The sequence below is a fragment of the Coregonus lavaretus genome (genome assembly GCF_964263955.1).
Source record: "Coregonus lavaretus genome assembly, chromosome: 21".
NCBI lineage: Eukaryota > Metazoa > Chordata > Actinopteri > Salmoniformes > Salmonidae > Coregonus > Coregonus lavaretus.
The window spans coordinates 45,822,948-45,895,036 of record NC_140008.1 but is presented as its reverse complement, the minus strand read 5'-3'; the positions used below and the strand labels follow the sequence as shown (position 1 = coordinate 45,895,036).

At 42.6% G+C, this 72,089-nt stretch overlaps 3 protein-coding genes across 3 annotated transcripts in view; all 3 read right to left on the bottom strand.

Moving 5' to 3' along the window:
• Window positions 1-23,478: 23,478 nt before the first annotated feature.
• On the bottom strand, window positions 23,479-40,256 carry LOC311148667 (disks large homolog 1-like; the record flags this gene model as incomplete). Its single annotated transcript, XM_084185650.1, has 4 exons — window positions 23,479-23,595; window positions 23,753-23,909; window positions 39,914-40,040; window positions 40,250-40,256. The coding sequence occupies 4 exons, from the start codon at window positions 40,254-40,256 to the stop codon at window positions 23,479-23,481; spliced, it is 408 nt and encodes a 135-aa protein (XP_084041776.1).
• Window positions 40,257-46,344: 6,088 nt separating this feature from the next.
• On the bottom strand, window positions 46,345-57,123 carry LOC311149173 (disks large homolog 1-like; the record flags this gene model as incomplete). The annotated part of the gene is made up of 7 exons (XM_084186255.1): window positions 46,345-46,355; window positions 46,427-46,571; window positions 51,379-51,515; window positions 51,917-52,086; window positions 55,697-55,821; window positions 56,932-56,982; window positions 57,112-57,123. The coding sequence occupies 7 exons, from the start codon at window positions 57,121-57,123 to the stop codon at window positions 46,345-46,347; spliced, it is 651 nt and encodes a 216-aa protein (XP_084042381.1).
• A 10,421-nt stretch (window positions 57,124-67,544) lies between these two features.
• LOC311149172 (disks large homolog 1-like) overlaps window positions 67,545-72,089 on the bottom strand; it is a gene marked incomplete at both ends in the record, with an annotated part of 203,467 nt that continues 198,922 nt past the window's right edge. The window contains 2 exons of the mRNA XM_084186254.1: window positions 67,545-67,577; window positions 67,706-67,759. Of these exons, the coding sequence (XP_084042380.1) occupies window positions 67,545-67,577; window positions 67,706-67,759 (87 nt within the window). The remainder of the gene's footprint in view (window positions 67,578-67,705; window positions 67,760-72,089) is intronic.

The window sequence follows — 72,089 nt, the reverse complement described above, 5'->3', positions numbered from 1 at the left end:
TACCTTTTAGTCTTAGCCATATTTTAGTCATTTCATTGTTCGTTAGTTTTAGTTATTATCATTCGACTAAAACTCTGGACAATTTTAGTCTAGTTTTAGTCACAGTCATTATAGTAACATAATATTTACCTCTAACTTCCATCATGTGTACATTCAGATAGCCATGTCCAACTAAGCCTACTGTCCCCTCTTATACCTTAGCTGGCAACATTGCTATAGTGGCAGATTGTAACCAATGCCAGCCATAATTGATCATATAGGCTATAAAGCCTTGGCTATAGGTTAAACAATTTACAGCTCTGATTTTCTCCCCATTATAACCGTCGTAGAGGGGTAAATAACAGTACCTCTGATATTCAACAAATAGCTATCTGAAAAAAGAAATCGTAACTCGCATTTGCCCAGCGCACATGGTAAAATATAACTTCTGATGTGATCAGAGCAGAAATGGCCTATATGAAAGCAAAAATTATCAAATACATTATTATTTCTAATTGAGGTAAGTTACAATTGAAGTGTCCTGGCTGTGCATCAGTTCAAAAGAGAGGAGTGATTCAAGTGACCGCTCCTGTGTGAGAGCTCATTGAGCTCACGAAGCCTGTGCAACTGAAAGATGTTATCGGCCAATGAGAGGATTGCAGAAAATATTCTGCCAAGGCATGCATGCTTATGATTGGACAAAACACATGAAAAGGAGCTTCATGTCAAATTTAATGTCCAGTAGTCTCACGTAGAATTCTTGTCTCGTAATGTGTTCGAATTATAACAAAAATTGTTGTCTCGTTATCGTCATTAGTTATTTGTCATAGTTATTGTTGACAAAATTAATATTGGCGCACACACACGCTTGTGTGCGCACACACACACACACACAGTTAATTATGTCGAAGGGTAATGGTTGGTCCAGAGCCCAGCTTTGCCCCCTGTGCTCCTGCCCCAGTTTGGTTCTGGGTCCCTGCTCTGGCACACTGGCCCCACACTGGCAGCCTCCACCACACACACAGATGGTGATCTCTCTCTCTAATGCTGACACTAACATGCCAATGCTGCAATTTACAGTCATCACTATCACATAACATGGTTCACAATAGTAATACATGGGTGTACAAAGAATTTCCACTCTAAGAATTTAGAGTATTGCAGTTGGTTGACCTTTGAATGTATTGATGTATGTCCATTTTAAAGTGGTAAAAATTCATAAACATGTTGATGACAGTAGTATAATAAACAAAATTAAAATATGATTTTCATTAAAGTGATACTTCGAGATTTTGGCAATGATGCCCTTTATCTACTTCCCCAGAGTCAGATGAACTCCTGGATACCATTTGTATGTCTCTGTGTCCAGTATGAAGGAAGTTAGAGGTAGTTTCACGAGCCAATGCTAACTAGTGCAATGACTGGAAGTCTATGGGTATCTACTAGCATGCTAAACTCGCTCTAACTTCCTTCGTACTAGACACAGAGACATACAAATGGTATCCACAAGTTCATCTGACTCTGGGGAAGTAGATACATCCCAAAGTATCCCCTAAGTTTATGACATTTTAATGTTTTTTTTTTTATATACTAATATTAATTCACCAAAATACCAACACATTTCAAAATTGATAGGTAGATGCAAAAACTATTCTAATTTCACACAAGCAGAGTTGGCGGAAAAGGGGAAAGGTACCAATGAACCGTACAGTGGGGAAAAAAAGTATTTAGTCAGCCACCAATTGTGCAAGTTCTCCCACTTAAAAAGATGAGAGAGGCCTGTAATTTTCATCATAGGTACACGTCAACTATGACAGACAAAATTAGAAAAAAGAAATCCAGAAAATCACATTGTAGGATTTTTAATGAATTTATTTGCAAATTATGGTGGAAAATAAGTATTTGGTCAATAACAAAAGTTTCTCAATACTTTGTTATATACCCTTTGTTGGCAATGACACAGGTCAAACGTTTTCTGTAAGTCTTCACAAGGTTTTCACACACTGTTGCTGGTATTTTGGCCCATTCCTCCATGCAGATCTCCTCTAGAGCAGTGATGTTTTGGGGCTGTCGCTGGGCAACACGGACTTTCAACTTCCTCCAAAGATTTTCTATGGGGTTGAGATCTGGAGACTGGCTAGGCCACTCCAGGACCTTGAAATGCTTCTTACGAAGCCACTCCTTCGTTGCCCGGGCGGTGTGTTTGGGATCATTGTCATGCTGAAAAACCAAGCCACGTTTCATCTTCAATGCCCTTGCTGATGGAAGGAGGTTTTCACTCAAAATCTCACGATACATGGCCCCATTAATTATTTCCTTTACACGGATCAGTCGTCCTGGTCCCTTTGCAGAAAAACAGCCCCAAAGCATGATGTTTCCACCCCCATGCTTCACAGTAGGTATGGTGTTCTTTGGATGCAACTCAGCATTCTTTGTCCTCCAAACACGACGAGTTGAGTTTTTACCAAAAAGTTCTATTTTGGCTTCATCTGACCATATGACATTCTCCCAATCCTCTTTTGGATGATCCAAATGCACTCTAGCAAACTTCAGACGGGCCTGGACATGTACTGGCTTAAGCAGGGGGACACGTCTGGCACTGCAGGATTTGAGTCCCTGGTGGCGTAGTGTGTTACTGATGGTAGGCTTTGCTACTTTGGTCCCAGCTCTCTGCAGGTCATTCACTAGGTCCCCCCGTGTGGTTCTGGGATTTTTGCTCACCGTTCTTGTGATCATTTTGACCCCACGGGGTGAGATCTTGCGTGGAGCCCCAGATCGAGGGAGATTATCAGTGGTCTTGTATGTCTTCCATTTCCTAATAATTGCTCCCACAGTTGATTTCTTCAAACCAAGCTGCTTACCTATTGCAGATTCAGTCTTCCCAGCCTGGTGCAGGTCTACAATTTTGTTTCTGGTGTCCTTTGACAGCTCTTTGGTCTTGGCCATAGTGGAGTTTGGAGTGTGACTGTTTGAGGTTGCTGACAGGTGTATTTTATACTGATAACAAGTTCAAACAGGTGCCATTAATTCAGGTAACGAGTGGAGGACAGAGGAGCCTCTTAAAGAAGAAGTTACAGGTCTGTTAGAGCCAGAAATCTTGCTTGTTTGTAGGTGACCAAATACTTATTTTCCACCATAATTTGCAAATAAATTCATTAAAAATCCTACAATGTGTCTGTCATAGTTGATCTCAATTTGTCTGTCATAGTTGATGTGTACCTATGATGAAAATTACAGGCCTCTCTCATCTTTTTCAGTGGGAGAACTTGCACAATTGGTGGCTGACTAAATACTTTTTTTCCCCACTGTATATCCACATATATACACAAAAAAAAAAAAATGTATGCACGCATGACTGTAAGTCGCTTTGGATAAAAGCGTCTGCTAAATGGCATATTATTATTATTATTATATATAAATGCTGAATATGCACTTTGTTCACTGATATAGATGCTAGAGAGAGCCTTTGCAGGTGGAGGAGGCCAGCTTTAAATGACACCCTTGAACGTGTGTGTGTGTGTCTGTGTCTCTGTATGTCTGTCTGTGTGTTTGTTCTGCAGTGCGTTGGGGCAGACTGTAGGCAGCGGGATAGAGATGGGAAGAACTAATCTCACTCAGATTACTGTCAGAGCGAGTGAGAGAAAAAGAGAAGAGAAGGAAGAGAAGGTTAAAGCTAATACTAATGAATAGTACTCAAGTAGGTGTTTAAAGTCCTTCCCCACCACACATCAACAGGGAAGACTGAAGGCTATCCTGACGAAACAACTCATTCTTAATGTCTTCCAGGTCAGGCTGTCAATAGATTGGATCAATGGTTTTATTGATATTATGATCTGGTTCCAATCCCTCCTTGTCTGCAAACACCACTAACTGACAGACAATCTAAAATCTCCCTCTCATGGACATTGTTACCGAAAGGCTACAGCATAAATCATGTTGCAGTGTATAATGAGTTTTATGTTATATTTTGCACAGTTCAATGTTGTTTTTCGTGAGGGAAGTGTCACCCAATTGGATGAATGGCCAGCTCAGTCTTAAACAAGATCATGCAGTAGCAATATTACTCTCTGGGGAAAGCTTTTACTCCACAAACTGTTTGTCTTCCAAACAATGTCTCAGCGGCGACACTTCTGGTTGTCTGACACCCATTCTCTCCTGAGCTATTCTGGGCCAGCTGCGGCTGAGGCTGGGGCTCACATGCCCTCACGCCTCGCCAGTCTTCTGATGGGGAGATGGGCTGGTTGCTAACATCGCTGAAACGTTCTCTTAGCCAGAGTGTCTTCACTGCATTTCTCCCCCTGCTGCTTAGTATGGATTTCTGATACACAGTGGTGGAAAAAGTACCCAATTGTCATACTTGAGTAAAAGTTAAGATACCTTAATAGAAAATGACTCAAGTAAAAGTGAAAGTCACCCAGTAAAATCCTACTTGAGTAAAAGTATTTGGTTTTAAATATACTTAAGTTTCAAAAGTAAATTTAATCCTAAAATATACTTAAGTATCAAAAGTAAAACTATCAATCATTTCAAATTCCTTATATTAAGCAAACCAGAAGGCACTATTTTATTTTTTATTTTATTTATGAATAGCCAGGGGCACGCGCCAACACTCACACTGTTTAGTGAGTCCGCCAGATCAGAGGCAGTAGGGATGACCAGGGATGTTCTCTTGATAAGTGTGCGAATTAGTAAAATGTTCCTGTCCTGCTAAGCATTCAAAATGTAACGTGTACTTTTGGGTGTCAGGGAAAATGTATGGAGTAAAAAGTACATAATTGTCTTTAGGAATGTAGTGAAGTAATAGTAAAGTAAAGTACAGATACCCCAAAAAACTACTTAAGTAGTACTTTCAAGTATTTTTACATCACTGTCAATGTTTGACATTTAGTGAAAGCGACGAGCGAAGTTACTATGAGTTGATGATTTTGGTCTACAATTTAGACAACGTGAAGTAAGTGACATTGAACGGCATTGCTTTAGGGTTATCGATGCTTATACTAGCCTGGCTGTATCCCTTTAAGTACTGTCTGTGCTCCTCCTGTGCACATCAATACAGAGCTAAAGGATCTGTGAAACATACCCTCTTTACCATCAATCATCATCCAGTTTCACATCCAGACCATTGACTCCATTAGCGCTGCAGCTTAATGATGTATAGTATAACAACATTGAATGAAATGACATTTAAAAGTAATGTTCTAGCGAGAAAGGAAATCAGACAGCAGAGAATAAATGCAGCATTTCTACAGTGTTCAAACAGGGCCTAGGAGAGAGAGAAAGCAACCCCATATAGGAGAGTTTCAACATACTCTCAAACTTGCAACAAAATCAACTAAGAGTTATTCCATAGCGAACATTGTACAATGAGCAGGCAGGCAGATCTCATGTTCATCTCTTACAGCTACATCTAAGCCCAGCTCCTGATAGACTAATACTCAGTCTGTCTTTCTGTCTGTCTTTCTGCATTTAAGTTCTTCCAGTGCAGTGTACAAAACACTGACTAATACTGCAGTCATCCCCTTAGGGGGTTAACATGCCATCACACACACACACACACACACACACACACACACACACACACACACACACACACACACACACACACACACACACACACACACACACACACACACACACACACACACACACACACACACACACACACACACACACACACACACACACCTCCAACCATTAAGCACAGATCCTTGAGCTCACTTAAGTCATGCTGATCAAAGTGTGCTGTTTTGGAGTGGATCAACGGGAACTCTATGTGGCACATGGATTTAACTGTCTGACTGACTGACACACACAACCAACCTCTAACAATACGATCCAGTTCTAGGTCAAATTGTTGTCCTTTTATTAGAAAGAGCACTTTGGAAAACCTATCCAACAGTGTGTAGATTCATCTCATTTCAATTTGGCTGAAGGGAAGGCAGAATGAGAGGTAATCGACAAGGATGATGCCTTTGGATTGGGACACAGCCGCTGTGTAGGAAGTCTATACTTGATTCCTTTGACTGAGCACGGCAGGCAGACCCACACACTGCAGCGAACGCTGCATTACCCAGTAACCCATTACACAGTCATTAAGCACATTGAGAGATGCACATCTGCTGCTTCAGCTGGGCCACAGAACAAGTCTCTGCGGAACATCAGGCATGGCATGTGCGGTGCTGTTCTCTGTGTACCAGACTAAGTAACTATAGCATGACTGTAGCAGGACTGGGAACACACTGGTCCTCTGGTCAACTAGAAGAACAGACCCCATCTCTGACCACACACCAGCATGATCCCTAAACACCCTCAACCTACACATGTACGCAAGCACGCACGCTTTTACACACACAACAGCCTTCCCAGACAAAAGGTAGGGCCCTTCAGCTCTAAGTGCCAGGGAGGGAGAGAGTGAGTACAACCGCCTCAGCCAAACACATCCCAGCATTAATTCCCCATTATTCCCTCACATCTGACTGCTAATGCATTCAGGGAATTAGGCATTACAGCCCCAACATCTGCACTGGCTGCCTGGTATTTGACTTCCAAATCGCTTGGCTGGCAATGACTAGGGCTTGGTGTGGGGCTGGAGAACTTTCTACTCTACTAAGGCATTACAATACCCCAGCCACCCCAGCCTGTAACATTTGGGCTGACACAGCCTTGGAACATAATAGGAGATGTGGAAATGGTGTATTCTGGTTTAAAACCCTTTAGAACCCATATTGGCCGTCAACGGCCTTTCTTTAAATTACTATAGCGGCCTTTTTCCACATTTTGTTACGTTAGAGCCTTATTCTAAAATAGATTCAACTGTTTTTTTCCCCTCATCAATCTACACACAATACCCCATTTACATACACTACCAGTTAAAGGTTTGGACACACCTACTCATTCAAGGGTTTTTCTTTATTTTTACAATTTTATACATTGTTGAATAATATTGAAGACATCAAAACTATGAAATAACACATATGGAATCATGTAGTAACCAAAAAGTGTTAAACAAATCAAAATATATTTTATATTTGAGATTCTTCAAAGTATCCATCCTTTGCCTTGATCACAGCCTTGCACACTATTGGCATTTTCTCAACCAGCTTCATGAGGTAGTCACCTGAAATGTATTTCAATTAACAGTTGTGTCTTGTTAAAAGTTTATTTTATTTTAGTCAGTCTATTCTTGTTCTGAGAAATGAAGGCTATTCCATGCGAGAAATTGCAAAGAAACTGAAGATCTCGTACAACGCTGTGTACTACTCCCTTCACAGAACAGTGCAAACTGGCTCTAACCAGAATAGAAAAAGGAGTGGGAGGCCAACTGAGCAAGAGGAAAAATTCATTAGAGTGTCTAGTTTGAGAAACAGACGCCTCACAGGTCCTCAACTGGCAGCTTCATTAAATAGTACCCGCAAAACACCAGTCTCACGTCAACAGTGAAGAGACTCCGGGATGCTGATCTTCTAGGCAGAGTTGCAAAGAAAAAGCCATATCTCTGACTGGTCAATAAAAACAAAAGATTAAGATGGGCAAAATAACACAGACACTGGACAGAGGAAGATTGGAAAAAAGTGTTATGGACAGACGAATCGAAGTTTGAGGTGTTCGGATCACAAAGAAGAACATTTGTGAGACGCAGACCAAATGAAAAGATGCTGGAGGAGTACTTGATGCCATCTGTCAAGCATGGTGGAGGCAATGTGATGGTCTAGGGGTGCTTTGGTGGTGGTAAAGTGGGAGACCCTGTGGACGGCGCTTGATTGGAGCCAATTTCCTCCCACAACAGGACAATGACCCAAAGCACAGCTCCAAACTATGCAATAACTATTTAGGGAAGAAGCAGTCAGCTGGTATTCTGTCTATAATGGAGTGGCCAGCACAGTCACGGGATATCAACCCTATTGAGCTGTTGAGGGAGCAGCTTGACCAACTTGTGGGAGGTGCTTCAGGAAGCATGGGTTGAAATCTCTTCATATTACCTCAACAAATTGACAATTAGAATGCTAAAGGTCTGCAAGGCTGTAATTGCTGCAAATTGAGGATTCTTTGACGAAAGCAAAGTTTGAAGGACACAATTAATATTTCAATAAAAAATCATTATTTCTACCCTTGTCAATGACTACATTTCAATTCATTTAGCAATATTTCCTATTCAAACTCATTTCATGTTTTCATGAAAAACAAGGACATTTCTAAGTGACCCAAAACCTTTGAACGGTAGTGTAGCTCAGTTGGTAGAGCAAGGCTCTTGCAATGCAAGGGTTGTGGGTTCGATTCCCACGGGGGGCCAGTATGAAAAAAAAAAAAGCAGGAAAAAAATGTATTTACTCACTAACTGTAAGTCGCTCTGGATAAGAGCGTCTGCTAAATGACTAAAATGTCAAATGTAAATATACAGTGGGGAGAACAAGTATTTGATACACTGCCGATTTTGCAGGTTTTCCTACTTACAAAGCATGTAGAGGTCTGTAATTTTTATCATAGGTACACTTCAACTGTGAGAGACGGAATCTAAAACAAAAATCCAGAAAATCACATTGTATGATTTTTAAGTAATTCATTTGCATTTTATTGCATGACATAAGTATTTGATACATCAGAAAAGCAGAACTTAATATTTGGTACAGAAACCTTTGTTTGCAATTACAGAGATCATATGTTTCCTGTAGGTCTTGACCAGGTTTGCACACACTGCAGCAGGGATTTTGGCCCACTCCTCCATACGGACCTTCTCCAGATCCTTCAGGTTTCGGGGCTGTCGCTGGGCAATAAGGACATTCAGCTCCCTCCAAAGATGTTCTATTGGGTTCAGGTCTGGAGACTGGCTAGGCCACTCCAGGACCTTGAGATGCTTTTTAAGGAGCCACTCCTTAGTTGCCCTGGCTGTGTGTTTCGGGTCGTTGTCATGCTGTAAGACCCAGCCACGACCCATCTTCAATGCTCTTACTGAGGGAAGAAGGTTGTTGGCCAAGATCTCGCGATACATGGCCCCATCCATCCTCCCCTCAATATGGTGCAGTCGTCCTGTCCCCTTTGCAGAAAAGCATCCCCAAATAATTATGTTTCCACCTCCATGCTTCACGGTTGGGATGGTGTTCTTGGGGTTGTACTCACCCTTCTTCTTCCTCCAAACACGGCGAGTGGAGTTTAGACCTAAAAGCTAAATTTTTGTCTCATCAGATCACATGACCTTCTCCCATTCCTCCTCTGGATCATCCAGATGGTCATTGGCAAACTTCAGACGGGCCTGGACATGCGCTGGCTTGAGCAGGGGGACCTTGCGTGTGCTGCAGGATTTTAATCCATGACGGCTTAGTGTGTTACTAATGGTTTTCTTTGAGACTGTGGTCCCAGCTCTCTTCAGGTCATTGACCAGGTCCTGCATTGTAGTTCTGGGCTGATCTCTCACCTTCCTCAGGATCATTGATGCCCCATGAGGTGAGATCTTGCATGGAGCCCCAGACCGAGGGTGATTGACCGTCATCTTGAACTTGCCTTCTCACCAAGCTGCTTGCCTATTGTCCTGTAGCCCATCCCAGCCTTGTGCAGGTCTACAATTTTATCCCTGATGTCCTTACACAGCTCTCTGGTCTTGGCCATTGTGGAGAGGTTGGAGTCTGTTTGATTGAGTGTGTGGACAGGTGTCTTTTATACAGGTAACGAGTTCAAACAGGTGCAGTTAATACAGGTAATGAGTGGAGAACAGGAGGGCTTCTTAAAGAAAAACTAACAGGTCTGCGAGAGCCGGAATTCTTTCTGGTTGGTAGGTGATCAAATACATATGTCACGCAATAAAATGCAAATTAATTACTTAAAAATCATAGAAAGTGATTTTCTGGATTTTTGTTTTAGGTTCCGTCTCTCACGGTTGAAGTGTACATATGATAAAAATTGCAGATCTCTACATGCATTGTAAGTAGGAAAACCTGTAAAATTGGCAGTGTATCAAATACTTGTTCTCCCCACTGTATATACAGTTGAAGTCGGAAGTTTACATACACTTAGGTTGGAGTCATTAAAAAACTAGTTTTTCAACCACTCCACAAATGTCTTGTTAACAAACTATAGTTTTGGCAAGTCGGTTAGGATATCTACTTTGTGCATGACACAAGTCATTTTCACCAACAATTGTTTACAGACAGATTATTTCACTTATAATTCACTGTATCACAATTCCAGTGGGTCAGAAGTTTACATACACTAAGTTGACTGTGCCTTTAAACAGCTTGGAAAATTCCAGAAAATTATGTCATGGCTTTAGAAGCTTCTGATAGGCTAATTGACATCACTTGAGTCAATTGGAGGTGTACCTGTGGATGTATTTCAAGGCCTACCTTCAAACTCAGTGCCTCTTTGCTTGACATCATGGGAAAATCAAAAGAAATCAGCCAATTGTAGACCTCCACAAGACTGGTTCATACTTGGGAGCAATTTCCAAATGCCTGAAGGTACCATGTTCATCTGTACAAACAATAGTACGCAAGTATAAACACCATGGGACCACGCAGCCGTCATACCGCTCAGGAAGGAGACGCGTTCTGTCTTCTCGAGATTAATGTACTTTGGTGCGAAAAGTGCAAATCAATCCCAGAACAACAGCAAAGGATGCTGGAGGAAACAGTTACAAATGTATCTATATCCACAGTAAAACATGTCCTATATCGACATAACCTGAAAGGCCGCTCAGCAAGGAAGAAGCCACTGCTCCAAAACCGCCATAAATATCCAGACTACGGTATGCAACTGCACATGGGGACAAAGATCGTATTTTTGGGAGAAATGTCCTCTGGTCTGATGAAACAAAAATAGAACTGTTTGGCCATAATGACCATCGTAATGTTTGGAGGAAAAAGGGGGTACTTGCAAGAACACCATCCCAACCGTGAAGCACGGGGTGGCAGCATCATGCTGTGGAGGTGCTTTGCTGCAGGAGGGACTGGTGCACTTCACAAAATAGATGGCATCATAAGGAAGGAAAATTATGTGGATATATTGAAGCAACATCTCAAGACATCAGTCAGGAAGTTAAAGCTTGGTCGCAAATGGGTCTTCCAAATGGACAATGACCCCAAGCATACTTCCAAAGTTGTGGCAAAATGGCTTAAGGACAACAAAGTGAAGGTATTGGAGTGGCCATCACAAAGCCCTGACCTCAATCCTATAGAAAATTTGTAGGCAGAACTGAAAAAGCGTGTGCGAGCAAGGAGGCCTACAAACCTGACTCAGTTACCCCAGCTCTGTCAGGAGGAATGGGCCAAAATTCACCCAACTTAGTTAAACAATTTAAAGGCAATGCTACCAAATACGAATTTAGTGCATGTAAACTTCTGACCCACTGGGAATGTGATGAAAGAAATAAAAGCTGAAATGAATCATTTTCTCTACTATTATTCTGACATTTCACATTCTTAAAATTAAGTGGTGATCCTAACTGACCTAAGACAGGGAATTTTTACTGGGATTACATGTCAGGAATTGTGAAAAACTGAGTTTAAATTAATTTGGCTAAGCTGTATATAAACTTCTGACTTCAACTGTATATAGGGCAGCACTCTCTAAGGTGCAGGCTAGAGTACCGGGTGGTACCCGGCTAGTAACAGTGACTATATAAAATATATTTTGATTTGTTTAATACTTTTTTGGTTATTACATGATTCCATATGTGTTATTTCATATTTTTGATGTCTTCACTATTATTCTACAATGTAAAAAATAGTGAAAATAAAGAAAAACACTTGAATGAGTAGGTGTGTCCAAATATTTGAATGGTACTGTAAGTGTTCAGACGGTTTACTCAGTACTTTGTTGAAGCACTTTTGGCAGCGATTACAGCCTTGAGTCTTCTTGGTTATGACGCTACAAGCTTGGCACACCTGGGAGTTTCTCCCAATCTTCTCTAAAGATCCTCTCAAACTCTGTCAGGTTGGATGGGGGGCGTCGCTGCACAGCTATTGTAGTCCCCTGTAGCTCAGTTGGTAGAGCATGGCACTTGCAACGCCAGGGTTGTGGGTTCGTTTCCCACGGGGGGCCAGTATGAAAATGTATGGACTCACTAACTGTAAGCCGCTCTGGATAAGAGCGTCTGCTAAATGACTCAAATGTCAAATGTAAATGTATATACAGTTGAAGTTTACAACCACTCTACAAATGTCTTGTTAACAAACTATAGTTTTGGCAAGTCGGTTTGGATATCTACTTTGTGCATGACACAAGTCTCTCCAGAGATGTTTGATCGGGTTCAAGTCTGGGCTCTGGCTGTGCCACTCATGGACATTCAGAGACTTGTCCCGAAGCCACACCTGCGTTGTCTTGGCTGTGTGATTAGTGTCATTGTCCTGTTGGAAGGTGAACCTTTGCCCCAGTCTGAGGTCCTGAGCGCTCTGGAGCAGGTTTTCATCAAGTCCTTTAGATGCCATTTGGCAAACTCTAAGCGGGATGTCGTTTGCCTTTTACTGAGGAGTGGCTTCCGTCTGGCCACTCCACCATAAAGGTCTGATTGGTGGAGTGCTGCAGAGATGGTTGTCCTTCTGGAAGGTTCTCCCATCTCCACAGACGAACTCTGGAGCTCTGTCAGAGTGAGCATCGGGTTCCTGGTCACCTCCCTGGCCAACGCCCTTCTACCCCTATTGCTCAGTTTGGCTGGGCGGCCAGATCTAGGAAGCGTCTTGGTGGTTCCAAACTTCTTCCATTTAAGAATGATGGAGGCCACTGTGTTCTTGGGGACCTTCAATTCTGCAGACATTTTTTGGTACCGTTCCCCAAATCTGTCTCGGAGCTCTATGGACAATTCCTTCGACGACATGGCTTGGTTTTTGCTCTGACATGCACTGTCAACTGTGGGACCTTATATAGACAGGTGTGTGCCTTTCCAGATCATGTTCAATCAATTGAATTTACCACAGGTGGACTCCAATCAAGTTGTAGAAACATCTCAAGGATAATCAATGGAAATAGGATGCACCTGAGATCAATTTCGAGTCTCATAGCAAAGGGTCTGAATACTTATGGCAATAAGGTATTTCTTTTTTTCTAAAAACCTTTTTTCACTTTGTCAACATGGGGTATTGTGTGTAGATTGATGAGGGAAAAACATTTTTTAAAATTCATTTTAGAATAAGACTGTAACGTAACAAAATGTGGAAAAAGGGAAGGGGTCTGAATACTTTCCGAATGCACTTTAGTTAAAGGGGTTTAAAGGGGAAATCTGCAGCTGCTTCATCCATTTTTTAAATTGTATTATTAATGATATGTACCCATTGATTCTTGAAGAATGTAACTTATATGCCTCGAGCTTAGTTGAACTGTCTTACCCTATCAGAACCAAAAATATAAGCTTGTTTTATCCCAATGTTTGTAAACAAAGCAAATGTAAATAAAAACTATATAGCTTCAAAACATAGTTAAAACTATAATTTTGATATCATGGGTGGTCAGTCCATAGCTCTGTCTATGAATTTGAACATTTCTTCAGCCCCATCCCTCAGCTTTTTACTGAACAGGGGCGGGGAGGCGCGTTGTTATTGTTTCAATTGCTGATTGCCGCATTAATGATAAGGACAAATGCCAGACAAATCATACGCATACAACCGTTCATACATAACTCACTACAGTTAAATGGCTCTATATTGGCCGTGACGGCACTGCTGCACCGACGGAATTCCCTTAATTGCATTTAATGCCCATGAAAACTGTCTGCAGCTCGTTAATGAATGAAATCATTAATTTGCATTCATTGAGGATGGTACAATTAGCATCCATGTCTGTCAGACCAGTGAGTAACTCCCAGAGGCTTGGGGGCTGGGGCCCAGTTTAAAAATCCGGTTTCCAAGCTGGTCATGGGTGCACTTCAGCCACGCTCAAGGTCCTAAACGATATTATAACCGCGATCGATAATAGACAGTACTGTGCAGCCGTCTTCATCGACCTGGCCAAGGCTTTCGACTCTGTCAACCACCGCATTCTTATTGGCAGACTAAATAGCCTTGGTTTCTCAAATGACTCGCCTGGTTCACCAACTACTTCTCAGATAGAGTTCAATGTGTCAAATCGGAGGGCCTGTTGTCTGAACCTATGGCAATCTCTATGGGGGTGCCACAGGGTTCAATTCTTGGGCTGACTCTTTTCTCCGTGTATATCAATGATGTCGCTCTTGCTGCTGGTGACTCTCAGGTCCACCTCTACGCAGACGAAACCATTTTGTATACATCTGGCCCTTCATTGGACACTGTGTTAACAAACCTCCAAACGAGCTTCAATGCCATACAACACTCCTTCAGTAGCCTTCAACTGCTCTTAAACACTAATAAAACTAAATGCATGCTCTTCAATCGAACGCTGCTGGCACCCGCCCACCCGACTAGAATCACCACTCTCGACGGGTCTGACCTAGAGTATGTGGACAACTACAAATACCTATGTGTCTGGTTAGACTGTAAACTCCTTCCAGACTCACATTAAGAATCTCCAATCCAAAGTTAAATCTAGAATCGGCTTCCTATTTCGCAACAAAGCCTCCTTCACTCATGCTGCCAAACATGCCCTCGTAAAACTGACTATCCTACCGATCCTTGACTTCGGCGATGTCATTTACAAAATAGCCTCCAAAACTCTACTCAGCAAATTGGATGTAGTCTATCACAGTGCCATCCGTTTTGTCTCCAAAGCCCCATACACTACCCACCACTGTGACCTGTACGCTCTTGTTGGCTGGTCCTCACTACATGTTCGTCGTCAATCCCACTGGCTCCAGGCCATCTATAAATCACTACTAGGCAAATCCCCGCCTTATCTTAGCTCATTGGTCACCATAGCAGCACCCACCCGTAGTCTGCGCTCCAGCAGGTATATCTCACTGGTCATTCCCAAAGCCAACACCTCCTTTGGCCGCCATTCCTTCCAGTTCTCTGCTGCCAATGACTGGAACGAATTGCAAAAATCTCTGAAGCTGGAGACTTATCTCCCTCACTAACTTTAAGCATCAGTTGTCAGAGCACCTTACCGATCACTGCACCTGTACACAGCCCATCTGAAATTAGCCCACCCAACTACCTCATCCCTATATTGTTATTTATTTAGCTCTTTTGCACCCCAGTATCTCTATTTGCACATAATCTCTTGCACATCTAGCATTCCAGTGTTAATACCAATTGTAATTATTTTGCACTATAGCCTATTTATTGCCTTACCTCCATAACTTGCTACATTTTCACACACTGTATATATATTTTCTGTTTTATTTCTTTGACTTTATGTTTCTTTAACCCATATGTAACTCTGTGTTGTTGTTTTTAATGCACTGCTTTGCTTTATCTTGGCCAGGTCGCAGTTGTAAATGAGAACTTGTTCTCAACTGGCTTACCTGGTTAAATAAAGGTGAAAAAAATAAAACAAAAAAAATACATTAAAAAAATAAAAAATAAAAATAAAATACCTATCCCTCTCTTAGTCTCCTTATATAGTGCTACTACGGTGTACGTACAGTCAGGTCAAAAATTATTGGCACCCTTGATAAAAATTTGCTAACAAATACAAAAATGATACAAATACGGAGATATATTGAATTCTCAAAACATTGGAAAATTATAAATAATAATAATATGCCATTTAGCAGACGCTTTTATCCAAAGCGACTTACAGTCATGCGTGCATACATTTTTTTTTGTGTATGGGTGGTCCCGGGGATCGAACCGACTACCTTGGCGTTACAAGTGCCGTGCTCTACCAGCTGAGCTACAGAGGACCACCATTATATTATATTATACTAATACAATTGCTCAGAGAAAGAGATTTTGTTTAACAAGTAATACTTTTTTTCTCCACTGGCCCTAGGTTTTTCAATAGCCCCGTAACATCAAAGATCCACCACCATATTTTACAGTAGGAACAGGGTTATTTTCTGCATATTAATTCTCATTTAAAGGCAAAATCCACCATTGGTGTGTGTGGCCAAAGAGCTCTATTTTCATGTCATCTGACCATAGCACCGGTTCCAATGCCGTTAGCAAACTCCAGCCGTTTACATTTGTTGGATGACATGAAAATAGAGCTCTTTGGCCACTCACACCAGAGGTGGGTTTGGCGTTTAAATGAGAATGCATTAAGACTGTCCACTTGTCTGAAACATCTTTACCAATTAATACATTTTACCCAGACTTTTACACATCTTGGACATTTACTTTTGCTTTGTTGACGCAGTGGGAATGGGGCTTCTACCGCCACTCAATGCGGGTCCGAGCCTTGGCTTCTACAAGATGGATGTGACGAACTTCACTGCAACCATTCTACGTGTGTGGCTGCATGGGGGCGCATTCGCGCGGGAAGATTCTGCTCTCTGACCGGCTGGATACCCTGGTACTCGAGGACTCCAGTCCAGTCCTCGAGTACCCCCAACAGCAAACATTTTTTTTGTAGTCCCGGAGAAATCAGGTGATCTTTCCAGGCTACAACAAAAATGTGTGCTGTTGGGAGTTCTCGAGGACTGGAGTTGGGAAACATTGCCCTAATGGATGGAGCTGCCTGTGTGCTGCGTGGGAGAACTGTACTACCAGCTACGGTTTGTGTATGTGACTGTTTGTGTCAGAGTGAAAATGGAACTGAATGAGGCCTTGGGGATGCGTCTCCAGTCCCACACGACGTGGGCCTGCTTGTGCATGCAGAATAAACGAAAAGAGGAGCGCAAGATGAAAAAACGGACAGATGAAAACATGCTAGAAGCAGACTGAGAAAGTGAAGAAAGTGGTTGTATAAATAAATGAAGGATCATATTCACGAGGAGAGTGGCAACGTACACAAAAGATGCATCCCCGTAGCGCTGTTCTGTGCTGTTCTATGCTGTGCAGAGTCAGGTGCAGTCTAATTGCTGTTTCCCCTCCATCTAATACACCTCCATCTCTTTCCCTCCATCTCCTCATCCCTCATACAATTCATCTCTTACCCCTCCCTTCCTTCTACTCCACCTCTCGCTCCATTTCTTTCCCTTCACCTCCTACTCTTCCACCTCTCACTTCTCCTCCCTTCCTTCTATCCTGCCCTGTCATGGCATGCCCATAGCATCGGAAAGAAGTGTGTGTGTCTGTGTGTTCCTCCCCATAGCGTTGGCAGGAAGTGGAGAACGCCAGCCTAAGGAAGTGCTGCTGAGGATCAGTGATCGGACAACAGCGTCGCCATGTGAGCAGGACACATACACACGTAAACACACAAACACACACACACTAGGGCAGAGATGAGATCACTGGGATGATAATTACACACACACTGGACACGATGGAACACACACACACGGACACCTCTGAGTGGACAGGAGGCGCCACTCAGGGGAAGGGAACGGATTTAGCAGTCATGAAAAAAGCGTGTCACACCCAGGCACCATGTGGGAGTCACGACACACAGCCACCTCAGGGAGGTGACCAAGAACCCGATGGTCACTCTGACAGAGCTCCAGAGTTCCTCTGTGGAGATGGGAGAACCTTCCAGAAGGACAACCATCTCTGCAGCACTCCACCAATCAGGCCTTTATGGTAGAGTGGCCAGATGGCAGCCACTCCTCATTAAAAGGCATATGACAGCCCACATGGAGTTTTCCAAAAGGCACCTAAAGACTCTCAGACCATGAGAAACAAGATTGTCTGGTATGATGAAAACAAGATTGAACACTTTGGCCCGAATGCCAAGCGTCACGTCTGGAGGAAACCTGGCACCATCCCTAGGGTGAAGCACGGTGGTGGCAGCATCATGCTGTGGGGATGTTTTTCAGTGGCAGGGACTGGAAGACTAGTCAGAATCGAGGGAAAGATGAATGGTAGCGAAGTATAGAGAGATCCTTGATGAAAACCTGCTCTAGAGCGCTCAGGACCTCAGACTGGGGCGAAGGTTCACCTTCCAACAGTACAACGACCCTAAGCACACAGTCAAGACAATGCAGGAGTGGCTTCGGGACAAGTCTCCGAATGTCCTTGAGTGGCCCAGCTAGAGCCCGGACTTGAACTCGATCGAACATCTCTGGAGAGACCTGAAAATAGCTGCGCAGCGACGCTCCCCATCCAACCTGACAGAGCTTGAGAGGATCTGCAGAGAAGAATGGGAGAAACTCCCCAAATACAGGTGTGCAAAGCTTGTAGCGTCATACCCAAGAAGACTCAAAGCTGTATTTGCTGCCAAAAGTGCTTCAACAAAGTACTGAGTAAAGGGTCTGAATACTTATGTAAATGTAATTTTTCAGTTTTTAATTTTTAATACATTTGCAAATGTAAAAAATAAAAAATGTTTTGCTTGGTCATTATGGGGTATTGTTTGTAGATTGATGAGGGGAAAAAACAATTGAATCCATTTTAGAATAAGGCTGTAACGTAACAAAATGTGGAAAAAGTCAAGGGCTCTGAATATTTTCTGAATGCACTGTATACATGCTTTTCATGATCAGTAAACATCAATTGATCATGTCATTTCAGATATGTGTGGATAGCCTCACAATATCTCTCAATATTGGCGAACCATTCATTATTTGGATATTTGAGTGATATAAAAGTGAAATATACCTGACAAGTATGAGTGGTTAAGTTAATTTCACATCCTTTGTGGGCTCTGCCTGTCAAGCGGCAGAAGGGCGCATTTACCAATGTACTGTTAGCTGGTAATGTTTACATTGCAACCTACCTGTAGAAACGATGTAAAGTTGGCTAAACATATAGTGGTAAGTAGACCTAATGTACTTTTTTCTCCAACCAATGTAGGCTTGCCTAGTGAAGTTAGCTAACATCCCCTTTTCGACATTGTTTTAAAAACTGTTTAATCACGATTGCTGCTGATAGACAGGACAGGTTACATTGATTGATGGACCACGTCAAATTGTCTAGCTAGCTAATAATAACAGATCACGTCAATGTGGCTAGTTAACAAGCGTTCAGGGGAGAAACTAGATGGCTACATCCAAATATTGTTTGATTTGCTTGCCATCTATAGTGGTGATGGCAGTAGTCCGACTGACAACTTTACCAGGATGAAGACTTGCCGATGTCAAGTTCTTTCCAAAAGCCTAATCTCTGATGAAGCAAGCTAAATGACACGTTGTTTGCTTAGCTAGCTAGCTAACTATATGCCAAAAGGATAGGCTACCCTCACATATCTGAAATTACATGATCAATTGATGTTTACTGATCATGAAAAGCATGCAGTTACATGCTGTATAACTCTGATGATAGAGCTAAATGTGGAAAAATCTGAAATGTGTTGTTCTGACTATGCTCTTCAAGAGATGATGACATTACAACCAAATAGTTATAACATTTATTTAACAATCCCTTGAAAACGGCACGTCGTTTTTAATGGTTTAGCAGAGCTGGGGGACTCCTTACACCCCAGTAGTCAAATCAAACACTCTGCACCGTATTGTGACGTTTTATTGATAACGACCTATAGAGAAGGGCACTCAACTTGTACTGCACTGACTCAGGTGACTGATGATTGGTTAAAATAAATTGATAATAAGATGATAGTTGGAGCTGTATTGTTAGATTTCAGTGCAGCCTTTGATATTTGGTTCAAGATATTCTCTAAGACCTAAACCTCAACTGGAGTTGTGCATAAAGGGTGTGACCATTGAGCAAGTTGAGGAAGCTAAACTCCTAGGTATAACATTGGATGGTAAGTTATCATGGGCAAGTCATATTGACAAAGTTGTTGTGAAGATGTTGCGTCTGTTATTTCTATTTATTAAGGAACCCCATTAGCCGGTGTACCCGAGGAGGCAGTCCACTGTGTGCAGCTCACCGTGCACTAACATAAAGAACATGAGCACATCTACTGCTGCTAAGCTTCCCAGTAAAGCAATAAAAACAAGTAAGCATCCCAGAAGAAAAGTTCTCAAAATAGCCCATGTTAACATATGTAGCTTTAGAAACAAGGTTTATGAAATCAATAATTTGCTAGTAACAGATGACATTCATATTTTGACTATCTCTGCAACTCACTTAGATACTACCTTTGATGATACAGTGGTTGCAATACAAGGTTATAATATTTACAGAAAAGATAGAAATGCCAATGGTGGAGGTGTTGCTGTTTATATACAGAACCACATTCCTGTGAAGATTAGAGAGGATCTCATGTTAAATAGTTTCATCTGCCTCACCTAAAGCCAATTCTGGTGGGAAGCTGCTTTAGACCACCAAGTGCTAACAGTCAGTATCTGGATAACATTACATTTACATCATTTAGCTAACATGTGTGAAATGATTGATAATGTATGTGATATCAATAGAGAGGTATACCTTCTGGGTGATTTAAATATTGACTGACTGTCATCAGGCTGCCCACTCAAGAGAAAGCTTCAAACTGTAACCAGTGCCTGCAACCTGGTTCAGATTATCAGTCAACCTACCAGGGTGGTTACAAACAGTACAGGAATTAGATTTGTTTGAAAGCAGTATCCAAATCCATTGGATGTAGTGATCACAATATACTAGCCATATCTAGGAAAACCAAAGTTCCAAAGGCTGGGCCTAATAATAAGAGGTCATACAATAAGTTTTGTAGTGATTCCTATGTTGTTGATGTAAATAATATATGTTGGTCCGTGGTGTGTAATAAGGAGCAAACATACACTGCACTTAACACATTTATGAAATTGCTTATTCCAGTTACTAATAAGCATGCACCCATTAAGAAAATGACTGTAAAAACTGTTAAATCCCCATGGATTAATGAGGAATTGAAAAATTGTATGGTTGAGAGGGATGAGGCAAAAGGAATGGCAAATAAGTCTGGTTGCACAACCGATTGGCAAACGTATAGCACATTGAGAAATCATGTGACTAAACTGAATAAAAAGAAGAAGAAACAACACTATGAAACAAGGAAAAATGACAAAAAGAATGATAGTAAAAAGCTTTGGAGCACCTTAAATGAAATTTTGGGAAAAAAGGCACACTCAGCTCCATCATTCATTGAATCAGATGGCTCATTCATCACAAAACCAACTGATATTGCCAACTACTTTAATAATTTTTTTCATTGGCAAGATTAGCATATTTAGGCATGATATGCCAGCAACAATTGCTGACACTACACATCCAAGTATATCTGACCAAATTATGAAAGACAAGCATTGTATTTTTGAATTCCGTAAAGTGAGTGTGGAAGAGGTGAACAAATTCTTGTTTTCTATTAACAATGACAAGCCACCGGGGTCTGACAACTTGGATGGAAAATTGATGAGGATAATAGCGGACGATATTGCCACTCCTATTTGCCATATTTTCAATTTAAGCCTACTAGAATGTGTGTGCCCTCAGGCTTGGAGGGAAGCAAAAGTCATTCCGCTACATAAGAATAGTAAAGCCCCCTTTACTGGCTCAAACAGCCAACCAATTAGCCTGTTACCAACCCTTAGTAAACTATTGGAAAAAATTGTGTTTGACCAGATACAATGCTATTTTACTGTAAACAATTGACAACAAACTTTCAGCATTCTTATAGAAAAGGACATTGAACAAGTACAGCACTTACACAAATGACTGATGATTGGCTGAGAAAAATTGATGATAAAAAGATTGTGGGGGCTGTTTTGTTAGACTTCAGTGCGGCTTTTGACATTATCGATCATAGTCTGCTGCTGGAAAAACGTATGTGTTATGGCTTTACACCCCCTGCTATACTGTGGATAAAGAGTTACTTGTCTAACGGAACACAGAGGGTGTTCTTTAATGGAAGCCTCTCAAACATAATCCAGGTAGAATCAGGAATTCCCCAGGGCAGCTGTCTAGGCCCCTTGCTTTTTTCCATCTTTACTAACGACATGCCACTGGCTTTGAGTAAAGCCAGTGTGTCTATGTATGCGGATGACTCAACACTATACACGTCAGCTACTACAGTAACTGAAATAACTGCAACACTTAACAAAGAGTTGCAGTTAGTTTCGGAATGGGTGGCAAGGAATACGTTAGTCCTGAATATTTCCAAAACTAAAAGCATTGTATTTGGGTCAAATCATTCACTAAACCCTAAACCTCAACGACATCTCGTAATGAATAATGTGGAAATTGAGCAAGTTGAGTGACTAAGCTGCTTGGAGTAACCCTGGATTGTAGACTGTCATGGTCAAAGCATATTGATACAACAGTAGCTAAGATGGGGAGAAGTATGTCTATAATTAAGCGCTGCTCTGCATTCTTAACAACACTATCAACAAGGCAGGTCCTACAGGCCCTAATTTTGTCGCACCTAGACTAGTGGAAAAGAGATTGACTTCATCACTGCTTGTTTTTGTGAGAGGTGTTGACGAGCTGAATGTACCGAGCTGTCTGTTTGGAATACTGGCACACAGCTTGGACACCCATGCATACCCCACAAGACATGCCACCAGAGGTCTCTTCACAGTCCCCAAGTCCAGAACGGACTATGGGAGGCGCACAGTACTACATAGAGCTATGACTTCATGGAACTCTATTCCACATCATGTAACTTATGCAAGCAGTAGAATGAGATAAAAAAAAAAAACTGGTAAAAATACACCTTGTGGAAGAGCGGGGACTGTGAAGAGACACACTCTACACACACCTACACATGGATGTTGTATTGCAATTATGTGATAGTGGAGTAGTGGCCTGAGGGAACACACTAAAGCGAGAGAGCGAGAGAGCGAGAGAGAGAGAGAGAGAGAGAGAGAGAGAGAGAGAGAGAGAGAGAGAGAGAGAGAGAGAGAGAGAGAGAGAGAGAGAGAGAGAGAGAGAGAGAGAGAGAGAGAGAGAGAGAGAGAGAGAGAGAGAGAGAGAGAGAGAGAGAGAGTGGTAATAGTGGTAATGGTGATTTAATGAGGCCTGGTCAAGGTTGAACCTCTGGTCAGGGCCATATCTGACAATCACTAAACCCCTTTAAAACCCCTCTACCTTTGGAGGGCCGAAACAAGTGTGGACAGACCACAAACAGTAAAGGGTAATGATATGCAGAGCAAACAAAACACCCACAGAGGTGAGAAACTTAACCTGAGCTGAGGTACCATAGACCAATGGAATATCAGCATGCCATGCAGTGTCCAATCTGTAACCCAATCGTAGTGAAGGGAGAAAGAACTTTCATGTCAGTGGCAGGCAGCATAGAAGCCCTTGTTAGGAGGAGTGTTGTCCTGTAGTTGGACTGAGATGAAAGCCTTTATTTTCAGGTAGTTCCAGGTAGTTTTAATTTAGTTATTCTGAAATGGAACACAATTTACCTCACTCAGTGTAATGAGGCTGTGTGTGTGTGTGTGTGTGTGTGTGTGTGTGTGTGTGTGTAATGGCTTTCACTCCTGCCAGGGAGGCCCACTCTCACCTCTCTCCCCACCTTAGAGGATCCTGTTGCCATGACATCGGAGTAGATAACCCAATCATTGTGTGTAACCTGTTTACCAGAGCTGTGACTCTACGGTTACCATGGGGGACAGCACACTCACATCACAGATCACACTCACATCAGGCTCCATGACTAACCGGTGCCCCGCACATTGACTCTGTACCGGTAGTAGGAGTATTAGTATTTCTCACCCTCTGGCCTGTACTGGGCTACGATGGTGACCGTCTGTCCAGCGTTCTTCAGAGCTGCAGCAGCCTGCTCATGGGTCGCACTGCGGAGGTCAACCCCGTTCACCTGCACACACAGATTGATCAATGAACAGCAAATTAACAGAGACCCAAGGCATGTCAATGGAGATCTACAGTCAATCTAACCTTGTCAATAATACTCATAAATCACCAGAAATCAATAAGAGACTATCACGTTTCGGTGTGTGTGTGTGTGTTCTTACTGAGATGATGCGGTCTCCTTTCCGGAACTCTCCACAGAGGTCAGCAGGTCCACCAGCCAGGATAAAGGAGATGAAGATTCCCTCTCCATCCTCTCCTCCTACTATGTTAAAACCCAGGCCTGTAGATCCACGGTGTAACACCACCTTCCTGCGCTCCCTGAAACACACACATAAATATATACACTGTTACACACTCTCCATTACACACACATTGTTAGAGGTTGGTCCTGTACAGCCACAGTGTAGTACAAGTACAACCCATGAAATCAGAACATACACACCTATGTTCCATACAGTACACCCTGTTACACACTGATACACACACAAAGTCGAAGCCCAGACCCAAAAGGTGCATTTTAGTCACTCCAGTCCTATTATTGGACGTAGCATTCCCCCTAGTGGTGATCGTGGACATTACACATGGCTGTTTGGTCTGTTACAGTCATACCCAATAGGCGGACCACGACCAGGACCCAGAACGTGGTCAATACGGACTGGGGGTCTCACTGGTATCATATGAACACACATAAGACATGGAACATTTGTAGTATTGCAGGAAATTAGTTTTAAAACTGGCTACATTTTTCTCTCTGCCAACAAGAGGGGTGTGAACAATTTGAACAGTTGGGGGTCGCATGGATTGCGAGGTGGGGATTTGTTACAACACCGATAAATGACAATATACATCCGGACCATTGCCACCGAGGAAATTTGTGTGACTGGACCTTCTCAAATGAGTACCCCAGGTCTATTACTTCTTCAGAAAGGGAATTTAAGCAAGCACAGGAGCGGCCAGCAGAGGACACTGCTATGCTGTGCCTTTATATTCACCATCATTACTTCACTATCCCGAGTCCATTTTACATTACACTTCACGCAGTGGTGGCAAAAGTACCCAATTTTCATACTTGAGTAAAAGATAAAGATACCTGTAAGTCGCTTTGGATAAAAGCGTCTGCTAAATGGCATATTATTTTTATTATTAATAGAAAATGACTCAAGTAAAAGTGAAAAGTCAACCAGTAAAATACTACTTGAGGAAAAGTCTAAAAGTATTTGGTTTAAAATATACTTATGTATCAAAAGTAAATGTAATTGCTAAAATATACTTAAGTATCAAAAGTTAAGGTACAAGTATAAATAATGTTTTATTCCTTATATAAAGTCAACCTTTTTCTAGTTTTTTTTTAGTTTACAGATAGCCAGGGGCATGGTCCAACACTCAGACATAATTTACAAACGAAGCATGTGTTTAGTAAGTCCGCCAGATCAGAGGCAGTAGGGATGACCAGGGATGTTCTCTTGATAAGTGTGTGAATCAGACCATTTTCCTGTCCTGCTAAGCATTCAAAATGTAACGAGTACTTTTGGGTGTCAGGGAAAATGTATGGAGCTGAAAGACTTAAAGAAGTGTCCGTTAATCTCTGGCCCTTTTCCTCCGCTGGGTCATGGAAGTGACAGATTCAGTGGACTGCTAGCACTCCATGACTGGCTGAAAGTCTTCTGTCGAGCCGCAGGCATTACTTTTATCGACAATTTTGATACCTTTTGGAAACAGAAAAAAACTTTTCAGGGATGACGGAATTCACCCAAATCACCTTGGCGCGTGGACACTATCTAACCACTACAAGGCAGCTCAAAGAAATGGACTCTAATGCTCTTTTACTAGCCCTGCTATGGCTAGAAAGAAGGGTACTGCCATTCGCATTTGTACTCATTTGTATTGTAAAGTGAAGCCGCTGCTGTCTCAGGTAATCCCTACCATTATTACGTCTCAACACCCCCAGCAAACAGTGATAGATAAACAATATGTAGGGCGGATTTGGGTTAATTTTGACAATTTAATTTCCATTGCTATGCAGCCTTTGGTTATCAATAATAGGTTGGCAGGTAATGATCCAGCTTTTATTGACACTCCAGGTGATTTCAAAGCCAGAAAAGGTTTGAAATTCATACACATAAATGTTCGCAGACTTTTGCCAAAAATGAGATCTGGGCTTCCCAGGCGGATCCAGATATTTTTATTTGATCAGAAACATGGTTATCTGAGAAAATCGTGGATTCTGAGGTTACTATTGATGGTTTTAAAGTTTTCAGGGCTGATAGAATGGGCAAAGGTGGTGGTGTTGCGATCTATACAAAAAGTAACCTTTCTGTGTGTCTTTTAAAGGCTTTGTCCAGTCCTAAACAATTTGAATTTCTAGCTTTAAGTCTTCAACTAGGTTCTAATTCTAAAGTAACTGTTCTGGGAGTCTACCGCCCTCCCTCCGCTAAGAAATGTTTGTTAACTAGTCTCACTGACTTAATAGCTTCATTTTCTACTGCTGAGATGTTTGTCGTAGGTGACTTTAACCTGTCCTGGGGAACCCACAAATCCTGTTTAAAGGATTTTTGTAATGACCTAAACATCACTCAGTTGATTACTAAACCCATACGTCCAAATCTGAGGGATTATACTAAATCAACAATAATTGACCTTATTTTTACAAATACTTCAGAGACATTTGTGGCTAGTGGTGTTTTCTCCCTGGATATTAGTGATCACTGTCCTATTGTTTGTATTAGTGTTAGGATTTTTTTTTTTTACTGAACAAGCTTTTTTACATGATCTCTACCATTGTGATCTTAATGGTATCTTAGCTATACCGGATTCTGAATTGGCTATAAATCACTTTATTACTGTTTTTAACAACACTGCAGATAAGCATGCCCTGTTTAAAAAATTGAGAGTTCAAAATAGATTGAACCCTTGGTTAACCCCTGAATTATCTGAGTTCATACGCAATAGAGATGTTGCCTGGGCCATGGCTAAAAGTATTGACTCAGGCCGGGACTGGCAATCCTTCTGAAAATTGAGAAATCAAAGTCTGATTATTATATTAACACTCTAGCTGACTGTACTGGAAATCCATATAAATTCTGTAAAACTGTGAAATCATTAATGGGTTGTACTTCCTCCACTCTTCCCTTAAAAATTAATGTAGAGTCTGGCCCTATTACTGATCAAATTGATATAATTAATGAATTTAATCAACATTTTATTTCTGCAGGCTCTCTCTTTGATAGAATTCAAAAACCTACTCACTGTGACAATGTACTGGATGTTGATGGGGGGGATTTTACTGAAAAATATTGAACATGTCGGACAGGGTTTTTTCTTTCAGCAATTCACAGACAATGTAGTCCTTGATGTGTTGTTGGCATTAGATATTAAAGAAATCTACATTGGCCCACCATTTGGATCCAGGTCTGCTCAAGTGTGCTTAATTTAACATTGTTATCAGGAAATATTCCTAAAGTGTGGAAATCAGCTTATTTGCTGCCACTACATAAGGGAGGTGATTGTTGTGATCTTGATAACTGTCGTCCCATATCAAGGCTTTCTTGCTAAGATTCTTGAATCCTTGGTGAATGTGCAACTTCTTTATTTTTTATCTGTGAACTGTATTTTGAATCAGGGTTTAGACCAGGACACAGTACTATTAATACAACCACATAAGTTGTAAATGGTATTGTCAATGCTTTGGATGCTAAGATGAATTGTGCTGCCCTATTTATAGATTTGTCAAAAGCTTTTGATACAGTTGACCATTCTATCTTATTGAGTAAGTTGTCTGTGTTAGGCCTTGGCACTGATGCCTGTTTGTGGTTTCAGAATTATCTTAGTGACAGAACCCAAGCTATTATGATAGACGGGGTTAAATCCACATTTCTTGAAGTACTTAAAGGGGTACCCCAGGGTTCGATTTTGGGGCCATTGTTGTTCACGTTGTATAGAAATGACATTGGAAATACTGTTAACACCTGTAACATTCATCTCTACGCAGATGACAGTTATTTATTCCTGTACCTCTTCAGTGCAGTAGGCCATTTGTGACCTTCAGCATGATTTTGACTCAATCCAAAAATCACTTACTGATCTTAAATTGGTGTTAAATGCAAATCAAACCAAGTTTATGCTGTTCTCTAGGTCTCGTGATGTTGACCCTGAGGATTTGCGTATTTGCACTCCAAATGGAGCCCAAATTGAGCAGGTTTCTCACTATAAGTACTTGGGTATCTGGATTGATGACAAGTGTCTTTTGAAACACACATTGAAAACTTGACAAAGAAGCTGAGATCTATGATTGTTTTTTTATATAGAAATAAATCCTGCCTCAGTTTTGAAAATATAAGGAAGATTGTTCAAACAACGCTTCTTCCTGTAATAGACTATGGCAACATTCTGTTTTGAAACCATTGGACTCAGTATTCCATTCAGCAATACATGTTTTATTTATTTATTTACAAAGCAGTCTTGCAGAAACTTCCTCTGTACATTTATGTCATTGATTAATTTTAGATGTACAAATGACCAAACCCGTTCTCACGGATGGATAACTCTGGAGATCCCTTTGGTCTCCACAGAATTGGGAAAATCAGCTTTGAGTTTTTTTGCCCCTTATGTGTGGAACAATATGCAGAATTCCTTGCAATGAGATATTCCGGTGCCTTTCAGGCATTTTAAATTATTGATTGGAGACTTTTATGTTACAGAATGCGATTGCTTTTCTTAAATATATTTAATGTTTTGTATTATGTGTTTTATTATAGTGTGTTTTGTAGGGCCCTTTGTGTTTTATTTATGTATTGAGTTTTTATTTGTAAACGTATACAGGGCTCTCTTGTAAAATAGTTTTATCTCAATGTGACTCCCTGTTTAAATAAATGTTAATAAAATAAATATTACATTGGTGCATGATACTGACATATCAACACCAGAATATCATTCAGACTCTAATATTATCATTAGCTGATCATCAAATAGTATTCAACATCAATAAGAATATGTTATACAGGGACAACATAATCATATGGGATCGCATGCCAGCCTTTCTACAGGATCCAGCTTCTCTCTGCACAATGAGAGAAAATGAGCATTAGACAGTGGATATGGTGAGAGGGCTGGATTTGAAAGCTTATTCGATTTATAAAAAAGGAAATTCAGCTATTGATCGGGTCCTGGATGCGGATGACGTTGCCATGCGGGTTTCGGTAACCAACGTGACATCTGTTGGGTGACGCTGTTCCGTCCGATGGGCCCCGGCCTTAGCTCCTTCCATTAAAGTGGATTAAATATGGTAAAGCACACAGGCAAATATGCACGTGACCTGAGGCAACATCGACATATCCCCAGACAACACTCACTCCCTCACCCCATCGTGACCCTACCCACTGCCTGATTCCCTCACTACCTTTAAATATCACACACACACGCACGCATAGACAGACACATACAAAAGCCAAGATGCGTGCCTGTGTGTACTTCATAGGTAAAATACGTAAGTTTCCCAGATAGAAGTTAGTAACTGTCCCATGCTGCCAATGGTAAGAGGTTTAGATGTTTAGCTGAGAGGGGGAGCCTCCAAGGGCTCAATACACATAGACGGCTGGAGTATATCTCTCTTTCCATACATCTCGCTGTCCCTACCTATCCATCTCTCTCTCTGTACCGCTTTCTTTCACTACCTATCCATCCATCTCTCTCTCTGTCTCTTCTCTCTCTACGGAGTAGCCTGGGTGCTCTCTCCCTCGCCTCTCTCTCTCAACTGCATCCTAAACAACCACACCACGCTCACCAAAACACTGGCTTTGATCGGAGGATTTCATATAGCCTGTCGGAATGTCATCTATGGGCAAACATTCTTCCTCTCTTTCTTTCTCGCTCTCTTTCTCTGTTTTCTTTCTCATTTCATTGCTCACGGCAACGGGGAGCATGGAGAGGGAGCTAAGCAGAGAGACAAGACAATTGGCAGCGCACTTCGGAGTGTGTGTTTGTCTGCCTGTGTGTGTGTGTCTAATCCTGTGTGTGTGGGTTTGTGTGTCTAGAATATATATATATATATATATATATATATATATATATATATATATATATATATATATATATATATATATATATATATATATATATATATACATTCTATTTAGTGTCTGCCTCTGTCTGTAAGGTCCAGGAGGATGAGATACAGAGATGGACTGCTGTGGTTCCTGCTGTGGCCTGGCAGTCTGTTCCTACTTATGACAGCCATGTATGTCTCTGGCTGTGGCAGGAGAAAGCTGCCCAAGGTGACCAGAGCTTAGCCCTGCACTCCATCTTTCTCTCTCTCTCCATCTCTCTTTTTATCTGGCTCACCTCCCTGCCACCCAGACATATCTCCCCAGGAGTTACACAGCTGCCCTCCCACTACCTTCAACACCATTCATCTTTCATAACTTTATCTGCCAACTCCAGAAGCAGAAAGAGCAAGAGAGAGAGAGAGAGGGCAGAGAGATAAAGAGAGAGAGCGGGGGGAGAGAGAGAGAGGGCAGAGAGAGAGACGGAGAGAGAGGGGGCATAGAGAGGGAGAAGAGAGAGGGAGAGAGAGTTAGCAGAGACAGAGAGAGTGTAAAGAAGATAAAGAGAACAAGAGTGGGAGAGTGAGGGAAAGAAGGGGGTAGATAGCTGGAGACTTACAGAGAAAGGGATGGCTGGAGGAGGAGTAGTAGAAAGATGAGGAGGAGGAGATACAGTGCCTTCAGAAAGTATTCATACCCCTTGACTTATTACACATTTCGTTGTGTTACAGCCTGAATTCAAAATTGATGAAATATTATTTTTTTCACCCATCTACACACAATACCCCATAATGACAAAGTGAAAAAAAGTTTTTTAGACATTTTTGCTCAATTATTGAAAATGAAATACAGAAATATCTAATTTATCACACCCCTGAGTCAATACATGTTTGAATCACCTTTGGCAGTGATTACAGCTGTGAGTCTTTCTGGGTAAATCTCTAAGAGCTTTGTACACCTGGATTGTACAATATTTGCCCATTATTCTTTTCAAAATTCTTCAAGCTCTGTCAAATTGGTTGTCGATCATAGCTAGACAACCATTTTCAAGTCTTAACATATTTTCACGCAGATTTCATTCAAAACTGTAACTCGGTCACTCAGGAACATTCACTGTCTTCTTGGTAAGAAACTTCAGTGTAGAGTGGCCTTGTGTTTTAGGTTATTGTCCTGCTGAAAGGTGAATTCCTCTCCCAGTGTCTGGTGGAAAGCAGACTGAGACAGGTTTTCCTCTTGGAATTTACCTGTGCTTAGCTCCTTTCCATTTCTTTTTTGTCCTGAAAATCTTCCCAGTCCTTACCGATTACAAGCTTACCCATAACATGATGCAGCCACCACTATGCTTGAAAATATGGAGAGTGGTAATCCGTAATGTGTTGTATGGGATTTGCCCCAAACATAACACTTTGTACTCAGGACAAAAAGTTTAACAAGATGGCGCCGTACTGGACGGCCGCCGTTTTGCAAGCTCTGACCCAACGTTGCTATTTTGTGATTATTTTGTAGTTTATTTTTACTTCATTTTCACGAAATGTATTATTTCTTACAACCGACAATAACTTTTGAACATCAGATCAGCAGTTACTTACCCCAATTCTGGATTCAACTTCGACTCATATGCCCTGGGATCTCTCTCTAATTCCGACCCAATTTTCAGGCTACCCAAGAGGAAACGCTGGCATTACAGAGGCAAGAGCTCAGTTGGTAGAGCATGGCGCTTGCAATGCAAGGGTTGTGGGTTCGATTCCCACGGGGGGCCAGTATGAAAAATGTATGCACTCACTAACTGTAAGTCGCTCTGGATAAGAGCGTCTGCTGAATGACTAAAATGTTTTAAAAAATGTAAATGTAAGAGGGAGGGGATCCTGGCGAGATTAAGGCGAAGGGAAAACCGGCCACCTCTTCCCTCCATTCTACTGGTCAATGTACAGTCACTCGATAATAAGATGGATGACCTCCGATCGCGGATTTGCTACCAAAACTGCAATATTGCTTTTCTGAAACATGGCTCTCGGACAAGATACCCCCAATAGCTATCCAACTCGATGGATTCTCCAATCACCGGGCGGACAGGACAGTGGAGTCGGGGAAATCGAAGGGGGGAGGGGTATGCGTCTACATCAACTTCAACTGGTGTGCTAACTCCAGCGCGGTGGAAGTGTCGACCCACTGTTCACCCGTCTTGGAAAACCTGATGGTCAAATGCCGACCCTTCTACCTCCCGAGGGAGTTTTCAGCTGTTATCGTGACTGTTGTATACATTCCACGTCAGGATAAGAAAAATAACAAGCTGGCACTTAACAAACTTTACAAGTCTATAAACAAGGAAGAAAACCTCCATCCAGAGGCTGCTTTTCTGGATGCCAGCGATTTTAATTCCGCCTCACTAAGACACTTGATGCCCAACTTCCATCAACACGTCTCCAACGCCACTAGGGTCGATAAAGTCCTAGACCACTGTTATTATACCCACAAGCAAGCATACAAGCCCTGCCTCGTCCGCCATTCGGCAAATCAGATCATGACTCCGAACTCTTGCTTCCTGTTTACAAGCAAAACAGGAAGTACCCATGACTCGGTATCAGAGATTATGCTACAGGACTGCTCTGCTAGCGCTGATTGGAATATGTTTAGAGTCTCCGCCGATAACATTGATGAGCTAATTACCTCCATCACCGGCTTCATTAGAAAATGTGTCGGCAACGTTTTCCCCAGGGTGAGGGTTCGCTGCTTCCCCAATCAAAAGCCCTGGATTAACACGGAGGTTGGAGCTAAACTAAAGGACAGGGCTACCGCGCACAGGGCTATTGCAGACAACCCTGAGGCTATGACTGGGGACAGGAAGAAGTACAAGAAGTCCCGCTATGACCTCCGCAGAGTCATCAAACGAACAAAATAAAAATAAGATCAAATCATACTACAACAATCTGACAACAACAACATCGTGCCGGGTGTGAGGACCGTCACTGACCCAGAGGATTGGGTGATCTTGCTCTCCGAGGCCGATGTGAAAAAGGTATTTAATCAGGTCAACACCCGCAAGGCCCCGGGGCCCGACAATATTCCAGGGAGCGTTCACATCACTGACAATCTGAAATGGTCCACCCACACAGACAGCGTGGTGAAGAAGGCACAACAGAAATTGGGCTTGGCTCCTAAGACCCTCACAAACATTTTCAAATACACCATTGAGCGCATCCTATCGGGCTCTATCAACGCCTTGTATGGCAACTGCACCGCCCGCATGGCTCTCGAGAGGGTGGTGCAGTCTGCCCAACGCATCACCGGGGGCACCCTGACTGCCCTCAAGGACATCTACAGCACCATACGTCACAGGAAGGCCAAAAAGATAATCAACCACCCGAGCCTTGGCCTGTTCATACCACTATCATCCAGAAGGTGAGGTCAGTATAACTGCATCAAAGCTGGAACTGTGAGACTGAAAAACAGCTTCTATCTCAAGGCCATCAGACTGTTAAATAGCCATCACTAGCCGGCCTCCACCCAGTACCCTGACCTGAACTTAGTCACTGTCACTAGCTGGCTACCACCCGGTTACTCAACCCTGCACCTTAGAGGCTGCTGCCCTATGTACAGTGCATTCGGAATGTATTCAGACTTTTTCCCTTTTTCCACATTTTGTTACGTACAGCCTTATTCTAAAATTGATGACATTATTTATTTTTCCCTAGTCAATCTACACACCCCATAATGACAAAGCAAAAACAGGTTTTTAGAAATTTTAGCAAACGTACTAAATATAAAAAACAGAAATACCTTACTTATATAATTGAGACCATTTGCTATGAGACTCGAAATTGAGCTCAGGTGCATCCTGTTTCCATTGATCATCCTTCAGATGTTTTTACAACTTGACTGGAGTGGTAAATTCAATAGATTGGACATGATTTGGAAAGGCACACACCTGTCTATATAAGGTCGAAGGAATTGTCCATAGAGCTCCGAGACAGGATTGTGTCGAGGCACAGATCTGGGGAAGTGTACCAAAACATTTCTGCAGCATTGAAGGTCCCCAAGAACACAGTGACCTCCATCATTCTTAAATGGAAGAAGTTTGGAACCACCAAACTCTTCCTAGAGCTGGCCGCCCAGCCAAACTGAGTAACCGGGGGGAAAAGGGCCTTAGTCAGGGAGGTGACCAAGAACCTGATGGTCATGTGAAGGAAAATGTTATGTTTGTGCTTTTCTAATAACCAACTAGTTCATGCAAGTGACTGAACTGATCGTGCCTGGAAGGAATCCGCACTATCAGTATAAGAATTTGGCAGTATGCCCTGAACATTGTTTTGAGAACTGAAAGGGGTGTCTCAGTTTCAAGCTCTCAGCTTGGAGCGAAGAAGCCTTGTGAGGTATAGGTCGGTCACATGCATGAACCAAAAGTTAATTATGAATTAATTATGAATTATGAATATTGTAAATCATGCAAATATAACTTGTCTGTGTATGCAGTATATAAGAGAACTAACGGGACTGCCCCGACGGCGCTCCCAACCGACGTGTACTATCATGCATTACGTTTTTTGGAACCTCTCCAGCTGGCTGATAATTAAAAAATATTCAATTAATATTGACTTCATGTGTCCCTGGTGGTAATTTCCATGACAAACACTCTGACAGAGCTCCAGAGTTCCTCTGTGGAGATGGGAGAACCTTCCAGAAGGACAACCATCTCTGCAGCACTCCACCAATCAGGCCTTTATGGTAGAGTGGCCAGACGGAAGCCATTCCTCAGTAAAAGTCACATAACAGCCTGCTTTGAGTTTGCAAAAAGGCACCTAAAGGACTCTCAGACCATGAGAAACAAGATTCTCTGGTCTGATGAAACCACAATTGAACTCTTTGGCCTGAAAGCCAAGCATCACGTCTGGAGGAAACCCGGCACCCTCCCTATGGTGAAGCATGGGGGTGGCAGCAGCATCATGCTGTGGGGATGTTTTTCAGCGGCAGGGACTGGGAGACTAGTCAGGGTCAAGGGAAAGATGAACGGAGCAAAACACAGAGAAATCCTTGATGAAAACCTGCTCCAGAGCGCTCAGGACCTCTGCCTGGGGCGAAGGTTCACCTTACAAAGGACAATGACCCTAAGCACACAGCCAAGACAACATTTACATTTACATTTCAGTCATTTTAGCAGACGCTCTTATCCAGAGCGACGTACAGTTAGTGAGTGCATACATTATTTTTATTTTTATTTTTCATACTGGCCCCCCGTGGGAATCGAACCCAAAACCCTGGCGTTGCAAACGCCATGCTATACCAACTGAGCTACATCCCTGCCGGCCATTCCCTCCCATACCCTGGACGACGCTGGGCCAATTGTGCTCCGGAGTCGCTTTGGGACAAGTCTCTGAATGTCCTTGAGTGGCCCAGCCAGAGCCCGGACTTGAACCTGATCGAACATCTCTGTAGAGACCTGAACATAGTTGTGCAGCGACACTCCCAATCCAACCTGACAGAGCTTGAGAGGATCTGCAGAGACGAATGGGAGAAACTCCCCAAATGCAGGTGTGGCAAGCATGTAGCGTCATGGCCAAGAAGACTCAAGGGTGTAATCGCTGCCAAAGGTGCTTCAACAAAGTACTGAGTAAAGGATCTGAATACTTATGTAAATGTAATATTTCTGCTTTTTATTTATTTTTATAAATGTGCAAAAATGTCTAAAAACCTGATTTTGCTTTGTAATTATGCTGTATTGTGTAGATTGATGAGGGGGAAAAACAATTTAATACATTTTAGAATAAGGCTGTAACATAACAAAATGTGGAAAAAGTCAATGGATCTGAGTAACAGTTAAAAGTTTGGACACACCAACTCATTCAAGGGTTTTTCTTTATTTTTACTATTTTCTACAATGTAAAATAATAGTGAAGACATCAAAACGATAAAAAAACACATATGGAATCATTTAGTAACCAAAAAAGTGTTAAACAAATCAAAATATATTATATATTTGAGATTCTTCAAAGTAGCCACCCTTTGCCTTGATGACAGCTTTGAACACTCTTGACATTCTCTCAACCAGCTTCATGAGGAATGCTTTTCCAACAGTCTTGAAGGAGTTCCCACATATGCTGAGCACTTGTTGGCTGCTTTTCCTCACTCTGCGGTCCAACTCATCTCAAACAATCTCAATTGGGTTGAGGTCGGGTGATTGTGGAGGCCAGGTCATCTGATGCAGCACTCCATCATTCTCCTTCTTGGTAAAATAGCCCTTACACAGACTGGAGGTGTGTTTTGGGTCATTGTCCTGTTGAAAAACAAATGATAGTCCCACTAAGCGCAAACCAGATGGGATGGCGTATCGCTGCAGAATGCTGTGGTAGCCATGCTGGTTAAGTGTGCCTTGAATTCTAAATAAATCACTGACATTGTTACCAGCAAAGCACCCCCACACCATCACACCACCTCCTCCATGCTTCACGGTGGGAACCACACATGCGGAGATCATCCGTTCACCTACTCTGCGTCTCACAAAGACACGGCGGTTGGAACCAAAAATCTCAAATTTGGACTCATCAGACCAAAGGACAGATTTCCACCGGTCTAATGTCCATTGCTCGTGTTTCTTGGCCCAAGCGAGTCTCTTCTTCTTATTGGTGTTCTTTAGTAGTGGTTTCTTTGCAGAAATTCAACCATGAAGGCCTGATTCACGCAGTCTCCTCTGAACAGTTGATGTTGAAATGTGTCTGTTCCTTGAACTCTGTGAAGCATTTATTTGGGCTGCAATCTGAGGTGCAGTTAACTCTACTGAAAGTATCCTCTGCAGCAGAGGTAACTCTGGGTGTTCCTTTCCTGTGGTGGTGCTCATGAGAGCCAGTTTCATCATAGCGACTGTACTTGAAGAAACTTTGAAGGTTCTTGAAATTTTCCAGATTGACTGACCTTAATGTCTTTAAGTAATGATGGACTGTCATTTCTCTTTGCTTATTGAGCTGTTCTTGACATAATATGGACTTGGTATTTTACCAAATAGGGCTATCTTCTGTATACCACCACTACCTTGTCCCAACACAACTGATTGGCTCAAACGCATTAAGAAGGAAATAAATTCCACAAATTAACTTTTAACAAGGGACACCTGTTCATTGAAATGCATTCCAGGTGACTAACCCATGAAGCTGGTTGAGAGAATGCCAAATATATTTTGATTTGTTGAACACTTTTTTGGATACTACGTGATTCCATATGTGTTATTTCATAGTTTTGATGTCTTCACTATTATTCTACAACGTAGGAAATAGTAAAAATAAAGAAAAACCCTTGAATGAGTAGGTGTTCTAAAACTTTTGACCGGTAGTGTATACATACATACATACAGTGGGGAGAACAAGTATTTGATACACTGCCGAATTTGCAGGTTTTCCTACTTACAAAGCATGTAGAGGTCTGTAATTTTTATCATAGGTACACTTCAACTGTGAGAGACGGAATCTAAAACAAATATCCAGAAAATCACATTGTATGATTTTTAAGTAATTAATTTGCATTTTATTGCATGACATAAGTATTTGATACATCAGAAAAGCAGAACTTTAATATTTTTTACAGAAACCTTTGTTTGCAATTACAGAGATCATACGTTTCCTGTAGGTCTTGACCAGGTTTGCACACACTGCAGCAGGGATTTTGGCCCACTCCTCCATACAGACCTTCTCCAGATCCTTCAGGTTTCGGGGCTGTCGCTGGGCAATACGGACTTTCAGCTCCCTCCAAAGATGTTCTATTGGGTTCAGGTCTGGAGACTGGCTAGGTCACTCCAGGACCTTGAGATGCTTCTTACGGAGCCACTCCTTAGTTGCCCTGGCTGTGTGTTTCGGGCCATTGTCATGCTGGAAGACCCAGCCACGACCCATCTTCAATGCTCTTACTGAGGGAAGGAGGTTGTTGGCCAGGATCTCGCGATACATGGCCCCATCCATCCTCCCCTCAATACGGTGCAGTCGTCCTGTCCCCTTTGCAGAAAAGCATCCCCAAAGAATTATGTTTCCACCTCCATGCTTCACGGTTGGGATGGTGTTCTTGGGGTTGTACTCATCCTTCTTCTTCCTCCAAAAACGGCGAGTGGAGTTTAGACCAAAAAGCTCTATTTTTGTCTCATCAGACCACATGACCTTCTCCCATTCCTCCTCTGGATCATCCAGATGGTCATTGGCAAACTTCAGACGGGCCTGGACATGCGCTGGCTTGAGCAGGGGGACCTTGCGTGCGCTGCAGGATTTTAATCCATGACGGCGTAGTGTGTTACTAATGGTTTTCTTTGAGACTGTGGTCTAGCTCTTTTCAGGTCATTGACCAGGTCCTGCCGTGTAGTTCTGGGCTGATCCCTCACCTTCCTCATGATCATTGATGCCCCACGAGGTGAGATCTTGCATGGAGCCCCAGACCGAGGGTGATTGACCGTCATCTTGAACTTCTATTTTCTAATAATTGCGCCAACAGTTGGTGCCTTCTCACCAAGCTGCTTGCCTATTGTCCTGTAGCCCATCCCAGCCTTGTGCAGGTCTACAATTTTATCCCTGATGTCCTTACACAGCTCTCTGGTCTTGGCCATTGTGGAGAGGTTGGAGTCTGTTTGATTGAGTGTGTGGACAGGTGTCTTTTATACAGGTAACAAGTTCAAACAGGTGCAGTTAATACAGGTAATGAGTGGAGAACAGGAGGGCGTCTTAAAGAAAAACTAACAGGTCTGTGAGAGCCGGAATTCTTACTGGTTGGTAGGTGATCAAATACTTATGTCATGCAATAAAATGCAAATTAATTACTTAAAAATCATGCAATGTGATTTTCTGGATTTTTGTTTTAGATTCCGTCTCTCACAGTTTAAGTGTACCTATGATAAAAATTACAGACCTCTACATGCTTTGTAAGTAGGAAAACCTGCAAAATCGGCAGTGTATCAAATACTTGTTCTCGCTCCGGTGGACATTCCTGCCAAACCTGTCAGGTGAATGGATTACCTTGGCAAAGGAGAAATGCTCACTAACAGGGATGTAAACAAATTTGTGCACAACATTTCAGAGCTTTTTGTGCTTATGGATCTTTTCTCTGGGATCTTTTATTTGGGCTCATGAAACATGGGACCAACACTTTACATGTTGCGTTTATATTTTTGTTCAGTATATATCAGGCGGTGTGGTAGGAAGGCCCGGAAAATCGTTAAAGACTCCAACCACCCAAGCCATAGACTATTCTCTCTGCTTCTGCACGGCAAGCGGTGCATCAAGTCTGGCACCAACAGGTTCTTGAACAGCTTCTATCCCCAAGCAATAAGATGGAAAAATAGCTAACAAAATAGCTACATGGACTATCTGAGTTAACCTTGTATCCTATCCTTATTGACCTTTTTATTTTCATTTTTGTCGCTATGCACACTCACAGGGCCCTACACACTCACTCCATCATCTGCTCACTCACACATAACATACACATACATTTATACTGACTCTACACATACGCACACCCACTCACATACAAGCTGCTGCTACTCTGTTTATCTTATATCCTGATGCCTAGTCACCTTACCTCTATACATGTGTACCTCCATCACTAAAGTATCCCTTCACATTGTAAATATGGTATTGGAACTGACCCTGTAGTATACTTACTTACTTATTGTGTTCTTCATATTTCTTCTTATTTCTCTTTAGTTTTTTCTAGTATTACATTGTTATTGATTATTGCATTGTTGGGTTTTGAGTTTGCAAGAAAGGCAATTCACTGTACGTGTGCATGTGACATTAAAACTTGAAACTTGAAAGCCTTGTTGCAAACAGGATGCATGTTTTTGAATATGTTTTATTCTGTAAAGGTGTCCTTTTTTCACTCTGTCAATTACGTTAGTATTGTGGAGTAACTGCAATGTTGTTGATCCATCCTCAGTTTTCTCTTATTTTACATTTTAGTCATTTAGCAGACGCTCTTATCCAGAGCGACTTACAGTTAGTGAATACATATATTTTTTTATACTGGCCCCCCATGGGAATCGAACCCACAACCCTGGCATTGCAAACGCCATGCTCTATCAACTGAGCTACATCCCTGCCGGCCATTCCCTCCCCTGGACGACGCTGGGCCAATTGTGCGCCGCCCATGAGTCTCCCGGTCGCGGCCGGCTGCGACAGAGCCTGGATTCGAACCAGGATCTCTAGTGGCACAGTTAGCACTGAGATGCAGTGCCTTAGAACAAAACATAACATATGAACATGAAACCCTTTGTAAAAGAAAGGTGGTCAAATGGCCTCTATTCATTATCACACAGCTTACCTTGTGACGTCGTCGTCTCCCAGCATGCTCTTGTGGATGGGTGAGTAGCGTCCAGGCGTGGCGGGGGTACGGGGCTGGCTAAGGTAGTTGGACGGGCTGATATGGTTGTCCTTGTCAGGGGAATATGCTAAAGAAAAAACACACACACAACCTGTATACAATGGGTCTCAGCCTCAGTGTGTAGATAGCAAGTTAGCATTAGCAGCTAATGCTATGATAAACTGTAATAAAATGCTGCTTAGTGTGGGAGGAGCTAGGCTACGCTAGGCTAATAGCTCACTTTCTACTTGAGCCTTCCCTGGTGTAGACAGACAGAGGCAAATCAGGAAACTATACAACACATGGCTGGCAGGGGGAGGTAATCTCCTTAAATGAAGTCGACCTTCAATAATGGCGCAAGCACCAGAACAGAACTATTAATAACGTTGTCCAGGTAGAATATGGGAGTGTTCCGCCTTGCACTGGACAGGGCTGGCCCATAGGCAACAATGCAGAACTGAAGTGAGCTGATAAAAAATAAGGGATCATATTTTATAATATTATAATAACATAAAATATTATTTCATAGGTATATTAACTATAAGCAATGCTTGTAGTTTCTTGAAGTGAGAAAAGAGACCAATATCTATGATAAAGATGTTTATAGGTGACAGGTTTGAAAGAGCCTATGTGAACGTGACCTGAACAGTGATTAAACCAATGTTTTCCACCAATGTCACATTTCCCATTATGATTGGTCAAAGTCAAACTACAACCTAATCAGTCCAGTATTGTGGTGGGGAGACAGGAGGGAGTGTTTTAAGTGAATAATAACAAAGCTCTGCCCTGCCATCCTTGTTGGTTGATGTTCCTATGTAGGCTACTGTCAAACCACAACTGGTCATTGATTGATTTCAGTTCAATAGCCCTGCTTAGTGTGTAGTGCAGACAGGGGGACATCCATAGCAGTATATTCAGCTACAGTTAAATAGACAGCCATTCACCCTGCTTTTGATGGGAACCTCTCCTCTTTCATAAGCCTGGCTCACATTAGGCCTACTACTGTAAGCCCTATTTTAATTTAATTTTTTTATTTCACCTTTATTTAACCAGGTAAGCCAGTTGAGAACAAGTTCTCATTTACAACTGTGACCTGGCCAAGATAAAGCAAAGCAGTGCGATAAAAAGAACAACACAGAGTTACATATTGGGTAAAACAAAACATAAAGTCAAAAATACAACAGAAAATATATATACAGTGTGTGCAAATGTAGCAAGTTATGGAGGTAAGGCAATAAATATGCTATAGTGCAAAATAATTACAATTAGTATTAACACTGGAATGATAGATTTGCAAGAGATTATGTGCAAATAGAGATACTGGGGTGCAAATTAGCAAAATAAATAACAATATGGGGATGAGGTAGTTGGGTGGGCTAATTTCAGATGGGCTGTGTACAGGTGCAGTGATCGGTAAGGTGCTCTGACAACTGATGCTTAAAGTTAGTGAGGGAGATAAGAGTCTCCAGCTTCAGAGATTTTTGCAATTTGTTCCAGTCATTGGCAGCAGAGAACTGGAAGGAATGGCGGCCAAAGGAGGTGTTGGCTTTGGTGATGACCAGTGAGATGACCTGCTGGAGCGCATACTACGGGTGGGTGTTGCTATGGTGACCAATGAGCTAAGATAAGGCGGGGATTTGCCTAGCAGTGATTTATAGATGGCCTGGAGCCAGTGGGTTTGGCGACTAATATGTAGAGTGACATAGCCAAAGTCAAGGATCGGTAGGATAGTAAATTTTACGAGGGCATGTTTGGCAGCCTGAGTGAAGGAGGCTTTGTTGCGAAATAGGAGGCAGATTCTAGATTTAACTTTGGATTGGAGATTCTTAATGTGAGTCTGGAAGGAGAGTTTACAGTCTAACCAGACACCTAGGTATTTGTAGTTGTCCACATACTCTAGGTCAGACCAGTCGAGAGTAGTGATTCTAGTCGGGTGGGCGGGTGCCAGCAGCGTTCGATTGAAGAGCATGCATTTAGTTTTACTAGTGTTTAAGAGCAGTTGGAGGCTACTAAAGGAGTGTTGTATGGCATTGAAGCTCGTTTGGAGGTTTGTTAACACAGTGTCCAATGAAGGGCCAGATGTATACAAAATGGTGTCGTCTGCGTAGAGGTGGATCTGAGAGTCACCAGCAGCAACAGCGACATCATTGATATACACGGAGAAAAGAGTCGGCCCAAGAATTGAACCCTGTGGCACCCCCATAGAGACTGACATAGGTCCAGACAACAGGCCCTCCGATTTGACACATTGAACTCTATCTGAGAAGTAGTTGGTGAACCAGGCGAGGCAGTCATTTGAGAAACCAAGGCTATTTAGTCTGCCAATAAGAATGCGGTGGTTGACAGAGTTGAAAGCCTTGGCCAGGTCGATGAAGACGGCTGCACAGTACTGTCTATTATCGATCGCGGTTATAATATAGTTTAGGACCGTGGTCCTCTGTAGCTCAGCTGGTAGAGCACGGCGCTTGTAACGCCAAGGTAGTGGGTTCGATCCCCGGGACCACCCATACACAAAAAAATGTATGCACGCATGACTGTAAGTCGCTTTGGATAAAAGCGTCTGCTAAATGGCATATTATTATTATTATTGAGCGTGGCTGAGGTGCACCCATGACCAGCTCGGAAACCGGATTGCATAGCGGAGAAGGTACGGTGGGATTCGAAATGGTCGGTGATTTGTTTGTTAACTTGGCTTTCAAAAATGTTCGAAAGGCAGGGCAGGATGGATATAGGTCTGTAACAGTTTGGATTTAGAGTGTCACCCCCTTTGAAGAGGGGGATGATCGCGGCAGCTTTCCAATCTCTGGGGATGTCAACGTTACGAAAGAGAGGTTGAACAGGCTAGAAACAGGGGTTGCGACAATTTCAGCGGCTAGTTTTAGAAAGAAAGGGTCCAGATTGTCTAGCCCAGATGATTTGTAGGGGTCAAGATTTTGCAGCTCTTTCAGAACATCAGCTGTCTGAATTTGTGTGAAGGAGAAGTGGGGGGGGGGGGGGCATGGGCAAGTTGCAGCGGAGGGTGCAGAGCTGGTGGCCGGGGTAGTGGTAGCCAGGTGGAAAGCATGGCCAGCCGTAGCAAAATGCTTGTTGAAATTCTCGATTGTTGTAGATTTATCGGTGGTGATAGTGTTTCCTAGCCTCAGTGCAGTGGGCAGCTGGGAGGAGGTGCTCTTATTCTCCATGGACTTTACCGTGTCCCAAAACTTTTTGGAGTTAGTGCTACAGGATGCAAATTTCTGTTTGAAAAAGCTAGCCTTTGCTTTCCTAACTGCTTGTGTATATTGGTTCCTAACTTCCCTGAAAAGTTGCATATCGCGGGGGCTATTTGATGCTAATGCAATACGCCACAGGATGTTTTTGTGCTGGTCAAGGGCAGTCAAGTCTGAGGAGAACCAGGGGCTATATCTGTTCTTAGTTCTGTATTTTTTGAATGGGGCATGTTTATTTAAGATTGAGAGGAAATTACTTTTAAAGAACAACCAGGCATCCTCTACTGACGGAATGAGATCGATATCCATCCAGGATACCTGGGCCAGGTCGATTAGGAAGGCCTGCTCGTTAAAGTGTTTTAGGGAGCGTTTGACAGTGATGAGGGGTGGTCGTTTGACCGCGGACCCATTACGGATGCAGGCAATAAGGCAGTGATCACTGAGATCCTGGTTGAAGACAGCGGAGGTGTTTTTAGAGGGTAAGTTAGTCAGGATGATATCTATGAGGGTACCCATGTTTACGGATTTAGGGTTGTACCTGGTAAGTTTGTTGATAATTTGGGTGAGATTGAGGGCATCTAGTTTGGATTGTAGGATGGCCGGGGTGTTAAGCATATCCCAATTTAGGTCACCAAGCAGTACGAACTCTGAGGATAAATGGGGGGCAATCAATTCACATATGGTGTCCAGGGCACAGCTGGGGGCTGAGGGGGGTCTGTATCAAGCGGCAACAGTGAGAGACTTATTTCTGGAAAGGTGGATTTTTAGAAGTAGAAGCTCAAACTGTTTGGGCACAGACCTGGATAGTATGATAGAGCTCTGAAGGCTATCTCTACAGTAGATTGCAACTCCACCCCCTTTGGCAGTTCTATCTAGACGGAAAATGTTGTAGTTGGGGATGGACATTTCAGAATTTTTGGTGGCCTTCCTAAGCCAGGATTCAGACACTGCTAGAACATCAGGGTTGGCGGAGTGTGCTCACGCAGTGAATAACTCAAACTTAGGAAGGAGGCTTCTAATGTTAACGTGCAGAAAACCAAGGCTTTTACGGTTACTGAAGTCAACAAATGATAGCTCCTGGGGAGTAGGAGTGATACTGGGGGCTGCAGGGCCTGGGTTAGCCTCTACATCACCAGAGGAACAGAGGAGGGCTAGAATAAGGATACGGCTAAAGGCTTTAAGAACTGGTCTTCTAGTGCGTTGGGTACAGAGAATAAAGGGGGCAGATTTCCGGGCGTTGTAGAAAAGATTCAGGGCATTATGTACAGACAAGGATATGGAAGGATATGAGTACAGTGGAGGTAAACCTAAGCGCTGGGTAACAATTAATGAGATAGCATCACTGGAGGCACCGATTGAGCCGGTCTTGGCATGTATGTGGGGTGGAACAAAGGAACTATTTGAGGCAGTTTGAGAGGGACTTGGGGTTCTACAGTGAAATGGTAAAATAAGAACTAACTGGAACAGCAATAGGCAAGGCATATCGACATGGGAGAGAGGCATTAAGCAATCACAGGTGTTATTAGAGAGAGCTAAGAAAACAACTGGTAATGGCGATAAAGTTTGGGCTGAGGCTAAACAGATAAACAGGACAGGGTACTGTGTAAAGGAACAGTCCAGCAGGCATCAGCTGTGAAGCTGAGTGATCATAAGGTCCAGTGAACAGCAATATGTGAGTCCAAGAGCAGTTTGAATTGGTGCTTCAGCACAACGAGCAGGAAGCACGGTTGTTGTTTGCGTGTGCTAGCGGGCCGGGGCTAGCAGATGGATCTTCGTGGTCGTCGCAACGGGATGCCTGTTGAAACCACAGACAATTACGTCGGCAGACCAGTCGTGATGGATCGGCAGGGCTCTGTGTCGACTCTAGGATGTCCCGTCCGGTTGACAGAGAGGTAGATAGCCGGGAGATGTGCCTGACTCAATGCTAGCTCAAGGCTGATTACCCAACAACAACATTAATTTGGTTGCAGCTAGCTAGTTCGATTATCCAGTGTTAAAGGTCCAGTGATTCAGTGATTCCGGCAGAAAATCTGATAGGTTCTGGGTCGATAACGCGCTGTGCAGACAGTGCAGACTGGCCGATAATAGTCCAGGCTAGAGCTGGCTGGTAGGTAGTGCAGGCCACGGACAATGGAGAAAAGCCGCTAACGGTGGCTAATAGCAAGTAGCTAGTTAGCTGGTTAGCTGGCTACTCCCGTCCGGTAGACAGAGAGGTAGATAGCCGGGGCTAGCTCAAGGCTCAAGGCTAACTGGTGCTTTGGGGGCAGTGGTGATTAGCCTACAGCAACATCCATTCAACATCCATTCGGTTGCGGCTAGCTAGATCCGGTGTTAAGGTCCAGTGATTCAGTTATTCCGGCAGAACATCCAATGTTCTGGGTGAAAACCGCTAACTGTGGCTAATAGCAAGTAGCTAGCTAGTTAGCTGGCTGGCTAGTTTCAACTGGGATTCTAGATAAAGGTGAGTAAATAATATAATCCGGTCCACATTGAGTGAGGCGGGTTGCAGGAAAGTATATTTAGTAGAAGGATGAAAAGTGTGATAGGGAAATATATACGTAAAATACAAAATAAAATACAAAAAACAGGCTATTTACATGGACACACAAGAGAACACGACCACACTGCTACGTTATCTTGGAACTGATGCTCAGTAATTGGTCCAGATATAGGCCTACTCCCTCCCCCCACTAACTTACTGTGCCTACTGGATTACTACTGTAGCTATGGGGGACAGCAGCCAGCAACATGCTGGGTCTGGGTGGGCTTAATGATTCGTTTTTGTCCTTCATTCCTCTCAGACCCACTGACACACGATCTGTCAAAATACTGTTCCTTCACACAGGAACTCTACAATAACACACTGGGTTGCTAGCATTTAGCATTTGGCCTTTTTGGATGGGATGCTAGTGGGAGAAAAAAAATGTATGCACTCACTAACTGTAAGTCGCTCTGGATAAGAGCGTCTGCTAAATGACTAAAATGTAATGTAAATGTTATCTATGGTAACACAGGTTCGCTAATATTTAGCATGTTTCTGTTTAGGAAGCTAGATATGTTTTCATTGACTAGCTTCACTCTGTAGTTCTGAGAAGTTGTGGATCGATGTAGCAGCCCTCCATGGGAGTTCCACACCACATGGCTCCTTTCAAATAACCTGCTGTCTGTCTGTCTGTCTGTCTGTCACAGCTGCCCTGGGATGAGTGGAAAGAGTGTGATCACCATGTGTGTGTGTGCGCGCATATATGTATGTGTGTGCACTCACAGTTGGTGATGTCGGGGGGAGCGAAGCTGTCATTCATGAAGACACTGGTGGGTTTCGCCACTTTCAAGTAAACCACATCGGGGGTGTTTTTCAAGGCCGCCACGGCATCCTCGTGACTCACCTCCTGAAGACCAGCACTGTTTACCTGGAAGGAGAGGGAGGTAGTCAGAGTCAGTTGGCTTTTCAGTTGGTTTAGCAGTTGGTTTGGCAGTTGGTTACATACAGTAGCTGACATAGCAGTCAAACAGGCTGGCATTTTCAACAAGCCACAACATAACTTAATCTAAGTCAAGTACTTTAAGGAATCAAATCAAATCAAGTTGTATTTGTCGCATGTGCCGAATACAGGTGTAGACTTTACAGTGAAATGCTTGCTTACGAGCCCTTCCCAACAAAACAATAAAAATAGTAACACAAGAGGAATAAAATACACAAGAATGAAACTGCAGTGAGGGAAAAAAGTATTTGATCCCCTGCTGATTTTGTACGTTTGCCCACTGACAAAGAAATTATCAGTCTATAATTTTAATGGTAGGTTTATTTGAACAGTGAGAGACAGAATAACAACAAAAAAATCCAGAAAAACGCATGTCAAAAATGTTATAAATTGATTTGCATTTTAATGAGGAAAATAAGTATTTGACCCCCTCTCAATCAGAAAGATTTCTGGCACCCAGGTGTCTTTTATACAGATAACGAGCTGAGATTAGGAGCACACTCTTAAAGGGAGTGCTCCTAATCTCAGTTTGTTACCTGTATAAAAGACACCTGTCCACAGAAAAAATCAATCAATCAGATTTCAAACTCTCCACCATGGCCAAGACCAAAGAGCTCTCCAAGGATGTCAGGGCCAAGATTGTAGACCTACACAAGGCTGGAATGGGCTACATGACCAACGCCAAGCAGCTTGGTGAGAAGGTGACAACAGTTGGTGCGATTATTCGAAAATGGAAGAAACACAAAATAACTGTCAATCTCCTTCAGCCTGGGGCTCCATGCAAGATCTCACCTCGTGGAGTTGCAATGATCATGAGAACAGTGAGGAATCAGCCCAGAACTACACAGGAGGATCTTGTCAATGATCTCAAGGCAGCTGGGACCATAGTCCAAGAAAACAATTGGTAACACACTATGCCGTGAAGGACTGAAATCCTGCAGCGCCCGCAAGGTCTCCCTGCTCAAGAAAGCACATATACAGGCCTGTCTGAAGTTTGCCAATGAACATCTGAATGATTCAGAGGAGAACAGGGTGAAAGTGTTGTGGTCAGATGAGACCAAAATGGAGCTCTTTGGCATCAACTCAACTCGCTGTGTTTGGAGGAGGAGGAATGCTGCCTATGACCCCAAGAACACCATCCCCACCGTCAAACATGGAGGTGGAAACATTATGCTTTGGGGGTGTTTTTCTACTAAGGGGACAGGACAACTTCACCGTATCAAAGGGACGATGGAAGGGCCATGTACCGTCAAATCCTGGGTGAAAACCTCCTTCCCTCAGCCAGGGCATTGAAAATGGGTCGTGGATGGGTATTTCAGCATGACAATGACCCAAAACACACGGCCAAGGCAACAAAGGAGTGGCTCAAGAAGAAGCACGTTAAGGTCCTGGAGTGGCCTAGCCAGAGAAAATCTGTGGAGGGAGCTGAAGGTTCGAGTTGCCAAACGTCTGCCTCGAAACCTTAATGACTTGGAGAAGATCTGCAAAGAGGAGTGGGACAAAATACTTCCTGAGATGTGTGCAAACCTGGTGGCCAACTACAAGAAATGTCTGACCTCTGTGATTGCCAACACGGGTTTTGCCACCAAGTACTAAGTCATGTTTTGCAGAGGGTCAAATACTTATTTCCCTCATTAAAATGCAAATCAATTTATAACATTTTTTACATGCATTTTTCTGGAGTTTTTTGTTGTCATTCTGTCTCTCAATGTTCAAATAAACCTACCATTAAAATTATAGACTGATCATGTCTTTGTCAGTGGGCAAACATACAAAATTAGCAGGGGATCAAATACTTTTTTCCCTCACTGTATATACAGGGAGTACCAGTACCAGATCAATGTGCAGGGGTACGAGTCATTTGAGATAGATATGTACATAAAGCCAGGGTAAAGTGACTAGGCATCAACATAGTTAATAATAATAATAAGAGTAAGAATAAAGAACAGAGTAGCAGCAGCATATGATGAGTGTTAAAGTGTGTGCGTATGTTTTTGTGTGTGTGTGTGTGCATGCGTTGTGTCGGTATGCGTGTGTCTTATGTATGTGTGCGTATGTAGTGAATGTGAATGTGTGTGTGTTTTGTGTGAGTGTCAATGTAGTGTGTGTATGTGAGTATGTATATACACTGAGTGTACAAAACATTAGGAACACCTTCCTAATATTGAGTTGTACCCCCTTGTTCCCTCAGAACAGCCTCAATTAATCGGGCCATGGACTTTACAAGATGTTGAAATCGTTCCACAGGGATGCTGGCCCATGTTGACTCCAATACTTCCCACTGTTCTGTCAAGTTGGCTGGATATCCTTTGGGTGGTGGACCATTCTTCACACACTCAAACCGGTGCACCTGAAACCTACTACTATACCCCGTTCAAAGGCACTTCAATCTTTTGTTTTGCCTATTCACCCTTTGAATGGCACACATACACAAAACGTTAACTTTCTTCTTTAACTTGTCTCCTCCCCTTCACCTACACTGATTGAAGTAGATTTAACAAGTGACATCAATAAGGGATCAATGCTTTCACCTGGATATCACTTGGTCATTCTATGTCATGGAAAGACCAAGTGTTCCTCATGTTTTGTACACTCAGTGTATAGTCTTGTGAGTGTGCATAGAGTCAGTGCAAGATAGGGTCGATGCAGATAGTCTGTGTAACCATTTAATTAACTATTTATCAGTCTTATGGCTTGGGGGTAGAAACTGTCTCGGAGCCTGTTGGTCCGAGAGCCGATGCGCCGATACCATTTGCCGGACGGTAGCAGAAGGGTGACTGAAGTCTTTGGCAATTTTTCGGGCCTTCCACCTATTATAGAGGTCCTGGATGGCAGGGAGCTTGGCCCCAGTGATGTACTGGGCTGTCCAGACCACCCTCTGTAGCGCTTTGCGGTCAAGGGCGGTGAATTTGCCATACCAAGCGGTGGTGCAGCACATCAACACGCTACCGATGGCGCAGTTGTATAACTTTTTGTGGATCCGAGGGCCCATGCCCTCGGATCCACAAATCTTTTCAGCCTCCTGAGGGGGAATAGGCCCTGTTGTGACCTCTTCACGATTATGAGGGTGTGTGTACCATATTAAGTCCTTAGTGATGTGGACGCCAAGGAACTTGAAGCTATCAATCCGCTCCACTACAGCCCCATCGATGAGAATGGGAGCGTGCTTGGTCCTCCATTTCCTGTAGTCCACAATCATCTCCTTTGTCTTGCTGACGTTGAGGGAAAGTTTGTTGTCCAGGCACCACACTGTCAAGTCTCTGACCTCCCTGTATGCTGTCTCATCACCGTTGGGGATCAGGCATACCACCGTCGTGTTGGAGTTGTGCGTGGCCACACAGTCGTGGGTGAACAGGAAGTACAGGAGGGGACTGTGTTGAGAGTCAGCATGGCTAAGGTGTTGTTGCCTACCCTCATCACCTTGGGCCGACGTGTCAGGAAGTCCAGGATCCAGTTGCAGAGGGTGGTGTTCAGTCCCAGGGTCCTGAGCTTGGTGATGAGCTTGGAGTGGACTATGGTGTTGAACGCTGAGCTGTAGTCTATGAAGAGTATTCTCACATAGTTATTTCCTTTCTTGTCCAGGTGGGAGAGGGCAGTGTGATGTGCAATTGAGATTGCGTCATCTGTGGATCTGTTGGGGTGGTATGCGAATTGGAGTGGGCCCAGGGTGTCTGAGATGATGGTGTTGATGTGTGTCATGACTAGCGTTTCAAAGCACTTCAGGATTACAGATGTGAGTGCTACAGGGCGATAGTACCATTTCGGCAGATTACCTTGGAGTTCTTGGGAACAGGGACAATGGTGGTCAGCTTGAAACGTTGGAATTACCGACTGGGACAAAGATAGATTGAAAATGTCAGTGAAGTTGGTCTGTGCATACGCTTAGAACATGCCCTGGTATTCCGTCTGGCCCGGCGACCTTGCAAGTGTTAACCTGTTTAAAGGTTTGACTCACATCGAAGCGAGCATATATTTGTTTATTTGCTAGTGTAGGAAGCGTTATCTAGCGCTAGTCGGCTGTACCTGCGCCAAAATCTCTGGTATTTTTCATCCTAAAGCTTGTTCTCCAGCTTCTTTTTAAATAGTGAACCAACATGTTTTCAGCACTTTTATTTCCCTGACTGATCATGCTCTCTCTTGTCTCTCTGGAGCAGACATATAGTGAGTAATGTTTTTGGAACATCAAATCGCAATAAAATCCCAGTTTCGAATCGCAATATATATATAGAATCATGAGAATCGCTAAACTTATCTTATCGGCACCTAAGTATCGTGAAAATATCGTATAGTGAGGTCACTGGCAATTCCCAGCCCTAGAATCAAAGTGGAATACTGATCGGATTTGCAAAAAGTAATCAATGTAAAGGAATTTTGAAAATGTTTGTATGTTTTTCACCCAACTTTATAATAATAATAATAATAATATAATATGTAATTTAGCAGACACTGTTATCCAAAGCAACTTACAGTCATGTGTGCATACATTTTACATACAGGTGGTCCCGGGAATCAAACCCACTATCCTGGCATTGCAACTGAGCTACAGAGGACCACAACTTTAAACCTAAATTATATGTTCCTTTTTTGTTGTTGATTTCAGGTTGAATTCACGTTAGTTGACAACTCAATTCAATGTAAATCAAAACTAGACATTGAACTGATGTCTGTGCCCAGTGGGAACTGTCTTTCAGTAAGGAGAAGATGAAGTTACAGTACTATTTTTTGATGTTCTTACAGCCAATAGTTTGTCTCCTGTTTGCAGCCTCCCGTCTTTGTGTGCAGCCCCTCCCTCGATGATCTTGGTGACATAGATGCTGTTGTCGCCTGGAATGTGCTGGTTCCCTACTCCCCCCGCAATACTGAACCCTAGCCCTGGAGAGGGATGGAGGTAGGAAAAGAGTGAGAGAGTGAAAGGGAAAAGATAAGGGTAGAGAGAAAAATAAAACACTATTCAAACTATATTCATCCTCTCAGGGGGTATCACTAGGAGCACAATGACCACAGATAGTCAACAACAAGCCTCATAAAGTTATCCATCAACTCAACACATTTAAAGGTAGATTTATGTATAGGAAGTCGCCTCGTGATGTACGATGATATCATATCACTGTGTCTAGCTTTAATCTCCACGGTGACAGAAACAGTCCCTTTAGGACCTTTTTATTACTTGAGGTCCATGGTTTTCTAACCTTTAGGACCTTTGACTAGTTTGAGCTCCATGGTTTTCTAACCTTTAGGACCTTTCACTAGTTTGAGCTCGCTGGTTCTCTTACCTTTAGGACCTTTGACTAGTTTGAGCTCCATTATCTTCTCTGAGAGGGCTTTTCTCCTGCGGATGTAGAGCCTGACGATGCAGCCGGCCTCCTTCAGGGCCTCCACGGCCTTACTGTGGGTCACATCCTTCACGTCTGCCTCGTTTACTCTCAAGATACAGTCATTCACTCTGCAGGAAGAGTCAAACACACCAGTCATTAACAGGGGTGAAAGTAAGGCAGTATGGTCCTGTACAACGTCCCGGCAAAATAAATAGTGGGGGGGGGGGTGCTGTACCGGTAAAACATGAGCCTATCACAATAATGAAAACAAAATGTCAAGGAAACTTTAGGCTATTACACCATTATTTATCATTACCATATGGCAGAAGCATTAATATGAGCGAATGGACATGAAAACGGGTGGTAGGCCTACAGTATAGCCTATGCTCCAAAATTCTATGTGGTTCGACGAGAACACTGAAATTTGCCAAGGCAGAGATGAGTGGCAGACACCGAGACACGCGCAGACAGCAGTGGAGGCATAAATTACACTTTCCATTCACAACTGTTTGGAGGCTGGAAATATGTTGCGAGTGGATGAACGTACGTGGTAGCCTAGTAAAGGAGCCCTATCTCAGACTGGCCAAAAAAAAGAAAATATTAAGATGGGCAGTCTGAGATATGGCTTTTTCTTTGCAACTCTGCCTAGAAAGTCAGCATCCCGGAGTCGCCTCTTCACTGTTGACGTTGAGACTGGTGTTTTGCGGGTACTATTTAACGAAGCTGCCAGTTGAGGACCTGTGAGGCGCCTGTTTCTCAAACTAGACACTAATGTATTTGTCCTCTTGCTCAGTTGTGCACCGGGGCCTCCCACTCCTCTTTCTATTCTGGTTAGAGCCAGTTTGCACTGTTCTGTGAAGGGAGTAGTACACATGTCAAAAAATGATATAAATTGATTCGCATTTTAATGAGGGAAATAAGTATTTGACCCCTCTGCAAAACACGGCTTAGTACTTGGTGGCAAAACCCTTGTTGGCAATCACAGAGGTCAGACGTTTCTTGTAGTAGGCCACCAGGTTTGCACACATCTCATGAGGGATTCTGTCCCACTCCTCTTTGCAGAACTTCTCAACGTCATTAAGGTTTTGAGCCTGACATTTAACAACTCAAACCTTCAGCTCCCTCCACAGATTTTCTATGGGATTAAGGCCTGGAGACTGGCTAGGCCACTCCAGGACCTTAATGTGCTTCTTCTTGAGCCACTCATTTGTTGCCTTGGCCGTGTGTTTTGGGTCATTGTCATGCTGGTATACCCATCCACGACCCATTTTCAATGCCCTGACTGAGGGAAGGAGGTTCTAACCCAAGATTTGACAGTACATGGCCCCGTCCATCATCCCTTTGATGCAGTGAAGTGGTCCTGTCTCCTTTGCAGAAAAACACCCCCAAAGCATAATGTTTCCACCTCCATGTTTGACGGTGGAGATGGTGTTCTTGGGGTCATAGGCAGCATTCCTCCTCCTCCAAACACGGCGAGCTGAGTTGATGCCAAAGAGCTCGATTTTGGTCTCATCTGACCACACACTTTCACCCAGTTCTCCTCTGAATCATTCAGGTGTTCATTGGCAAACTTCAGACGGGCATGTATATGTGCTTTCTTGAGCAGGGGGACCTTGCGGGCGCTGCAGGATTTCAGTCCTTCACGGCATAGTGTGTTACCAATTGTCTTGGTGACTATGGTCCCAGCTGCCTTGAGATCATTGACAAGATCCTCCCGTGTAGTTCTGGGCTGATTCCTCACCGTTCTCATGATCATTGCAACTCCACGAGGTGAGATCTTGCATGGAGCCCCAGGTCGAGGGAGATTGACAGTTATTTTGTGTTTCTTCCATTTGCGAATAATCGCACCAACTGTTGTCACCTTCTCATCAAGCTGCTTGGCGATGGTCTTGTAGCCCATTCCAGCTTTGTGTAGGTCTGCAATCTTGTCCCTGACATCCTTGGAGAGTTCTTTGGTCTTGGCCATGGTGGAGAGTTTGGAATCTGATTGATTGCTTCTGTGGACAGGTGCCTTTTATACAGGTAACAAGCTGAGATTAGGAGCACTCCCTTTAAGAGTGTGCTCCTAATCTCAGCTCGTTACCTGTATAAAAGACACCTGGGAGCCAGAAATCTTTCTGATTGAGTGGGGGTCAAATACTTATTTCCCTCTTTTAAATGCAAATAAATTTATAACATTTTTGACATGCGTTTATCTGGATTTTTTCTCTCATTGTTCAAATAAACCTACCATTAAAATTATAGACTGATCATTTCTGATCACAAAATCAGCAGGGGATCAAATACTTTTTTCCCTCACTGTAAGTGTTAAGTAAACAATAGATAAGTAAAAAATAAAATCAGTAAAATTACAGTAAAAATAACAGTAGCGAGGCTATATACAGGTGGTACCTGTACAGAGTCAACGTGCGGGAGCACCGTTTAGTCGAGGTAATTGAGGTAATATGTACATGTAGGTATAGTTAAAGTGACTATGCATAGATAATAAACAGAAAGTAGCAGTAGCGTAAAAGAGGGGGTGGGGGGACAATGCAAATAGTCCGGGTAGCCATTTGATTAGCTGTTCAGTAGTCTTATGGCTTGGGGTTAGAAGCTGTTAAGAAGCCTTTTGGACTTAGACTTGGCGCTCCGGTACCGCTTGCGATGCGGTAGCAGAGAGGACAGTCTGACTAGGGTGGCTGGATTCTTTGACCATTTTTAGGGCCTTCCTCTGACACCGCCTGGTATAGAGGTCCTGGATGGCAGGAAGCTTGGCCCCAGTGATGTACTGGGCTGTACGCACTACCCTCTGTAGTGCTTTGCGGTCGGAGGCCAAGCAGTTGCCATACCAGGCAGTGATGCAACCAGTCAGGATGCTCTCGATGGTGCAGCTGTATAACTTTTTGAGGATCTGAGGACCCATGCCAAATCTTTTCAGTCTACTTAGGGGGAATAGGCTTTGTCGTGCCCTCTTCACGACTGTCTTGGTGTGTTTGGACCATGTTAGTTTGTTGGTGATGTGGACATCAAGGAACTTAAAGCTCTCAACCTGCTCCACTACAGCCCCGTCGATGAGAATGGGGGCGTGCTCAGTCCTTCTTTTCCTGTAGTCCACAATCATCTCCTTTGTCTTGATCACGTTGATGGACAGGTTGTTGTGCTGGCTCCACACTGTCAGGTCTCTGACCTCCTCCCTATAGGCTGTCTCATCATTGTCGGTGATCAGGCCTACCACTGTTGTGTCATCGGCAAACTTAATGATGGTGTTGGAGTCGTGCCTGGCCATGCAGTCATGGGTTATTAGGGAGTAGAGGAGGTGACTGAACACGCACCCCGGAGGGGCCCCCGTGTTGAGGATCAGCGTGGCAAATGTGTTGTTACCTACCCTTACCACCTGGGGGCGGCCCATCAGGAAGTCCAGGATCCAGTTGCAGATGGAGGTGTTTAGTCCCAGGGTCCTTAGCTTAGTGATGAGCTTTGAGGGCACTATGGTGTTGAATGCTGAGCAGTAGTCAATTAATAGCATTCTCACGTAGATGTCACAAAATTATTTTCCCAACACTTTCCCTTGCTGCCACTGCTCTTGCTCAACAAAAACTTTTGGAAATATATTTTGTGGTACATCAGTCATTCACTCCACAGGGAGAATCACAGGGAGACTCAACAAGAGTCAGTTAATGTGATTCACACCTTGGACCCATAAGCAACAATGTGAAATGCGATTGGGATCATGTAACCATACACTGTGGTGGTACCCACCTGAGGCATCCGTCCTGAGCTGCAGCTCCTCCAGGGATGATCTTGGTGATGAAGATGCTGGGGTCTTCTCCGATGTGGGGGTTATCTGTCCCCCCCGCAATACTGAAGCCCAACCCCGAGTTACCCTTCACAGAGGGGCAGAAGAGAGAAATCTCCACGTCTACTTCAAGTAATGAAAAATATAGGCTGTATTACTTATATGGTATTATATTAAACTCCATAGCTAGGACCCATTTAAATGTAAATGTATGTGTATGGCTGGGGGGCTCTATGTATAATGGGAGCTATTTATGGTTGGAGGGTAGTGGCAGTGTAGTATAGTGTGTATTTAAGAGCAGTAGTATAGGCCCTGACTATATTGCCTACACTAAGGGTCAGTGTGTGGTTGTGGTTAGGGGCGGTGTGTGTCTCTGTGAGAGAGTTGTGCATTGTGTCTTTAACGGTGAAGTTGATGTAGAGTTAGAGATGCAAGCGCAGATCGTGGCTGAATCAGGTCACAGCAGAAGAAAAGAGAAGAGAAGGAGAGAAGAGAGCCCTGCAGCCTTACAGGCAGGCACAGAAACAGCTCCCTGCTCTTCTCCCCGCTCTCCCTCCTCTCTCTCCTCTCCCTGCTCCCTGATACACAGCTTTACATCATATTTTACGACTGAGAGCCTTGGACCCACTATGGAAAGGGCTTTTTTAAACATTATCGACTGGGAGAAAATATAGCGAAGTGGAAATATAAATGAAATATCTTGCATGGTTTTAACCTTTTAAACGTACATTTTTATTCAAATTTCTACCTTTAATCTACATTAAAACCTTAAAGGGACAATCAGCAGTTGGTACATCCATGTTTGGAATTAATGATATGTACCCATTGATTCTTAAAGAATGTAACTTACAAATGCCTCATGAGCTTAGTCATACCCTATCAGAACCCAAAATATAAGCTTGTTTTACTCCAATGTTCGGAAACAAAGTAAATGTAAACAAACACTATATAGCCTCAAAACATTGTTAAACCTATAATTGTGATCTCATGACTGGTCAGTCCTTGCATCCCTAGCTCTGTCTATGAATTTGAGAGTGACTACATTTCTCCAGCCACATCCCTCATCTTTTTACCAAAACAGTGGCAGGGAGTTCACTTTGCTATCATTTCAACTGGTGATTGGCCCTTTAAGTTTAGAGGCACTTCATGGATGATGGGTTTAAAGTAACAACTGAGATGTGATGTTCCTCCTACTTACCCGTTCCAGAGTGATCTCCTCATACTCATAATCTGCTTCTGTTCCATTCACCTGAAAGACACAAGACATCAGCCAATCAGTATCGAGGGGATAATAAGAGAGCTGTCTCCATTGGCCTAGGAGAGGGTGCCTATGGATAGATGGACAAGAGATGATTGACAGATCAAACGTCTCTCCCACTGCATGTCTCATTTTGATGGTCAACTATTCCTCCTCAAAACCCAAACTGGAGGTGTTAAAGACAGAGGTGTGAGGGACTAGGTATATATGTAGTAGTACTGTAGCTATAACAAACAGTGGGTGGGTGAGAGAAGAGCAGAGCAGAGCTGACCCCTCAGTAGCAGCCTAATAAAGGGCAGGGCAGGCTGGCTATCCATGTGAAATCCCCTCTGCTCTGTGAGGAATACTCCAGCAACGTGCAGCAGGCAGGCAGGCAGGCAGCAGGGCTTTCTGAGCAGAGCACAGCGCTAATGCTGTCTTCCTGTGTGGCGCGGGGGGATAATCTCCATGGGATTAGAGGTGATAGCCATGTTGGGAGAGAGAGGTTGACAGCAGGGCTGCTCTGTATATGCCCTGATCCTAATCAACTACTACTACTACTCTATCATATACAACACAGTCATACAACCACTACTACTACCACCCCCACCACCACTAGTACTAACTACTACTACTACACTCTTGGGAAAAAAGGTGCTATCTAGAACCTAAAAGTGTTATTTGGCTGTCCCCATAGGAGAACCCTTTGGAGAACCCTTTTTGGTTCCAGGAAGAACCATTTTGGTTCCAGGTAGAACCCTTTTGAGTTCCATGAAGAACCCTTTTCACAGAGGTTTCTACATGGAATCCAAATGGGTTCTACCTGGAACCAAAAAGGGTTCTCCTATGGGGACAGCCAAATAACACTTTTAGGTTCTAGATAGCACCTTTTTTCCCAAGAGTGTAGTAGTAGTAGTTAGTACTAGTGGTGGTGGGGGTGGTAGTAGTAGTGGTTGTATGACTGTGTTGTATATGATAGAGTAGTAGTAGTAGTTGATTAGGATCAGGGCATATACAGAGCAGCCCTGCTGTCAACCTCTCTCTCCCAACATGGCTATCACCTCTTTTTTCTAAGAGTGTACTACTTCTACTACTACTACTTCTGTTCTACTACCACTACTTAACTGAGAGGATGACAGCAGGGCTACTCTGCACCTGCCCTGCCTAACTGCTACCATCCCTACTATCACTACTTAACGCAATCATCAACACAACATGGGAGGAATAACGAACACTGTGTCCCAACAAGAGAGACCTTGTATGGATCATGTGGCACCTCTGATCTGGAATGAACTTTGACGTGATTCAGACATCAGCGGTGAAACACAAAACAACAGTGAGAAACAACAACAGTAAACAAACGTTTGGTCAATTGTTCCATCATAATCCTATGACCCTTTTACTAATTGCATAATGTATGGAGTCTATACGCTCAGTTCATATGCAACACTGTGCTGTGCTGCTAGTGATTATATGGTCATATGTTCACCCTAACTCCTCCCCCACCCCCAGCCCATCAGTCTTGATGAGGAGTTGATTAAATTAGTAGAATCAGGTGTAACTGTGCTGGGCGCTAAGAGACAAAAGGTATTTCTGGGACACCAGTCTCTAACTTTAGTGGTGGGATTCAAGAGTCTGTCATTCACCTACAGTAGGCTAACACGGTCTTGGAAAGTTCAGAAGCCATGTAACACGAGTGTGTGTCTTGACTGAGGCAGCAGGAGATGGGTGATTCTTATGAAACCATTTTTAAACATGTCTGTAGCAAATTGAGTTACAAAACCATCATGCATTTGCAAAAAAGATGTTTAGTCTTATTTTAAATACATGTATCATTTTCTCCTGATTCTTGTACATTTTCACCCCAAATTCTCATTACCGAAATGCATCCATATTAAATTCTCGAGTAATTATATACAATTTTACTTGAGAAAATCCTAACTTATAAAAAAAATATATATATATATATATACAGCTCTGGAAAAAATTAAGAGACCACTGCAAAATTATCAGTTTCTCTGGTTTTACTATTTATAGGTATGTGTTTGGGTAAAAATAACATTTTTGTTTTATTCTATAAACTAATGACAACATTTCTCCCAAATTCCAAATAAAACTATTGTCATTTAGAGCATTTATTTGCAGAAAATGACAACTGGTCAAAATAACAACAGTGTTGTCAGACCTCGAATAATGCAAAGAAAATAAGTTCATGTTAATTTTTAAACAACACAATACTAATATTTTTAACTTAGGAAGAGTTCAGAAATCAATATTTGGTGGAATAACCCTGATTTTCAATCACAGCTTTCATGCGTCTTGGCATGCTCTCCACCAGTCTTTCACATTGATGTTTGGTGACTTTATGCCACTCCTGGCTCAAAAATTCAAGCAGCTCGGCTTTGTTTGATGGCTTGTGACCATCCATCTTCCTCTTGATCACATTCCAGAAGTTTTCAATGGGGTTCAGGTCTGGAGATTGGGCTGGCCATGTCAGGGTCTTGATCTGGTGGTCCTCCATCCACACCTTAATTGACCTGGCTGTGTGGCATGGCGCATTGTCCTGCTGGAAAAACCAATCCTCAGAATTGGGGAACAATGTCAGAGCAAAAGGAAGCACGTTTTCTTCCAGGACAACCTTGTATATGGCTTGATTCATGCATCCTTCACAAAGACAAATCTGCCCGATTCCAGCCTTGCTGAAGCACCCCCAGATCATCACCGATCCTCCACCAAATTTCACAGTGGGTGTGAGACACTGTGGCTTGTAGGCCTCTCCAGGTCTCCGTCTAACCATTAGATGACCAGGTGTTGGGCAAAGCTTAAAATTGGACTCATCAGAGAAGATGACCTTACTCCAGTCCTCTATGGTCCAATCCTTATGGTCTTTTGCAAACCTCAGCCTGGCTCTTCTTTGCTTCTCATTGATGAAGGGCTTTTTTCTAGCTTTCCACGACTTCAGCCCTGCCCCTAGGAGCCTGTTTCGAACCGTCCTCGCCGTGCACTTCACCCCAGCTGCCGTTTGCCATTCTTTATGTAGGTCACTTGATGTCATCCTACGGTTGTTGAGTGACATTCAAATGAGTTGGTGGTCATCCCGGTCAGTAGAGAGTCGTTTTCGCCCTCTGCCGGTCTGTAGCTTTGTTGTCCCCAATGTCTGCTGCTTGAACTTGTTCTTATGAACCGCCGTCATTGAAATTTTAAGGATGGAAGCAACCTGACATTCACTGTATCCCTCTGCCAGTAAAGCCATAATTGAACCCTTCTTTTCCTCACTCAAAACTTTCCTTTTCAACTCTTTTGCCATGGTCAATAGTTTTTTTTTAAAATTAATATTACTTTTGAGGTACTATTAGCACTGTTTTTGCCATCCAGCTGGTCCTATTGCAGGAGGATAGTGAGGACCACAGCAGTGGTTTTTATACTTTTCCTCGTTAAATAAGATTTGGTTCAGGTGATCACCTAATCAGTACCTAATTCAGTAGAATGAGGTGTGCCTGTGTTGGAATTCAACAGACACTGGAATGGAATGGCTGTCATACATGTAGAGATGCTGATTTAAGAAAAATCTGCAGTGGTCTCTTAATTTCTTCCAGAGCTGTATATGTTGCTGCAGTTTTTCCGGAAATTATATTTTTTTTACTAGTTGAAGTTTACATTAAAGTATTACGTGTATTACGTAAAAACACATCTCATTACTGTAACACTTTTCTAAGTTCCTGTAAAAACTCCAGTCAGTTTTTAAATAGAGTTTTATTCACCCATCACGCATCATCTAGAGTAGTAGTTCTTAGATGAGCACAAGTTAAGTTAATTTATTCGCTTATATGCCTTCAGAATGAGGTTCTGATTCTCAAACACCCCCGTGGCCTTCTCATTACCAAAACGGCTAAAAACCTCAAATTGGGAAAAAGTCAGAGAACCATTACATGGAGGCAAGAATGGGCTTTAGTGGTGTGGTCAACATTTTTTTTTTTTAATTTTATATATTTTGTATTTTATTTTTTATATATTCTTTTAATATTTGTTTTTTTTTTTTTTGGGGGGGGGGGGAATGGATCAGCTTAATATTGCAGATAGATTGTATCTTCTATCAATGTAATTGTCTGCATCACTTCCAATCCCCCATGTTTTTTATATATATATTCCCCTTTATTACTTTTCAACCCCACCATCCTTTCCCTACTTGGAGTAAATTAGTGAACAACAATGCCCAGGCCTCTACTTCCGGTCTATACTTACTATCTACACCTTATGGACAGAGTTAATTTTACAATAATTATATATATATATATATATATATATATATATTATTTATTTTTTGCTCCTGAACTTCTTCTACTCTCAACCTCTCCGATCATTTTCATGATGTCCATCCGGTTTGCTTCTATATGCCATATCTTTCTAACTGTGCTCTTTCCCAAAAGCTCCCAACATACAACCTATATACTTATTATGGACACAGTATGCTTACAATATTAGCTATCTTTGTTATTATTTGTTGTTAGTCCCATCCTTCAACTCTATTCAATACCTCCCATCTATCTCTTAACACCATCCATATAGGATTTCTATTTGCCATATATATTTCAACCGTACTGTGATGTTTTACAAAAGTTCTGAACCTTTCTATTCTCATTGCTTCTACAGATTGTGAATTAAAAATAAACATTTTTGCTAAAAGTATTATTATATTATTGATTGATTGACTATGACTTTTCAGATCACCCAGTAATGCTATCTGCAAGGTTAGTTCCAGGTAAATATTGCAATCCTTTAGCCATTCCTGGACCTGTGTCCAAAAACAAGCTACAAATGGACAGAACCAAAACAAATTATCTAATGATTCTGTCTCTTCACAGCAAAATCTGCAGAGCTGGGAAGATTGTATCCCCCATATAAATAACATTCTATTGGTAGCAAGAATTTTATATAATAATTTAAATTGAAAGATTCTAATTTTTGAATCCGGTGTCGTTTTGCGTGTCAGTTCATAAACACTATGCCATGGGATCGGTACGTCAAAGATCTCTTCCCAACTATTTTGCAATCTATATGGGACGGCTGTCAATCCTTTGGTCCTTAAGTGAAACTGATATACTTTTTTATTTATCACAGTTTTCCTTAACCAATTATGTTCTTTAATGCAAGGCCGACAGACAAGTTCCTTACTTTCTCCCCCTTCCACTTTCCTCTTCCACTTTTGCGGTAAGGCTGCAATTATTTGGTTGTAATTTTGGGTAGAGCAGACATTTCCATATGTTTTTGTTAGCTGCATGTGCGACATAACTCCACCAGTCCTACCGATGATATCATTTACGAAGATTATACCTTTTTTAAACATTCTGTCAAAAAATAAAGTTTTTTTGTCAATTAGTATATTTGAATTTAACCACAATATTTGTTGCATTATTTGTTCTGTCGTTTCTGGAGGATTAAATTGAAATTGCAACCAACTTTCTATGGCTTGTTTTAGAAATAGTGACATTTGGGAGATTATTTCCTTTTCAAATAACTGAAAGTGAGAGGTTGTAATCTGAATAAAGGGAAAAAGGCCTTTCTTGAACATTGGGTGAGACAATCTTACTAATTTGCTTGAGAACCAGTTCGGATTTAAGTATAACTTTTGGATGACTGAAGATTTTGATAGGTCTAATGCTTTAATATTTAATCATTTCTGTCCTCCGAATTCATATTCATTATATAAATATGCTCTTTTAATTTTGTCTGGCTTGCCGTTCCAAATAAAATTGAATATTTTTTTCTCATATAATTTAAAAAACTGTTTGCTAGGCGTAGGCAAGACCATAAGCAAATAGGTAAACTGGGATAATACTAAAGAGTTAATCAGGGTGATTTTTCCACAAATTGACAGGTATTTTCCTTTCCATGGTAGTAAGATCTTATCTATTTTTGCTAACTTCCTATTAAAATTTATTGAAGTGAGATCATTTATTTCCTTTGGGATATGTATTCCGAGTATATCCACATCACCATCAGGCCATTTTATTGGTAAACTACATGGTCATGTAAAAATTGTATTTTTTAGTGATCCAATACGTAATATAGTACATTTGTCATAATTTGGTTTTAATCCAGAGAGGTTAGAAAATGTATCTAGATCCTCTATGAGGCTGTGGAGGGATTCTAGTTGTGGATCTAAAAGAAAACATGAATCATCTGCGTACAATGACACCTTTGTTTTTAAGCCCTGTATTTCTAATCCTCTGATATTATTATTGGATCTGATTTTAATAGCTAACATCTCGATGGCCACAATAAATAGATATGCCGATAGTGGACAACCTTGTTTCACTCCTCTTGACAGTTTAACATTTTCTGAGAAATAGCCATTATTTACTATTTTACACATAGGGTTACTATACATGATTTTGACCCATTTTATAAGAGATTCTCCAAAATTGAAATGCTCCAGGCATTTATATATAAACCACAGTCGAACTTTATCAAATGCCTTTTCGAAGTCTGCTATGAATAGCAGGCCTGGTTTCCCATATTTTCCATAGTGTTCTATTGTTTCCAATACTTGCCTTATATTATCTCCAATGTATCTTCCATGTAAAAAACCTGTCTGATTAGAATGAATAATATCCGACAATACCTTTTTAATTCTATGCGCTATACATTTTGCTAGGATTTTTGCATCAAAACACTGAAGTGTAAGGGGCCTCCAATTTTGTAAATGGACTGGATCTTTATATTTTCCACTTGTATCCTGTTTCAGTAATAATGAGATCAGACCTTCTTCTTGAGTGTCAGATAATCTACCATTTACATAGGAGTGGTTAAAACATGCTAATAACGGTCCTCTTAGTATATCAAAAACGGTTTGGTATACCTCGACTGGTATGCCATCCAACCCTGGAGTTTTCCCGGACTTAAAGTCTTTAATTGCATCCAGAAGTTCCTCCTCTGTAATTTCACCTTCACATGAGTCTTTCTGTGTGGCTGTTAATTTGACATTATCAATAGAAAAAACATCTCTACAATTAGCTTCAGTTAGAGGAGATGGAGGCGACTGAAAAGAAAACATATGCTTAAAGTACTTTGTTTCTTCCTTCAAAATATCATTTGGTGAATTATGTGGTCAATTGTTTGCTGACTCATATTAGGATTGTTTTTGTATTATTATTTATTCAGGGGAAACCCCATTAAGACAATGGTCTCATTCCCAAGGGTGCCCTGATCATAACAATACAACAACAATACAATGTTAACCATCAATCAACACAAAACACAACATTTATGAAAAGCAGTTACAGTCCTCAGGTACTAGGTCCTCAATTAACACCCTAAACTGCCCGAGCAGCACCAGAACATCTACCGTAATTTTCGGACTATAAGCCGCGCCTTTTTTCCCCATTTTTCGACGCTGCGGTTTATATAACGGTGCGGCTAATCTATGTTTTTTTACAGCTAACGGCCACTAGAAGACCTCCTAAATCTATGGATTTTACAGGTTACAGTCCACCAACTTTAACTCTATGGGCTCTATGACCGGTCCGCGCCCCCCACCTTTAAGCGGCGGGCTCCAGCAGGAAAAGCTGGAGGCCGGAAAAGAGTGAGACAGGTAGCGCGCAAAAGTAAAAGTTGAACCGAGAGTGGTACGAGAGACAGAACGAGAGACAGAACGAGAGCAAGACAGACAGACATTACGAGAGCGAGACAGTTTGTCTCTTTCCCGACAATCCCCTCTGTGCACGAACCCTTACATATGGTAATTATACATTAAAACACCTGCGGCTTATAGTCCAGTGCGGCTTATATATGTACACATCATTCAATATCATTCAATTTAGCTGCTGCGGCTTATACTCCGGTGCGCCTTATAGTGCGGAAAATACGGTAATTGTAATGAGTGGAGACCCGAGGAACCTCAAGAGTTAACCAACCCTGTGAACGGGTTTGGTCATGTTTTTATACTTAGTGAAGTGATCTGTGGGACTTTAATTACTAAGAACACTTCTTAAACCTATTGTAAATCATTTTTGTAAAGCAGTTATTTGATTAAGTACGGTTTGTCAAGAAATATGGGGTGTATAAACCCCATTTAACTTACTTTAAGCCACAATCGGTAGTTTGTGTTTCATCAAAGAGCAACCCCACCACTTTTGACATGTGTGCCTGTTTTCACACTTGCCTATACTGTTGTTTGATATCCCAAGATAGTTTTTGGTCCACATTTCACGTATTTAGAAACTTTATAGGCATATTGTGTTATGCCATTTGCCCATAGGATCCAATTCAATCCAGAAATACATGTAAAATACCTTACAACCACAAATATCTACATCCTAATACACCAATATTACCTGTAAAGACCTTGGATAAATATGTCCATCTAAAATACATTCATGTAATTACAGTACTTTTACTGATTATAGTCAATTGCATTGATCAGATATTTTAGTATTATGCATGTCATTTGGGATTAATAAATTGCACACTTTTATGATTTGTTGGGTTACTGAATACCTGATAGAGATCAGTCAAATTTTTTAATGGCAAACTATGCAACACTCATTACCGAAACATGCAGTCTCATTGTGTCAAAATGCATAATATCAGTGATCCAAATGTCAGTTTGGTGAGAATTACCCAGATGCACCTTTATGTTAAGTGTCTACAATCTCTCTCCCCATCCCTCTCTCTCTCTCCCCCCCCCCCCCCCCCTCTCTCTCTTTCTCTCTCTCACTCTCTTGCTCTCTCTCTCTTTCCCAGGGTAACCAAATTAGGGTCAATGAGAGACATTTGGTGTAGTAAAAACTGCCTTTTCAACTTTTTTGAATAACAATGTTAGGGATAAAATAATATGCACACACACACACACACACACACACACACACACACACATAGAGTGCTGGGGAGGGATTAGAGGTTTAGAGGTCCTAAATAAAAATTGCAATAGGGAAATAAATAGATTAATCTCCCAACCAACCCCAGCATGCCAAAGTGTTACACAAGGCCATGTCCATGATTTGGGCTATTTGAGTGTGATCCTGTAACCCAGGCTTTAAGCTCCCTGATGGGACTCTAAGGCCTTTAAATACCAAATGCATTCCTGTCTATTTGCACAAAATACTAGGCTACTAACCTGCTTGCAATGCAATACTTCTATCACTAGAAACTGTGCGTGCGCATGGTCTGAAGTTTGCGGGAAGCTAAGCATATTCTCACATCAAGTTCAGTTTTTATAAATGCCAACATTTGCGTGAAAACCGACCCATATTTTGGGTTATATTTTGTATGTACGCTACGTTTATAAATGAGGCCTCTGATGCTAGGGAAACAGATGAACAGGACAGTCAGTGAAAGCAACACTACTGAACTCAAACAGTCGTTCTCTAGGCTGCTGAGACAAAGTCAAGTATTCAACACTAGATACACTCAAGCACTGAGATGGAATGGAATCTCTGGGCACAGAACTATAGTAACACCCTCAGAGCAAATAACTATTCTCCAGCAGGTGGGAGTAACAGAGACAAGGCAAGAGAATCAGTTCAACATGTAATGTATGATATCCAACCCTCCCAAAGGTTTTACATCTATTAGCATAAGCTGGTCTGCACTTTCCGCTGTTTCTCTGTGAGGAGGTAGCAGCGAACTCATTATTTAGCTAGAAAAACGATCTGTAGCCAGTGGACAGTGTGATGGCTGAACTACAGTAGAGTGAAGTTGCCTTCTCTCTCTAACCTGCTCAGAAGAGAACAATAGCTATCTTAACTCCAATGGTGTCTTAGAAGCATCTTGTCGTAACACACACACACACCACACACACACACACACACACACACACACACACACACACACACACACACACACACACACACACACACACACACACACACACACACACACACACACACACACACACACACACACACACACACACACACACACACACACACACACACACCTTCTCGATCTTCTCTGTGTAAAACTGGCACCCTGGTTATTGTAATTCACACCTCATCCCTTAGTATATGGCCCTCTCCTTATTAATATTATTATTATTACCATGCTGCTATCATGAGGACCTGATGAGTTCTCATGCAATAGTCACATCACCAGCAATTTCCACCGGGAACAGCAGTTACTGTAATAGACGTGCTATTCACTGACCATTAGATTGAGCAGTGGGTTTACAGGGGATGAGTGTACGTTCTATATTCCCCTCAGCAGAATTATGCACGGAGACTAGACCACGCATAATGATTTGGCTTGTAATCTCAATAAACATTCTGAATGGAAGGCATTTCCCCAGCCCAGATGAATACACTATTCTGGACATTCGGGAGCTTCAGTGAGCCTGGTTATTGAAATGTAACAGAAAGTAATAATCATGTAAAATGTACAGTACAATGTTGTTGGTGCATATAAAGAGAGGTTGAAATCACCAAGTAGATAAACCAGACATAATAGTCAACGGCTGTAGCTTGTGTCTTTGATTTCTAGCTCTGGCTGGTAACAATTATAGATTATAACTTTTAAATGGTATTTCACTTTAACAGCAACTACGATGTGCTTCATAAACAACAAACAGGATGGTTACACTATTTGTAGTCCGTTATTTCCTGGTACTTAGCCTACATCGTCGACATTACATGGTAACATGGTAATTACATAACAGTTCTCTAATAACCATTTGGTTTATTTGTGGCTAATTTCAGTTCAGTGTTTGTCTGTGTGCGTGCGTAAAGAAATGCAGACTTACGTATGTTGGGGTGTCCAAGCTGTCTGTGTTGACCACCACTGGAGGTGGGTTCGCCTGCAACAGTAAAACACAAAATATTTAGCGATTCCCTGGGCAGTGTGTTGCAAAAGCTAAAAACAAAAAAACTAAAAAAGAAAAGACAAAAAAATGGACAAAGACCCCAAAACAATTGTGAGACAAAATAATCACATACTCTCCGCATGTTTTGGTAGAACATTCTGAAAGCGTCGGCTAGAGATTATCCCGGCAGAATGGGTCCATATGCGACATGACATACTGTTCTGTTGTGCAGAACTCCTAAAGCCTATAGCTGTAGCATCGACCCAAACACCCCCAACTACAGCCTTAATAACAGACAACTCCTTCTGGCGCTTCACTGGGCTGATCTATCCTACAGGTCTGGAGGTAAAAACAATCACCCAAAGGTGAATATCTCTCCCTCAGAAACACTAATCCTTCAAACTCCACCACCACCACCAAAACAGAAGCCAAATGGGAGGGGTGTAAAAAAAAAAAAAAACTGCAACAGAAAAGAGGAGACAAGAAGAGAGGACGACCTGTGACATGGGTGACGTGGGTACGGGTGGAGAGGAGGGTGGAGAGATGGCATGAGTGGTCTCAGCTGGTATAGGGATCACAGGGATTATGGGTACAGGGGGCGGGACCACCACATCTGGCTGCTAAACAATGGCAATGCAGATCAAGGGTCAGGGTACAACACATATAGACACACAGGCAGAATACACACACTACACATGATGAAGGGAGGGAGGAAGAGATACAGAGTGGGTGTTTGTGAGAGAGAGAAAGAAAGAGATAGAGAGTGAGAGAATGAGAGTGAGTGAAAGAGAGAGAGAGAGAGAGAGAGAGAGAGAGAGAGAGAGAGAGAGAGAGAGAAATTGAGAGAGAGAAATTGAGAGAGAGAGCGAGAGAGAGGGAGAGAAAGAGAGAGAGAGAGAGAGAGAGAGAGAGAGAGAGAGAGAGAGAGAGAGAGTAATCGAGAGATTGAGTGAGTGGGTGAAAGACAGAAAACAGGTGAGACAGAAATCGAAAGAGAGAACTTGAGAGAGAGAAAATATGATAATGTTTTGAGTGATGATAAGGTGATAGTGAGGGAGGATTGTCTGATAGTGGCAGCTGCTGAGGGCTCATATGTGTGTGTAGATTATGGAGAGGGGGATGAGAGGAGAAAATGGAGAGAGAGAGAAGAATGGGCTCAATCACCCAGCATCAGAGAGGCTGTCAAAGTGCATCCATTGATAAGAGTTTGGGGATTTGGTGTGTTGTTCTGTGCGACTGAGGATCCAGCCAGGATTTACCACTATTCACCCTTTCCCAGTCTCCTCCAACTCAAGGCAGGCAATACGCTTGACCTCTTTACTAGAGGCTGTTCTCCTACTAATCTCACTACAACCCCCTTCCAGGTCTCTGATCACTACTTTGTTTCCTTTTCTGTCTCCCTCTCCTCCAACCATAGCCACTCAGCCCCTACCTAGATGGTCATGCGCTGTCGCAATCTTTGCTCTCTTTCCCCCACTACTCTCCTCTTTTATCCTATCATCTCTGTCTTCTGCTAAATCCTTCTCCCTCCTGTCTCCTTCAACATTACTCTCCTCCCTTTCCGTATCCTATGACTCGCACTGTCCCCTTTCCTCCCGGCCGCCTCGGCCCTCCCCTCATGCTCCATGGCTGAATGACTCATTACGAGCTTACAGAACAGGGCTGCGGGCAGCTTAGAGAAAAGTGAGACAAAACTAAACTTCCAGAGGAGCTATCATCCTTTCAATCCCTCCTCTCTACCTTCTCTTCCTCTGTATCCAGAGCTAAAGCCACTTTGTGTCACTCTAAATTTCAAGCTTCTGCCTAGGAAACTCTTTTCCACTTCCCTAGTGAGGTCGTCCCTCCTTAATCCTCCACCCCGCCCCCTCCCTCTCTGCGGACAACTTTGTCAACCACTTTGATAAGAAGGATGACAACATCCGCTCCTCATTCACTCAGCCTATTGAGTCCACCTGTCCCACTCACACATAACTACCCTACGCCCTGACCTCTTTCTCCCCTCTCTTCAGATGAAATCCTGCGACTAGTTAGGTCCGGCCACCCAACAACCTGCCCGCTCGACCCGATCCCCATCCCCTCCTCCCTTCTCCAGACCATCTCTGGAGACCTTCTCCCATTCCTCATTTCCCTTACCAACTCATCCCTGACCACTGGCTGCATCCCCTCTGACTTCAAAATGGCCAGAATCGCTCCCCTCCTTAAGAAACCAACACACGACCCCTCTAACGTCAGAAACTACAGACCAGTATCCCTTCTTTCTTTTATTTACAAAACACTTGAGCGTGCTGTCTCTGACAAACTCTCTTGTTATCTCTCTCAGAACAATCTTCTTGACCCTAATGGAGGCTCTCCACACTGCCAAAGCTGACTCTCTCTCCTCAGTTCTCATCCTCCTAGATCTATCCACTGCCTTCGACACCATGAACCATCCAATCCTCCTCTAAACCGTCTCAGGGCTGGGCGTCTGAGGCTCAGCACACTCTTGGATTGCATCCTACCTGGCAGGATCTGTGTCTGCACCACATACTCTCACTACTGGTGTCCCCCAGGGCTCAGTTCTAAGCCCTCTCCTCTTCTCTCTATACACCAAGTCACTCGGCTCCGTCATATCCTCAAATGGTCTCTTCTATCATTGCTATGTGGATGACACTTAACTACTCTTCTCCTTCCTCCCTTCTGAGAGCCAGGTGGCGAAACGCATCTCTGCGTGCCTGGCAGACATCTCAGCTTTGATGTCGGCCCACCACCTCAAGCTCAACCCCGACAAAACAGAGCTGATTTTCCTCCCGGGGAAGGTCTGCCCACTCCAAGACCTCTCCATAACGGTTGACAACTCCACAGTGTCACCTTTCCCAGAGTGCAAAGAACCTTGGCATGACTAGGGCTGTTTCAGTGACCGTATTACCGCCACACCGGCGGTCACGAGTCATGAAGGCAGTTAAATTCTACATGACTGTTTATTAACAGTAATTTGGCTTCTCCAAGCTCTGATGCTGCTGATGGTCATTAGTAGCCTACCAAACTTGCTAACTGCCTGGTACTCAGCACTCTATTGTCCCTCTAACCACTCTGACATCAATGCAAATGTAATCAGAAATCTAATCAAACACTTCATGAGAGCCCATGAGCTCATGTTGCGCACATTTCTATAGGCTATGCAATTGCGCGAGGAAACAGAGTGATGGCCTCTATTAAGAAGAGGAGGATCCCATCAGCTTTCTGTAGCCTAGGCCTACTATATTTATTTCTCAACTTTCCTAATATTAAGCACATTGCTTCTCTTTACGAAAGGAGTATAGCCTACCTGGCTGGCATGAAAATGAACCATGGGAAAGCATCCTCTATTCGCTATTTAAGTGCATAGAAGACATTTATTTTTTCCCGCTGCTCCTATTTCGACACAGGTGCATGATAATGGTCCCTTCTAAATCAAAACAAATTTCACACATATATTATTTAGTATATGTAAAGACAAGATTCAATCAAGAACAGTCTGATGGGTCACAATATTAGCCCATCACTTTTGAATTATATATTATCACTCGTGAATGATGCCCAGCATAAGAAACAAAGCCTTTTTTTGTGCAACTTTTTCTAATCATAGTCGCACACCTCATGTAGCCTAGCCCATAGGCCTATATGTTTTGATAGGGTTTGTATCACAACTAAAGTGGCTAAATAACTTGTTAAAATTAAGCACATTAATCTGCTTTACAAGGGGGTGTAGAGCCTAACTGGCATACATAAGCAACGCGTGCGTTTCAATTTTGGGGAAGATCATTTTCACCATAAAAATACACCTTTATAATAAAAGCATTTGATAATGGTATTTTCCCGCTAATCGAACATTTGTGTTTTTAGCCTACTGCCATGTGCGCATTTGCTGTGCTTATAATGTGAAGAAATACCGTAGCCTAATAGTTGATCAACATTTAAAGCTAAACGTTCTGATCTACTGCATCAGCCACATTGTGTAAAAAAGCTTTTTTGGTGCTAGTGGTTGTATTAATTTTGGATCTATCACATTACACAACTGTCCCAGACTATGTTTGGAATATTTATTTCTCGCACAGAATAGAATAGGTTGACTTTTGTACTATGGTGGATAGTAGATTGACATAGGCTACTGCTTTTGTTCTTGTTGGCTGATGAAAAGTAAATGTGGACAGTTCTTCCAATATCTTCAATATGCACCTCAGAATTGGATAAGGACGCGCACAGTTGTGTCCCCGATGTGTCGGTCTTCACTTGTAGCCTGTGAGAAAGACCCGATCACCTGATGGAGAGCCAGGTGGTGCTTTGGAGCGTGCAGAACTCAGGGAGA